The 72,089-nt window shown below is 43.5% G+C and overlaps 1 protein-coding gene across 1 annotated transcript; it reads right to left on the reverse strand.

Moving 5' to 3' along the window:
* Positions 1-9,486: 9,486 nt before the first annotated feature.
* Positions 9,487-10,718, reverse strand: TMEM74 (transmembrane protein 74; the record flags this gene model as incomplete). The annotated part of the gene is made up of 1 exon (XM_040354639.1): positions 9,487-10,718. A coding segment is annotated over one exon (852 nt), but the record flags the coding sequence as incomplete, so codon positions are not given.
* Positions 10,719-72,089: the final 61,371 nt, after the last annotated feature.

The raw sequence follows: 72,089 nt of genomic DNA on the forward strand, positions 1-72,089 counted from the left end.
GTAGAAAAAAAAAATATTAATAAAAATGCAATAAAACTATCCCCTATTTTGTAAACACTATGGGCCGGATTCACAGACATTTGCACTTGCGCCGCGTATCTTACCTGGCGGAATTTCGAATCCTCAGCGATTTCGCGCCATAACTTACGGCGGCGTAGTGTTTTTCTGGAGGCGTATTTGAAATTGGGCGGGTTGGGGGCGTGATTCATTTAAATGAAGCGCGTCCCCGCGCCGAATGAACTGCGCATGCTCCGTTTTGAAATTTCCCGCCGTGCTTTGCGCGAAATGACGTTGCACCGACATCATTTTTTTAACTTAAACGTGAGTTACGTCCTTTGCTATTCATGGGTGACTTACGCAAAAAAAAAAAATTCAAATTTTGACGTGGGAACGACGGCCATACTTAACATGGCAAGTCTATCTATATGCCGCAAAATAGCAGCTTTAACTATACGCCGGGAAAAGACGACTAGCGACGACGTAAGAGAATGCGACGGCCGCGCGTACGTTCGTAGATCGACGGAAAAAGCTAATTAGCATACCCGACGCGGAAAACTACGTGAACTCCACCCAGCGGGCGCCAAAGTATTGCACCTACGATCCGGAGGCGTACGAAGCCGTACGCCTGTTGGATCGAAGCCAGAAGCCGACGCAGCAAATTTGAAAGTACGCCGGCAGTATATACAGTAGATACTCCGGCATACTCGCTCTGTGAATCTGGCCCTATAAATTTTGCGCAAACCAATCGATAAACGCTTATTGCGATTTTTTTTTACCAAAAATAGGTAGAAGAATACGTATTGGCCTAAACTGAGGAAAAACACGTTTTTATTTATTTATTTATTTATTTTTGTGGGATATTTATTATAGCAAAAAAAAATAAAAATATTGCATTTTTTCAAAATTGTCGCTCTATTTTTGTTTATAGCGCAAAAAATAGAAAGCGCAGAGGTGATCAAATACCACCCAAAGAAAGCTCTATCTGTGGGGAAAAAAGAACACCAATTTTGTTTGGGAGCCATGTCGCACGACCGCGCAATTGTCAGTTAAAGCGACGCAGTGCCGAATCGCAAAAACTGGCCGGGTCCTTTACCTGCATTTTGGTCCGGGTCTTAAGTGGTTAAATAAAACATTTTAAAAATGTTGATTATCTTTTAGCAAAACCAGCTGATCCTATTTTTTTTTTTTGCTTTGACGGCAAATATTAGAAAATAATACAATTCAAACAACAGATGTAGTTCACAGATGGCCAATCCAAAAAAAATGATTTTGTGTTGAAACTTTTAAAACAACTTTCCCAGGTATGGCCAACCATAACCTGTTCATAATGGTGGAGCACAGCCGCCCATTTGGATGATCTGTACACACTTTCTCATCAAGCTCTTGACAGAACAATTATCATAAACTCCCTGCAACAATGCAATTGGTCTGCAATATGTCGGAAAACAAAGCTGTTGTGCCCAAAGTACACAGTATAAGTTGATGACGAAGAATACACTATATACACACAAAACAGAGGTTTTTTTTTTATAGTCTTACATACACAAAGTACTTTTCAGATTGAGAGATAATTTGGACACATGGCCAACACATAGGTGGAAACCCATAGAGTGCTGAAGTTTTCATACACTTTAATGCAGAACTAAACAATATCTGAGCACCACAAACTGAAAATCCTTTTTAATTCATTTTTAAAATTGACAGCAAGCTCACCGATCCATCCATCCATCCATATCTCCTTGCTTTATTTTGTTGAGAATAACGTAGTATGCGCCTAATGATTTAATAGAACCATTGTCTTTGAGGGGACAAAGTCCATATTAAGAGTCCAGCTGGAAACAAAGGGGAATGATAGTCCAGAAATGTTTGGTGTTGGTGTTCCAATGCTGCGTTATGAATACCAATATTATTAGTGATAATATAGATTGTCGCTGAGGTGCAAGGTATGTTGTCCCTATAAAAGTAAGGTGTATCCATAGCTCCCAACTATCCCTCATTTCAAGGGACTGTCCCTGATTTGGAACAATGGGCCAGATTCACATAGAACTGCGGCGGCATAACGTATCGTAGATACGTTACACCGCCGCAAGTTTTCATCACAAGTGCCTGATTCACAGAGCACTTGCCATGAAAACTACGCCGGCGGCCTCCGGCGCAAGGCGGGCCAATTCAAATGGGCGTGTGCCATTTAAATTAGGCGCGCTCCCACGCCGGACCTACTGCGCATGCTCAGTTTCGCAAATCCCGTCGTGCTTTGCGCGCCGTGACATCATTTTTTTTGAACCGCGACGCGCGTAGCGTACTTCCGTATTCCCGGACGTGTTACGCAAACGACTTTCATTTTTAAATTTCTACGCGGGAACGACGGCCATACTTTAGACAGCAATACGTTTGCTGACTAAAGTTAGGGCACCTAAAACGACGACTAAATTTGCGACGGGAAACTAGACTAGCGGCGATGTAGCGAACGCGAAAATCCGCTGTGGATCCGCCGTAACTCCTAATTTGCATACCCGACGCTGGTTTACGACGCAAACTCCCCCCAGCGGCGGCCGCGGTACTGCATCCTAAGATCCGACAGTGTAAAACAATTACACATGTCGGATCTTAGGGCTATCTATGCGTAACTGATTCTATGAATCAGTCGCATAGATAGAAACAGAGATACAACGGCGTATCAGGGGATACGCCGTCGTATCCCCTTTGTGAATCTGGCCCAATGTCCCTCTTTCCCCCTCATTTGTCCCTCATTTTGGTCTAATCTGTATAGTTGCATATAAAATGCACTTTTTCTCTTTCAAAAAGTGTATTCCAGTGCTAAACCTTTCATCCAATTTCTAAATGGGTGCATTTGTAAATTTTAAAAGCAAATATAAAGGAATAATAGTGGTAAAAAAAATCCCTTGTAGATTTAATTAACTTTTTTTTGGTTAATTCTCTTTTAAGGGGGTGTGGCATGGGGCCTACATACATTTGTTAGTAGGTGTCCCTCATTCCCATCTCAAAATGTTGGGAGGTATGGGTATCAAGCTCAGCACTGTTTAACAACAAGTAGTGCCCTATACAAATTATGCTAGAATTCAAAACATTAATAAAATAATATATCAGTTCATAAAATGCATCAAATTCCATGAATTAAAGTGGATGTAAACCCTCCATACACCCAGTGAAGTGAACAGCCTCTGATGATACACAGGGATGAACCAAATCTCCCTACATAAGTTTTACATCCATATCTGCTGTCTTCACATTTATATACTGTTTAGAAAGTTCAGATAGTGTTAGGAAATGTTCTCTTTCTGTTTAACGCAGAGTGTGATGTCTGGGCATACAGCCAACAAGATAGCTAACATTGCTGATTGGAGGAAAGGCACACAACTTCTCTAGAGTTGAGCGGACACCTGGATGTTCGGGTTCGGGAAGCCCAGAAAGGGGGAAGACTGGGCTTACCCTGTGACGTAGCAGAGGGTGCGTCAGAGGGGGCAGGGTCACGTGACAGGTGGCCCTGCCTCCCCTATATAAGAAATGTCACAGCTTCAGTCGCGTCATTCGCTGGGCTGTGTCCAGCGGTGAGAGGAGGTCGGCGATGCTGCGCTCTGGATGGATCTACTCATCGCTGGACCGGAGATCACCCGCACCCGTCGATGGATACACCCGCACCCGTCGCTGGACCGGAGATCACCCACACCCGTCGCTGGATACACCCGCACCTGTCGCTGGACCGGAGATCACCCGCACCCGTCGCTGGATCAGGACAACGTTGGAGCAGGAAGCCGGGAACGAGTGGATTATCACCGCTGGAGTTTTTTTCTTTTTCTTTTTATTTATAAAGGACTTTTTTCTACGGTGTCTGTGTGTTTTTTTTTTACAAGAATTTACACTTCCTTTGAGAAATGGTAGGGGTACAGTGTACCCCATTACCAATTCACATAGGGGGGGCATGATCTGGGGGTCCCCTTTGTTAAAGGGGTCTTCCAGATTCTGATAAGTCCCCCGCCCGCAGACCCCCACAACCACCGGGCAAGGGTTGTGGGGATGAGACCCTTGTCCCCATCAACATAGGGACATCCTCCCCATGTTGAGGGCATGTGGCCTGGTACGGTTCAGGAGAGGGGGGGCCGCACTCTGTCAACCCCTCTTTTCTGCGGCCGGCCAGGTTAACGTGCTCGTATAAGGGTCTGGTGTGGATTTTTGGGGGAACTCCACGCCATTTTTTTTTTAAATTTGGGGTGGAGTTCCCCTTAAAGGCCAGCTGCCTGCTAATCTATTTTAGCAACCTCCCCTGACAGAAATTTCAGGCTGCTTTTATCTGATGTGTCAGAGAATTTGTCAAGAGTTATCAGGCTGATAACAGAGGAATGGTTTAGGAGAGAACTATGGGACTTATCTCTTTGAAGAGAGATGACAAAATATTGCAGATATATGTGCCCAGCTCAAATTTCATTAATCGGGTTTACATCCACTTTAAGTTAAGTGCAATGATTTTACATTATTCCTCCAAAGTCCAATATTCTTGGCCAATAATGTGCAGCTAAAGGCAATAAGGTGCTGTGCTCCCCTCCACATGTACCCTCATTCACTGACTCCTAATTAGGACAATCCTCAGATTCTTATAATGGGCAACTCTCAATTCCTCTGTGTGTTCCAACAGGATCGCAGATTTCTCATTTACAGTGTCATGCAAGGAGAATCAGGAGAGGAGATAACCATAGATATCAGAGGCACCTCTGAAGACGCTCCAGGGGGAGGAGTGAAAAGCATTAGGTGGGAACTTTCGGTGACGTTACGTCTGGTGTTTGGAGCGCACGCCGCAGAGTTGTGTTCCAAGTTGGCGTTACACACTATTGCACAAGGAAATTTGGTGTGAGTGTTAGGCCCCGTACACACGACCGAACATGTCTGCTGAAACTGGTCCGCGGGCAAATATTTCCGGACTTGTTTTAAAACAGCCCGCTGGAATCCTGTCCCCTCGGACATGTTCGGTCGTCTGTACAGACCTACCGTACATGTCCGAGTGCCCGCCATCCCTCGCATGCGTCGAATGACTTAGACGCATGCGTGGAAGCATTGAACTGGCGACGCCGCGGACACGCCCCGCGTATTCTTTACGCGCGGATTTCTGTATGATGGTGAGTACAGCCACCATACAGAAATCCCCGGGCATACATGTACGGTGAAAACGGTCCGGCGGACAGGTTTCATCGTACATGTATGCTCGTCTGTACGCGGCCTTAGTGTAAGCTTTTAAATAAAAATGTAATTATGCTATGGATATCTTCTGATTCTCCTTGCATGACACTGTAAATGAGAGATCTGCTATCCTGTTGGAACACACGGAGGAATTGAGAATTGTCCATCATAAGAATCTGAGGATTGTCCTTATACTAATAGGGCGGCCCGTCCATTAAGGGCGCACGGACTCCGCCTCCTCTATCTACGCCACCCGCTATATGGTTAATGGATAGATTCATGCATAGCATAAATCTATCCACGGCCACTGCGGACACCCCCTATTCATGCGTCCAAACACTTTCAGGACACCGGACGCATGAATTACAGAGTTTTTTTTTCTTTAAGCACCTGATTATAGGCTCCAAAATATGGTGGACTTGGAGTGCAGAGCATTGTGCTCGGAGCCCAACCAGGTGTGTTAGAAGAGCAAATGAATCACTGAATCACCTCTTCCGCCAATCAGGAAGTGTCTCATATCCGTTTCCCGATTGGCTGAAAGGTCAGGCGGTTCTATTGGATGCCTAGGAGGAAGATGCCCACTTCCTAGATGGGGTAAAAGCGGGACTTTGATATCCCAGCTGTCCTCCCGGGGGGGGGGGTTGCTGAGTTGCCGCCGCCGCCGACTGACCTGGGGGGAGCTGTTTACCTATTAGGAGTGAGGGCACATGTGTAGGGGAGCACAGCACATTATTGCCTTTAACTGCACATTACTGTCACAAGAATTTTGGAGCACGGATTACTCTTTGGAGGAATAATGTAAAATCATTGCACTTAGAAGACGACACAAACTTGTTTTTGTATGAACTTAATGCATGAAATTCGATTTTTTTAGATTTTTTCATTTTATGAACTGATATATTATTTTAATAATGTTTTGAATTCTAGCATTATTTGCAGAGTGTAATTGGCAATTTTTTGTATAAGGCACTACTTTGTTGTTAGACAGCACTGAGATTGATAGTCCACAAATGGCAGCTGATACTAGAGCTTGAAGCAAGCTCTATGTATGGATGTAAACAGCAATGAAAGGAGAAGTGCCTCTAAGGCCTCGTACACACGACCGGTTTTCTTGGCAGAATTCAGCCAGAAACTCGATGGGAGACGTATTCTGCCGAGAAAACCGGTCGTGTGTACACTTTTCGCTGAGGAAACCGACGAGGATCTCGTCGGGCCAAAAAGAGAACATGTTCTCTATTTCCTCGTTAGTCAATGGGAAAAGTTGGCTCGCCGAGATCCTCGGCGGCTTCACAAGGAACTCGACGAGCAAAACGATGTGTTTTGCCCGTCGAGTTTCTCGGACGTGTGTACGGGGCCTGAGTGTAGTATATTCAATAACATTTAATAACAAGCCAAAAATAGGTAATTCGCATGGTACATGATAAAAGCATGCTCATCAGAGGTATTAATGACATCCACGGTGCTGGAATCCACCATAGGCTGGTAAGTGCTCCTTTTGGCTGTTTGAAAGAGAGGTGTATGGGCGCCAGTCGTTATGACTGCTACGGTGGAACAAGGAAGCTCTACAGGGCCATGGAGTCGTCCTCCAATCTGGAAATGCGCAACGCGTTTCAGAGCATGCCCAGAACATCGGGGGGGGGGGTGTGTACATGCTCCTTTCTCAAGCTATTGGCATTTTTTGGTTTGTTATTAAATGTTGTTGAAGATACTACACTGATGCTGCGTACACATGGTTGGAAATTCCGCCAGCAAAAGTCTGATGTGAGCTTTTGGTCGGAAATTCCGACCGTGTGTATGCTCCATTGGACTTTTGCTGTCGGAATTTCCACCAGCAAAAGAATGAGAGCAGGTTCTCAATTTTTCCGACGGGAAAATTCCTGATTGGAAATTCCATAGCAATTCCAACGTGCAAAATGCCGACACATGCTCGGAAACAATTTGAAGCATGCTTGAAAGCATTGAACTTCATTTTCTCGGCTCGTCGTAGTGTTGTACGTCACCGCGTTTTTGACGGTCGAAAGTTCAGAGAACTTTTGTGTGACCGTGTATATGCAAGCCGAGCTTGAGCGGAATTCTGTCGGAAAAGCCATCCAAGGCTTTTCCGATGGAAAATCCGATCGTGTGTACGGGGCATTAGAGGCATTTTTCGTTTCATTGTCGTTTACATTTTGTTGAAAAAAAACTTTAAAGAACACCCCCTAGCATTTCTAACTGTGTCCATCCTGACTAAGGAGATGATTCATGTAGCATTTACTTTCTGGAATCCGTCTGCCCTTAGCTCAGGCAGGTGTTCTATCAGAATACCGATACCCATCAGAAAATGCAACCAAAGTGACATTCTGTTGTGGCCATCTTGGTACACCGGCACTCGTTCACAGTCAGAAGGTGGCAAGCAGGCATTTTTTACACCCAAGTCTTGCATTTCACACTTATTTTTACCAGTAAATTCAGCGTACATAGTGAAATACAGTATTTTGAAATCCGTCAAACTGGTTTAATGTTGAATCTTAAAAGCAGAGGTGTTCTGTCAGATTAGCAAACCTGTGAGATCAGTAGGCTTGCCAATGCTTTTAAAATTCAACATTAAAACAGTGTCATGGTAAAAATATGTGTGACATGCAAGACTTTGTGGGTGTAAAAAGATGTCCACTGCCACCATCTGACTGCAGGCTTACTGCGGACTAGTGCGGGTGTACCAGAATGGCTACGACAGGGCATCACTTCGGTTGCATTTTCTGATAGGACACAGGCATGTAAGAGGATGTGTTTAGCTGAGAAAGTCCAAATGCCCATGACGACTCCTGGGGTGTATGAAATCAGTTTGGCCTAGGCCAGAGACCAAGAAGCAACTGAATAAAAAAAAAAGGTAAAACAAGTAAATATAATATAACTTACTATCTATTTACTAAGGCTAACAGCATAAGGATCAAAAATAATTAAGGTTGATTAAGAGAGTTTAGTTCCACTTTAACATATTAATAATTGTTGTTCTTGTGAAGGCATTAATATTTTGTGTAACTTTCCTTCTCAGAAATGTATCCATATTTTCCTCTTCAGGTGCAATTACACTTGTCAATGTAAATGTGAATGTGTTTTAACTAAAATAATAGAAATGCATGAAAAGCTATCACAGTGCATAATTAGCACAGTGCAATATGTGTTAAAAACTGCACACACATTTCCATGTATATCCATGAAGTTCAATTGAAAAGGCAATTTCCCCATGAGAAGAAAATACATCTTTAGCCACTATATGCTACTAATTTTTTTAGCTAGCGATCTCCCCTGCTGTGTTATTGTGTTCTGACAGGGGGACGACCCCACCGCAAAAAACAATACGGTCCATGGTCTCAGCCATTGGATATAAATGCTGATCGGGAGCTGATCAGCAGACCTTTTTTGGGCATGCCCCTTCGACAGAACGAGCAAATACTATTTGCTCGGGTACAGAACACACGGGATGAATGTCAGACGGTTTTCTATTGAACCGGCCAATACCGCCCGACATTTGGCCCATGTGTACTAGGCGTTACTCAACCCAAGTCTTTATTTGCGTTTTTCACTAGATTGGGTAAGAGGCTTTTATTAGTGTCTGTGTTAACTAGGAAGATATTCCTTAATTTCCTGACACTGGGAAAGGAAAGGACAGGAAATGGTTGTCACCTGGAGAGAAAGAAAATAGAATAGCTATAATAGCAATAAAAAACATATTGTCATATGGAGCAGTGGGTGTGCAATAGCTGTATACTGTAAATATATAGATATATATATCTATATATATAAATAGATATAGATATATATATCTATATATATATATATATATGTATATATTTTGCTGTGGGGGGCAGCCTAAGGCCGCGTACACACGATCGGTTAGACCGATGAGAACAGTCTGATGGACCGTTTTCATCGGTCCAAACGGATCGTGTGTGGGCGCCATCGGTTATTTATCCATCGGTTAAAAAAAAGCCAACGTATTTTAAATTTAACCGATGGATTCCTAACCGATAGAAAAAAAAACGATCGTTTGTAGGCACATCCATCGGTTAAAAATCCACGCATGCTCAGAATCAAGTCGACGCATGCTTGGAAGCATTGAACTTCGTTTTTTTCAGCACGTCATTGTGTATTACGTCACCGCGTTCTGACACGATCGTTTTTTTAACCGATGGTGTGTAGACACGACTGACCATCGGTCAGCTTCATCGGTTAACCGATGAAAACGGTCCATCAGACCGTTCTCATCGGATGGACCGATCGTGTGTACAGGGCTTGATATGGAATAAGTTGTTATAGCAGCAAAGCCTTACCTCTCAGAGATAACTGTATATCCTAGCATTTAGTCATATTATTTTCCAGTAACAGTAGAAATGTCAGCCCATTGTCAAGCTGGTAGATCCCCATAGAGGCTGACCTGGCTGCTGCTTAAGCTCAGGGATGAGAACCAAAGCTGTATCCAGCCTGGGTGTATACATTTAAAAAATCGATACGCAAGCCATCTCAGAGAGGTAAGACTGGTTCCTATTAAATGCACATTCTCCTCATATAAAACTGTGATGGATGGTGGCACAACCTCAGTCTCCTTGTTGTTATCCCACAGTCACCTTTTTCCACCTCTGGTATATTTCACTGATCAAACTATGTTTTTTACTTTTAACACATAAAAACATTGGTACTTAGGTAACTATGTCAATTGTTTCTTCTTGGACCAAGGTATTCTCAGTTCCACCAGACTTGGAATGGTTAAAATTAATTGATCCATATAGTTTTGCAGAGTCTTTAGCAGCAAATGCTTTCCTCCTGTAGAGTTCACCTTTCCACATTGATATCATCAATAAAATCGACAACACAACTCCACCTAGAGTTAAAAGACAAAGTCCAGCAATTACACATTTATCCAAATGAGCTCCGATGATAGCATTTTTCTTCTCAATTTTTTCCATCTCCCTGGCTGGGATGGAATTTGGATCAGATCTGTTATCTCTGGGGACCAGGTATGAAATGATAACAAGCATTATTCCAGTAATTAGGAAAGTCACTGCACTAATGAAGCCATAATCTACGTTTTTTCCTGAAGCTTCTGAAGTTGCTTCATCATCAGACATAATGGAGGCTTCATTAATGCCATCTTGTTGGATTTCTCTATCTGAGGCCTGGGGTTGGTGCCCATGGTCGTGTCTAAAAGTTGGATGAGTCACAAGTTCTATGTTGACATTTTCATCGACATATGTAAAAGAGGTTTCCAGTTCTTCCAAGCAGCAAACTTTCCTCCTCTCTTTGCTGTAATCATCTTGAGATAACTTAAGACCATGGCCTTCGTCAGAGGAACTCAATGATATGGACTCATATTGATCGGGAGACAAAGCAGAGGTAACACAATGGTTTTCATAACAAAAGGCTTTTGGGTCCTTGACATTATAGCCCCAGTCCACATTGTTGCATTCATCTAGTCTTTGTGGCTGCCTATTAATGTGATAAAGCTCCATGCATGCTATAGGGATCCACTTTATTTCACAGAAAGCAGTCCATGATTATTGAAATCTAGTGAAAGAAAATTACAAAATGTTAATTCCTGCTTTCTTACAACAATGCCACTTTATAAAAACATGATAGAAAGGAAAGCAAGCATTACTTATAGAAAACAGTACAAACTAGATTTGTTTTATTACAGGTGAGGAAACAAAAGCTAATGTTTGACTGGTTACTGTAGTCAAGCCAAGTTCCTTTCCTTCACATTTATCATACTCGTTGTATACTTTAGTATTATATTATAGTAGTATATTGCTTTGTTAAAGGATGCATTGGATAACTGCACCATTATAGGTTCTGCTAGTGTCAGAGGTTAATTTAGGAGATTTTTAAGGGGTTGTAAACCCTCCTGTTGTAAGGTGAAAAAACTTTTGCCAGTCACCGGCCCCCCAGCCACCCCGGGGTTATCTGATGTGGGGAGGAGCCGAGACAGCCGCCGGGGGACCACAGAAGAGGATGTTCGGGGCCACTATGTGTAAAATGATCTGCACAGTGGAGGTAAGTATGATATGTTTGTTATTTAAAAAAAAAATCCTTTAGTGTCACTTTAAGTGCATGTAAACCCTATTAAATAACTTTCCTTTATTTGCTCCATTTTAGTTCAAAAATACCTGTTAATGTTGCCAAAGTTCTTGTGAGCCTAATAACTTCCTGTGCTCTTTGCCTGTGCACAAGGAGGGGCTATGGAGATGAGGAGAGGCTTGTGTTCTTTGTGATCCATCATAAATAAAGTAAGATAGGTTGACACCACATGCTTGGGAATTAAGAGTTGTGTTGTCATGTCAAAGAGGAAGGTAGAAACATACGATAATTCTAACACATCAGCAGGTATTATTTTGCACCTGCAATGTGTTTAAATAGGTTTTCCTCTCTAGGTACCACAGATCAGAGCTATATAGGAGGTGTATCAGTGATACATTCAAAGATAAGCATGCCACTTTTTATTCTTCGTGCAACACTACTTGATAGCAAATGGTAAGTGGCAAATGGTTTTAATGGTACATGCCACTTGTTTGCAAATGTTATTTTGTCAGAAAACAACCACTCTATGGGGTTGATTTTCAAAAATTTGGGCAAAATCTGGTGCAGTAATGCACAGAAACCAATCAGCTTCCAGGTCTATTTGTCATCATGGTAATTTTAGTGGGAAATTGAATCTACAGTTTATTGGGGATACATTGAAATGGTTCTATACCCACTTTTTTCATGTTTACCTACAGGTAAGCCTATAATAACGCTATCCTGTAGGTACAATGAATATCTCCTAAACCTGTACGGTTTAGAAGATATTCACTTTGGGGTAGATTCAGGTACGTGCGCTTCTTCTTACAGCGGCGCAGCGTATCGTATTTACGCTACGCCGCCGTAACTTACAGGAGCAAGTGCAGTATTCACAAAGCACTTGTTCCGTAAGTTGCGGCGGCGTAGCGTAAATGGGGCCGGCGTAAGCGTGCGTAATTCAAGTGTGGAAGGGGGGGGGCGTGTTTTATGTAAATGTATGATGACCTGACGTGATTGACGGTTTGTACGGACGGCGCATGCGCTGTCCGTGTACATATCCCAGTGTGCATTGCTTCCAAGTATGGCGCAACGACTTATTGGTTTCGACGTGAACGTAAATTACGTCCAGCCCTATTCGCGAACGACTTACGCAAACGACGTAAATAATTCAAATTTCGAAAGCGGGAACGACGTCCATACTTAACATTGGCTGCACCTCCTAATAGCAGAAGCAACCTTACACAGAAAAAGCCTTTACGCAAACGACGTAAAAAAATACCGCCGGGCGCACGTACGCTTGTGAATCGGCGTATCTAGGTAATTTGCATATTCTACGCCGAAAACAACGAAAGCGCCCCTAGCGGCCAACGTAATATTGCACACAATTCTACGCCGCCGCATTCAAGTTACGTCGGCGGAGGAAGCCATTTTTTTTGCGTATCTGCCTTTGAGAATCGACGTAACGATACGCGGGCGCGGATTTCAAATTACGGCGGCGTATCTGGCCGCCGTAAAAGGTACATGAATCTACCCCTTTGAATGCACCTGCTGACGTCAGCGGTGCATGCACTGTGAATGCCCGGCTGAAGGGAAGAAGACTCCCTCGCGCATTCGCGGTAGTGATGTCATTGCAGCTCCAGGCACTCACAGTGCCGAGGGCAAAATGCGGTGCATACTAGCTCATTATGCCTTTGCCTTACAGGTTTTTTTTTTCTGAGGGTATACAACCACTTTAAACAGAATTCCATTTGACAAACCACCAAAGCATTTGAAATTCTGTTCATCCAGTCTTGTGATCCAAGCACATCTGCCAAGGATGGTGATGTAAAAAAAAATTCTCACTTCAGGAAAAACAGCTTGAAAACCAAACTGCCTCAGCCTAATGACCTGACTAAAGACCACACGATGAAAGTAATTACCATTACCCTGCATAACATGTTATGTAAATACAAACAGTTTAATAACATCAAGAGAAAATACCTATTATGGTACCTTACAACACATACATAAATGGTATGCAACCCTTGCTTTTTTTAATAACTTTTTAACTCATTAAACAGACAAATTTCACAAATGTCTGTCAGAGAACCCTTCTGTATCATGTGACTTATTACACAGTTACAATTTGTTTTCTAATCACTTAAGGGAATAGACTGAGGAAATGTTTTCTCCTACCTGCAGTGGACTGATGACATTATGTTAGCCTAGGCAAAGTTTAAAAAAAATATATACTACTGCTCTATATTGTGAGGAATGTACAGGTGATACTCCAAAAATTTAAATATGGTGCAAAAGGTGAAACTAATATATGAGATAGACTCATTACATGCAAAGTAAGATAGTTCAAGCCGTGATTTGTCATAATTGTGATGATTATGGCTTACAGCTCATGAAAACCCCAAATCCACAATCTCAGAAAATTTGAATATTGTGAAAAGGTGCAATATTCTAGGCTCAGAGTGTCCCACTCTAATCAGCTAATTAAGTCATAACACCTGCAAAGGGTTTCTGAGCCTTTAAATGGTGTCTCCGTCTGGTCCAGTAGGAATCACAATCATGGGAAAGACTGATGACCTTACAGTTGTGCAGAAAACCATCATTGACACCCTCCATAAGGAGGGAAAGACTCAAAAGGTATTTACAAAAGAAGTTGGATGTTCCCAAAGTGCTGTATTAAAGCACATTAATAGAAACTTATGCGGAAGGGAAAATTGTGAAAAAAAAAGGTGCACAAGCAGCAGGGATGACCGCAGCCTGGAGAGGATTGTCAGGAAAAGGCCATTCAAAAGTGTTGGGGACTTTCACAAGGCTGAGGCTGGAGTCAGTGCATCAAGAGCCACCACACACAGACGGATCCTGGACATGTCGTATCCTGGACATGTCAAATGTCGTATTCCTCTTGTCAAGCCACTCCTGAACAACAAACAACTTCAGAAGTGTCTTACCTGGGCTAACGAAAAACAGATCTGCTCTGTTGCTCAGTGGTCCAGATTCCTCTTTTCTGATGAGAGCAAATTTTGCATCTGATTTGGAAACCAAGGACCCAGAGTATGGAGGAAGAATGGAGAGGCACACACTGCAAGATGCTTGAAGTCCAGTGTGAAGTTTCCAGTCTGTATTGATTTGGGGTCCATGTCATCTGCTGGTGTTGGTCCACTGTGCTTCATTAAGTCCGGGGTCACCGCAGCCGTCTACCAGGAGATTTTGGAGCACTTCATGCTTCCTTCCGCAGACGAGTTCTACGTGGATGCTGACTTCATTTTCCAGCAGGACTTGGCACCTGCCTACACTTCCAAAAGTACCAAAACCTGGTTCAATGAACGTGGGATTACTGTGCTTGATTGGCCAGCAAACTTGCCTGACCTAAACCCCATAAAGAATTGTAACGGACCTATGAACTATTCTGCCTACAGAGGACTGCATGACTTGTTACTGAGCTCAAAGGGTTAATTGTAGAGTGACTTTTTCACTGCTAAATGCTAATTGACGCTCTGTTGTGTATTACCAGTTAACAGCCTCCTGCCAGGTGTATGCTAACGTGATGATCTGTGAGTGTGTATTGTTCTAAAGGTTAATTGAATTCTATTGAGAAAGGAATGTGCCCGGCCAGGTCATGTTAAGTGGATCTCGGTGCCGGAACGTCTAGAGACTGATTGATTCAAGGAGATGTCATTATTTCAAAGTATCTGTGTGAAGGGGGGGCGGAGATTGTCATTGTTCCTGTCACAGTTGTAAGCACATATAAGCTAAGGGAAATGTCCCATTAAAACAGTCTTGTTTGACCCTTCAAACGCAGCCTTGTCTCGTTCTTGATGGGGGACCCTCTCTCTCTCTGGATCTTGGGGATGGAATGATACCGGGTTTACTTGCATATCGCACTTTGCCAGGGAAAAGGACGTCTCCAACGGCTGATACCCTCTCACTAGCCCGGGTAGCCGTTACAAGAATCTATGGGGCATTGCCATGAGAGACTGAACAATGCAGAAGAGCTGAAGGCCGCTATTGAAGCATCCTGGTCTTCCATAACACCTCAGTAGTGTCACAGGCTGATAGCTTCCATGCCAATGCTGCATTGAGGCAGTAATTGCTGCAAAAGGGGCCCAAACCAAGTACTGAGTACATATGCATGCTTCTACTTTTCAGAGGTCCGATATTGTTCTATGTACAGTCCTTGTTTTATTGATTGCATATAATATTCTATTTTTCTGAGATTGTGGATTTGGGGTTTTTATGAGCTGTAAGTTATAATCATCACAATTATGACAAATCACGGCTTGAACTGTCTTGCTTTGCATGTAATGAGTCTATCTCATACATTAGTTTCACCTTTTAAGTTGCATTAGTAAAATAAATTAACTTAATATTCAAATTTTTCGAGTATCAGCTGTGTATGTGCAGATAGGTTACACTCCTCCTGGTCTCTTTTTGACAAAAGCACATGTTCCTGCCAGGGATACTAGATACTAGACAGGCCTGAAGATTTCCATACCTCACAACTTTTTGAGATGGGAATGAGGGACACCTATCAGCAAAAGTATGCAGGCATAGGACACACCCCTTGCCATGCCCTCGAAATCAGGGACAGTTGGGAGCTATGCATTTCTCATGGTTCCAGGAAAGCGTCTCTCTCTGCATATCCATCAATGGCCCCTAGCAAGACCAGGTTTGCGACACTGTTGAATACATTGGGATTCTTCTTCACTAAGTGGGAGTTTCTAAGGGATGCTCTGTCTAGCTTAGCCTAACAGGGTGCCTTCTGGTACTCAGCAACAAGGTTACTGGAATCCACTTTAGACACATGCACTAGCCAGAGGCTCCATCCAACGCAATTTTATTATAACAGTCACAGTTATAATAAAGTAGTTAACATCTTCCATGCTTTGCATCTCTCATTCAAGTATAAGAAGTCTCTTTGAGTCTGGTAATGTACCTTTTGTGCCCAGCTCCAGGGGAAGTAGGAAGAGCAAATCTCAGTCCCTAGATAGTGCTCTCTCCCGTGGCTCCTCTTCTTTCCATAGCCAACAACTTCGCTGTGCAAAGCTTCACCCTAGCTATTCTAGAGATCCTGCCAGAAAGGACATGAAATCATCTTCCTTCCTGGAAGGATTTTAAAACAATGATCCAATTAAATGGGCCACAAAGTGGACCCTGTCTACAAGCTCGTCACCTGCTCCAAGTCCTACTACACCTAACCTATACTTTACCTGAGCTCATTCCCAGACCACATCCAGGACTCACCAGACCTTGGTGCAAATCACAACCTCCCCTGGAGGACACTAGCAGAGTGCCAACTTAAAAGGTCTAGAGTTGCCTTCTAAAACCTCATTAATATAAACAACTTTTAATTTATGTTTCAATTTATGGCAGTGTCACTGATTGTCCCTGACAGTAAGCCAAAATGCCAAATGTTGTTTGCATTGAATGACAATAAGAACATTAAGCAGCAATGAGATCATGTTAAAAATGACATCATGCTATAGTAAGTGCCCTGTCCTTTCCATCCTATCTGATTTTTATGTGTGATATTAATGGTTCTTTGATTCTTTCTACCATCTCGCTGAGTGCATTGAGCTCAGTATCAGTGCTATTGTGTAATGTCTCGTTCTATTTTTATCAGCACTCAGAGATGTCAGGCAATATCACATCCATATGAATACCGAGCTATACGTCTCCATTTAAATCTTTCATTGGATCCTGCCTTGCCAATTAATTTCCTGCACAAACCTATTTTAACGAGTCTTGGCTCATCCTCAAGAATCATAAAAGTGCTATGTTTACCTCAAGCTAGATGTTCCTTGGCAGATTTAGGGCCGTCTTGAGCTGTATTTATATTGAAAATTAAAAAATAAAAGAGGAGAAGGAGCAGTCTGGACAAAGGATAATCTTGTAGGCTTACAAGGGTAATTATTATAAGAAGAAAAAGTGGACAAACCGCCACACATGCCAAAAGTATGCTATCTCTATGAAAGCGGTAACTAGGCAATTACCGTATTTATTGGCGTATAGCACGCACAGGCGTATAACACGCACCCTAACTTTAAGAGGGAAGTTTCAGAAAAAAAACATTCCACGGCCCCTTGTGTATAACACGCAGGCACAGTTTACCCTCTATTTTCAGGGTAAAAAAGTGAGTGTTATACGCCAATAAATACAGTAACTGATTAAATGGGCCAATCAAAGACTTTAGGCAATAATATTTGAAGATAGTAATCTAATGGTCCGCCTAAAAGTGGAATGATTGAAGAATATAAATGAAAAGTGAGTTTAGACTTTAGATCCCTCCTTCACACCACACCCTGTCCATAATCATTCAATAGATACCAATCCTGGTGATGTTTAGGTTATCTCACTGGACTGTGCTTGTTTTTAAAGGAAACCTGCACTTTTCCTATTAGGGCACAGCACCTGATTGACTTTAATGGCTGCCCCACCAGCAACAAATATCTGCCCTTGCTGTTACATGGAGAGCCCCCCCAGGGGCGGACTGACATCTCATGGGGCCCCCAGGCAATAGAAGATTATGGGGCCCCCAGGCTTACAGATGGCCACCAAGCCAGGAGGCATTACAGAGGCGGGGCAGCTAAAATCTCAGGATTTTCACATCAAAAGCATGTCGGTTTTGGACATATCAGGGACAGATGTAAAATAAACACAGATTTTTACATCTTTTACATCATTTACATCTGGTTTTAATGAGCCTGGCAACCCTGATGGGGCCCCCTAGTGACACGGGGCCCTCAGGCACTGCCCGAGGGCCTCAATGGTCAGTCCGCCCCTGAGCCCCCCTATATCTGCAATTCCCACAATTTCCCCTAATTATGGCGAGTATGTGTAGTTGGGAAGGGAAGATTGTCAAGTTGTCGGGAAGGGCATGCCAAAAACCAAGATGGCCCCACTGGGCGGATGCCTGTGCAAAGTCAAGTTTTTTTCCATTCACATACACTTAGGAAATGTGCATGAGCACATCCATATGCACAGACACGTGCATCTGTGACAGTTCATGGCGCCAAATGGGCTCTTTAACCAAAACAGATGTCACCAGCACACCAAGGATCTCCAGAATAGGTCCAGAGCTTTAATCAGTGATCACATTTTTACAGCAGATTGCAATGTTTCTGAGCCACGCAGGACTCCTTCATCAGTCATGTGACGACATCACATGCCACATGCCTGATGTATGGCTCAGAAACATTGCAATCTGCTGTAACACTGTGATCACTGATTAAAGCTCTGGACCTATTCTGGAAATCCTTGGTGTGCTGTTTGTTTTCCTTTACTTGATACAGTTCCAGCCGTTGGTTGCTGCAGCACCCGTTTATACACACAGCCATTTCTACAGGAACTTGTGCATTGGGATTAGTACATTGAAATAAATCTGCTATTTAACTTAGTGCTTTGCTTCAGTGCTGTCTCGTCGACTGTGTTCCCGCGTAACCTGCATCTGCTCCTAGTTACTAATCCGACTTGTCTTGACTACTCCTTGAACTTTGCCTGCACCAACCCCAGCTTGTCTCCTGGCTTTGCTTCTATCTGCTCCCTTTGCTTCTACACCGCTGATCTGTTACCGACAATATTCTGACTATGCTTCTGCACCTGATCCGACTAGCAGTATCTGACCTGCTTGCCTAAGTTTGCTTCTATCCAGCCTGCTGTTGGTCCTCTGCTGCAAACATCCGTCTACTACAAGCCTGTGCCTCACCAGTTAGCTGTTGCCAGTGCCAGCCTGTCCTGCCTACTTCTGACCTGCTACAACCCAGCTCACCTACTTTGCTGTGGTTCACCGCCAGCTTCCCGCTGCTTGGCCTGGACATCCTATTGACTTTACTGCTAGCAACACCATCAGGCACTTGTGCCACTCTGCGCTCCTGCACTACCTGTCTACTCTATCTGGGGGCCAGAGGTGTAAGAGAGGCCTTCTTCAGCATTTTAGGCTCCCCACCAGGTATGTGACACAAGTAAAGTTGTTGTTTTTTATCTGGCAAAGCAAAAGTTAATTTTAAGAAGCAGTAACACAAGAAAAAATATTTTGTGTAACGGGTGATCCTAACAGAGGAGTATAAGTTTGGTTGCCAAAGCTTTCATGCCTGCAGCAGTGGCTAAGCTAGTGGCAGGGAGCTGCAGCAGGTACAAGGGGTCCCAACTGCAGCTCCCGAGGTCACCAAGTTAGCCACACATTCTTAGCAGCAGGGATGAACTGGCCATTGGGACTACAGGGAGTTTCCCGGTGGGCCGATGGCTCAGTGGGCCGGCTTCAGTGACAGCGGCCTGGGAGTTTCTCACTTCTGCCTAATCTTGTCCCATAAGGGGGGGGGGCACCAAACTGATTCTTTGTCCCGGGAGAAATAATGTCTAGCTTCCCCACTGGTACTGCCTATAAGAGTACCAGTATCAGCCGTGGCTAGTGAAGGGGGAGAGGGGGCGGGAGTTGTCCGGCCGCTGTGGGAGAGACCTGTCAAAATGGGCCAGTCTGGATGAAGTCCAGGGCCAAATTTTTGTCCCAGTCCAGCCCTGCTTAGCAGTATATGTAATGTTACAGAAGACTGTCAATGACTGCAGAATTATTAAATAAAATGGTCAGAGATTTTAGATGTGTTTGGATGTGGCTGGAGACTGGTGACGTGCTCCAGGAGACATGACTGTAGACATACTACATGAAATTGGTACTACAGTCCCTACAGTAAAAATCAATACTCACAAATCTAAAAGCTGGTGTCCAAGGGCACACAATAAGTACCAATGTGTCAGAAGCAGTCCTCAAACCACAGGTCGGGCACCAGGGTCCTAAAGGCTCTAGTGTGCTGTTTATGAGTTTGGGGCCTGAGATGGATCCCTCTCATTGGCAAACAATGTTCAGCTTGTCAAGCTGCAGTGTTTAATATGAACTGAACAAAAAAGTTACTATGATTCATAAAAATGGATGATGGCAGAAGTTCATAACAAAACTTACTGGTATAGAGAAGCCAAAGATTTGTTTTAGCAACATGTTTATAGAGTGCATGTGAGTATTCCCAGATGACCAGTGGTGTAGTGTGCTTCCTAGACTTTGATTGTTGTGAGGTTTAAGTGCTCCTGGTAAGTGGCTGATTGAGTGGTGTGATCTCTAGAGGTGTACGTAGCAAGGTTGGCATAGGGAGCATTGTTTGTAGAAAGAGCTCAATCAAACATGATGCCTGGACTTATTGGCTTCTGAGATCTACTGTATATCCCAATAATTGGAACTTTTGTATATGAACTTTAACCATCATCTGCTTTTAAAAATTATATTATGATATTGTAGACTTTTATTTGTTGTTAATATCAGCTTAACACAGGCTGCCGCTATCTTTTTAATTGTACGGTATATGATTGTTAATATCTGTGAATCTAATGTTTTATTTATCTGCTAGCTGGTGTTAAGAAGGGATATTTATAGTACATTGGTGCAAAAGGTATAACAATTTGAATGACTACCTTTGCAGCCAAAAAAAAATAAAAACAAATTGCTCATTACCTTTAAAATACTGTTTTCTGACAACTCCCCAGCCCCCTTACAAAGAGAATTAAGTAGGATTTTTCTTAGCTGGAATTGTGTTTGCCATAATATATCCTATCTGTATTGTGTTAGCTGATCTTATCGGCTGTAAACTAGGTTTAAACGCTATTTATATTAACAAAGAGTTAATGATTAAGGGGTAAGGCTTCTTACATATTAGGCCAATGGGATGAGACTAGTCCTGTTTAAGTCTTTCTATTGGTACAGACTTTTGCTGAAATTGCTGCTCCATCCGCTTGGCCACGTCATTCATTCTCAGAGTTCTTTAAATGGGAAAACTACAAGTACTGACAGTTTTTGTGGCCGTCAGCTTGTAGTTCTCAGTGAACTACCAGGGTGCTGTTGAGCACTCTATGCAGAGCCGTCTTTAATGTTGATTGGGCCCTGGGCAAAAAAATTCTTGCCCCCCCCCCATGCAATTTTGCTCTCCATCTGCTCTGACACATACAATAATTTTCAGATATACTTAAAATCAGTTTACTGTATCAGATCAGGCAATGATTGTGATTGGTTGCCAGAGGTTACAGTATATCATTACCACTTACTGATTAGTTGCTAGAGGTTACAGTACATGATTTCTTCTTGTTGATTGGTTGCTAGAGATTACTGTACAGCAATACTGCTCACTGATTGGTTGCTAGAGGTTACAGCACATCATCTCTTCACTGCAGAGGGAAATGATATACATATGAATGCTGCCGGCCTCAGCTATTTACATATGAGTCTCGGCACTATTTACATATGACGGTAAACATGTAAACACATGGTTTGCAGGTGAGTTATCTGTACACAACAATAGGGCAGAGCTGGGCAGCATTAGTAGCAACACTTCACACTGAGATATCAGGACACAGCACAGCACTAAAACTTCCAGGGACAAGGGAATTTAAACCGGGATAGTTGGTAAGTATGTGGCAGCTGCTTTGGGCCCCACAACAATGACAGGGCCCAGGGCATCTTCCCCTTTTGCCCTGCCTTAAAGACGGCCCTGACTCTACGTAGTTCATTGCTCCTTTCTGTCAGTGTGTAATTGCCTTCCCATACGAGTAGCCAGCTTACAGTGACAGTCTGCGGGAGACCTGCCTTGCACCTACTTTCTGCTAATCATGGGTGCAATGCTTTGCAGGCTCACATTTATTTTTACATGCAAAAAGAACTGCATTTATTATTTTTCTCATTCTTTAAGTTTGCTATGTAAATGGGAACACATAAAGATTTTAAAAATTTGACTCAAAAGGGGAAACACACTTTCAGCATGTGTTTTAAAAAATACATTTTAGAAGTGTTCCAGAGAAGCCAGGCTATAAGCATCAATTATTTCCTTGTTTGTGCCATAATGTCCTACCCCCCTACCATGAAGTGCAGCAGTGAACTGTCACAACTAAGTTCAGTGCAGTAAAACAATGTGTCAGTATGAGTTATAGGCAAAGGAATACAAGTCTGTTGCCGCTTTGTGAAAGCAGAGTATATCTGTCATAGCCTATTCGTGTGTAGTCCACAGTTGGACAGTACAAAGATGCAGTCACCACTCACCAGAGCAGCTAGTCTGTCACGTTTAGATGTTTTGCCAGTTAGCTGTCTGTGCCGAAGTACTAAATCTAAGTTACATAACTTTGCTGTCACATCTTCTGAAGAACACACCACAGTAAAATGATCTATCTAGTCTCTCTGGGTTAATTTTTTTTCCTGGAGACCAAAGAGGTTACATAGTTAGTCAGGTTGAAAAAGTCCATCCAGTTCAACCAATAACAGAGGAGAAAAAAAATCATACAATCCCATATACACAAACCTATACCCACAGTTGATCCAGAGGAAGGCAAAAACCCCCAGCAAAGCATGATCCAATTTGCTACAGCAGGGGAAAAAATTCCTTCCTGATCCCCCCAGAGGCAATCGGATATTCCCTGGATTAACTTTACCTATAAATGTTAGTATCCAGTTATATTATGTACATTTAGGAAAGTATCCAGGCCTTTCATAAAGCAATTTACTGAGCTGGCCAGAACCACCTCTGGAGGGAGTCTATCTCCATATTTGGGGCCAAATCCACAAAGACCCGGCGTAACGGCGAAATTCTAATTTAAGTTACACTGCCTTAAAATTTCTACCTAAGTGCCCGATCCACAAAGCACTTACCTAGAAATTTCTGGCCGTGTAACTTAAATTCCGCCGGCGCAAGGCGTTCCTCATTTCATGGGGGCGATTCCCATTTAAATGAGGCGCGCTCCCGCGCCGGCCGTACTGCGCATGCTCGTGACGTCATTTTCCCGACGTGCATAGCGCAAAATTACGTTACGCCGGGCTTTGTGGATTGCGACGGGTCAATAAAGTTGCGTCGAAAAAAAAAAAAGATACGGCGCGAAAAAAAATATTCAAATTTATAAAAAAAAACGCGTCGCTAGACAGAAGGGTCTGCTTTTACATGGTGTACTAACTTTACACCATCTAAAAGCAGCCCTAATTTTGCGTATGCAACTTAACTACTTGCCGACCGTCCCCCGCCGCCGTTATACGTCCTCACTTTAGAGATGAATATCTCGGTAACGGCAGCAGCTGCTGCCACAATCGAGATATTCATCTCTTCTGTGGGCGGCCGTGTTAACGATAATGGCGGTCTCCGCGGCGAATTCGCCGCAAGATCGCCGTTATCGGTGGCGGGAGAGGGGCCCCCCCCTCCCGCCGCTGTCCCGCGCCCTCCGCCGCTTACCGGAGCCGTCGGTAGCGGCGGAGGAGATCGCGACCATCCGGCAGCTGAGCGGGGACGAGACTGAAGGAAAAATCTCCTTCGCCCGTCCCCATAGCTCCGCTGGGCGGAAGTGACGTCAAAACGTCAGTCCCGCCCAGCGTCTTAAAGAAACATTTTTTTTTTGTCATTTGAAAAAATGACATTTCCAAATTTTTTTTTTTTTTTTGCATTTAAGCCCAAATATGAGATCTGAGGTCTTTTTGACCCCAGATCTCATATTTAAGAGGACCTGTCATGCTTTTTTCTATTACAAGGGATGTTTACATTCCTTGTAATAGGAATAAAAGTGATAATTTTTTTTTTTTTTTTCAGTGTTAAAAATTGTAAAATAAATAAAAATAAATGCGAAAAGCAAAAAAAAATTTTTTTAAAGCGCCCCGTCCCGACGAGCTCGCGCGTAGAAGCGAACGTATACGCGAGTAGCGCCGACATATGAAAACGGTATTCAAACCACACAAGTGAGGTATCGCCGCGATCGTTAGAGCGAGAGCATTAATTTTAGCCTTAGGCCTACTCTGTAACTCAAAAAATGCAACCTGTAGAATTTTTTAAACGTCGCCTATCAAGATTTTTAAGGGTAAAAGTTTGACGCCATGCCACGAGCGGGCGCAATTTTTAAGCGTGACATGTTGGGTATCATTTTACTCGGCGTAACATTATCTTTCACAATATATAAAAAAATTGGGCCAAATTTATTGTTGTCTTATTTTTTCATTTAAAAAAGTGAATTTTTTCCAAAAAAAGTGCGCTTGTAAGACCGCTGCGCAAATACGGTGTGACAAAAAGTATTGCAATGACTTCCATTTTATTCTCTAGGGTGTTAGAAAAAAAAATATATAATGTTTGGGGGTTTTAAGTAATTTTCTAGCAAAAAAAAATGGTTTTGTCTCGTAAACACCGACTCTGAAAAACAGGCCCGGGGCTAAAGTGGTTAATACTTACGGAGAAAAAACGAAGCAGAAAAGCTTTGTGGATCTCCGTAAGTGCTAATTTGCATACCCGAGGCGGCATTTCGACACAAAATGCCCCCAGCGGCGGATGCGGTACTGCATCCTAAGATCCGGCAGTGTAATTCAATTACACATGCCGGATCTTCTCCCTAACTATGGAAAACTGATTCTGTGGATCAGTTCCATAGTTAGGACCAGGGATACGACGGAGTAACAGCAGTTACTCCGCCGTATCTCTTTTGAGGATTTGGCCCATGGAGATGAAATCTATTTTCCTCTAGACGTAAAGAGTGCCCCCTTATCCTCTGTGATGACCTTAAAGTGAATAAATCAACACCAAGATCACTATTTGGACCTCTTATATATTTGTACATGTGGATCAAATCTCCCCTTGATCTCCTCTTCTCAAGAGAGAATAAATTCAGTTCCTCGAACCGGAGCCCAAAACTGAACTGCATATTCCAGATGAGGTCTTACTAATGATTTGTACAAACAGGTGACAACTTTAACGTTCTGATGGGCAGAGGCTATGGAGAACATGGTTGTCTGAGAATACAGATATACAGTATTTTAGATTTCATTGTACAGTTTAGGTCTACGATACATTGATGTCTGGAGAAAACTACTAGTATAATGCACTTTTTAGGGTTTGCCTATTAATACCTTGTTCCTGCTGTATTGCCTTTTGTACTGACCTTCTTTTGGGATCATGATCCTAAACATTAATTGCCTGCCCTGAAGCCTGTCTGAACACTAACTACCAGTCTACCCTTCAACTTCCAACAGCACTACCAGTCTACCCTCCCAACAGAATTCAGCTTAACACTCTGTGGATTTGCTTCCTGCTTTTAAGGTTTTGCTACTCTGGACATGCCAGTAAAGATTGGCCAACCCTGGACCTGCGAACCTATTTAGAAAATAAAAGATGAACCTTTACAACCCCTTTAAAGCGGGGGTTCACCCAAAACAAATGTTTTAACATTACATTCAGCCGAGTTGTCAGAATGACAATCGGCTGTTTTATTTTTTATTTTATTGCCGTACATACCGTATTTTCACCGCCGCTTCCGGGTATGTAATCTGCGGGACTGGGCGTTCCTAATTGATTGACATCCTTCCGACCGGCGCATACAGCACGTCACGAGTTGCCGAAAGAAGACGGACTGCGAGTCGGCTCTATACGGCGCTTGCGCACCGACGTTCTGCTTCTTTCGGCAACTCGTGACGCGCAGTATGCACCGGTCGGAAGGATGTCAATCAATTAGGAACGCCCAGTCCTGCAGATTACATACCCGGAAGTGGCAGTGAAAATACGGTATGTACGGCAATAAAATAAAAAAAAAACAGCCGATTGTCGTTCTGACTACTCGGCTGAATGTAATGTTAGCATTTTTTTTTGTTGGGTGAACCACCGCTTTAATAAATACCTATTGAAACAAATGAGCTTGTTAACATATCTAAATAAAATGAGTTACAAATCATTAGACATGTGCACAGCAAAATTTTTCGTTTATTTCTGTTTCGTTTCTGTTCGTTTATCGTGATTCGTAATGAGTCGTAATTTCGTAAGACGTTAGTTATCATATTCGTACTCTTTAGTATTTTCGTAACACTCTTTTTTCCGTTTCCATTTTTTTCTGTTAGTTTATTTTTCGTTGAATCGAGATTCGTATTTTCGTTATATTTTGTATTCTGCCGCGTTCGTATTTTTAAAATGATTTTATTCGTTCCTTCGTTTTTACGTTAGTTTAATTCTCGTTGTTTTGCTATTCGTATTTACATTATATTTTCCATCATGCCGCATTCGTATTTTCGTACGAAATATATTTTCGTTGCTTTATGATCATTCGTATTTTCGTGTTAATTACCTTTGATTGTAAAAACGTACTTTTGTAGATTTTATTGCATTCGTAATTCTGTTAGAATACATTTTACGTTTATTCGACACACTACTTGTCGTCATTTTGTAATTTGTACTTTACTGTGATTGACTTGACTGTCTTAGTTAGCACACACACCCTGTCTAGAATGAAGTCTGACGTAGAAGCAAACTAAAATATGTCAGATATTACAAATACAAATCTAGAAATTAGATGCACTGCAGTCTAACACAGAAAAAGACACAAGGAGCCAGGAGGTAATGAGAAAGAAGCTCATTGGGGGAAGGAACAAACCTCTTCAGAGGAAAGGGACAGCGCTCAGTGGCTATTGGTCAATGTCCAGAAATATTTCAGTACTAACGAAAGCTAATTTACATTATTTTGTATTTTCGTTGTTTTCTTTTCAGTCTTCGAATATTAGTAAGTTTGCATTTTCGTTCATTTTGTTTTTCCTAATTATTATTTTTTTTGGGTTCGGTATTTTCGTTGTTTCTATGTTTTCGTTTCTTTCATCTTTCGTATCTTCGTTGTTTTTCATATTCGTTATTTTGAAAATATCGTTATTCGTTATTAATTGCACTAAACCATTCGTTCATTCGTATGTTAACGAATCAACTAAAATAACGAAAATTGACGGAAAACGTATTCGTAACTTAAAAAATTGCACATGCCTACAAATCATTATGATAGATGCATTATTGAATACAGCTAGCCTAAGTACCTAAATCTGTCTAGAAATTATCCTCCAGTGATTCCCTGCCCAGCAGAAGTCAGACTGTAAGAGGGTAGGGCACCACTGTAAGTGATTCAGACACAACTGTACATAGCGCAGTACTGCCAATGTACCTATGAGATCTTGCTGATAGCAGCAGACCAATGACCTCATTCACAAAGATTGGGACACGTTGGTGTCTAGGCTTCATTGCTAGACTGCAGTTTAGTCTACAGGGAGGCCACAGACCTAGTTCTGTTTTCTGGCAAGGATGCCTGGATCCAGTGGTGTATTTTGTGCTGCCCTACGCAAGACTATAGTCGGGTGCCCCCAATCTAAATTTGTCGCACCCCTTCCTTCTCAAATGGCTAATCAGGGTCTCTGGTTGCTATGCATGGTCTCTGGTGGCTGTGTTGGGTCTCTGGTTGCTATGAGGGGCCTCTGGAGGCTGTGTGGGGGTCTCTGGGGGGTTGAGAGAGAGAGAGGGTGATAAAGAAAAGGGGTGAGAGAGAGAGAGAACGGGGGGTGCAAGAGGGCTCCCCTATCCCCTATCCCTCTATACTACACTCAGAGGCTTTCTTACCCCTCCCAAAAGAAAAAAATACACTGGACTCTCACCTTCTCACAGCCCACCGGCTAATTTTTACCAGCTATGTGTACCAAGGTTGCTGAGGCATGATCACAGCCCAGGACACTGACCTGCTCTGCCAATTGAGCTACTTCTTGCATTGAAGGCTGAAGCCACCGCCACCTCCTGCTTCTGCTTCCCTCCTCTGTCACCGAGCGGTCAGTCCACAACTGCCCCTGGTGTCACCCCTCTGGCGGGTGTCACCCGGGTGCAGTCTTCACCCCCCACACTCACGTAGTGATGCCACTGCTTCTCTGCAGTCCTCATAGTGTTCCTTCTGCCTGGGGCTATGCCACACCTCTAAAAAATGCCACTCAAGGCAAAAGCCTTGTTTGCTACGTGGTAGATACACCCCTGCCTGGATCACAAGAGTGACCAAGCAAAATGACAAATCTTTTAGCAGGTAAAACAGTTGCTATATACAGTATGTAGTTAAAATGTGTCTTTATCAGGTTGATGGAAGGTTTGGTTTTTATAAGCACAGGAGCATAAATAATCTTCCATGAATCTGATTTAATAGACTGAAATGGCTGCTTCTCTTTATAGCAATCTTTTCCCTGACCTCTTGCTAAAGGGAAAGTGTGAATAAAAGCTGTCTCTGTAAAAAAAGAAGGCAAATACTTCCACCTGCTGAAAGCCGCTCTGATAAAGAGAAATTGTCCTCCAAAGTCTCTTCATTGAGCGTGTTGCTCCTACCGCTGACCCCAATGTCTTATAGATGATGATTTCTGTTCGTCAGAGTGGAGTGAGCAGCAGGAGAGGTAAGCATTTACCATCTATTTTTAAATACAAAGACTTAATAAAAAACTCACAATGCCTATGGTGGGAATGCTCAAAAGCCACATTCCCCGGTATTGTATCATCAGTAGGAAAGCTAATTCAGTAGAGAACAGACTGTAGATGTTTCCCTTTGATGGCCATCATCAATTTTGTACAGTATGGTTTCCCTATCTTATGTAGTCAATTGAAGCTGAGCTCCAGGCAGATATAAAACACTAGTTAAAGTAAACCCTTTACAACCACTTTTACCTACAGATAAGTCTAGATTAAAGGGGTTATAAAGGTACAATTTTTTTTCCCTAAATAGCTTCCTTTACCTCAGTGCAGTCCTCCTTCACTTACCTCATCCTTCCATTTTGCTTTTAAATGTCCTTATTTCTTCTGAGAAATCCTCACTTCCTGTTCTTCTGTCTGTAACTACACACCGTAATGCAAGGCTTTCTCCCTGGTGTGGAGTGTCATGTTCGCCCCCTCCCTTGGACTACAATGCATGAATCTATGTTATTCTAATCAGTGGCGGTGCGAGAGCCAGAGGGGGCGGCGCTCCAGTGCCCTCTATAGACGCACTGTCACTGGTTGGGTAGTTTCAGGGCTCATGCACACTGCAGCTCAAATATCTGCTTTTGAAGGCATTTGTGCTTTTATTTTAGCGTGAAGAAGCTTGTGCTTTTTGTGCTCTTGTGCACATTTTAATCAACATTTCTTCAAGCTCTTTTGAGTTTACTTTGAGCTTTTTTTTTTTTCACAAACCCTCCTAGATAGTATTTTCTTAACCACTTCCCGACCTCCTCATGTACATTTACGTCGGCAGAATGGCACGGACAGGCACATCAACGTACCTGTACGTGCCTGCCTAGACGTGGGTGGGGGGTCCGATCGGGACCCCCCCCGGTACATGCGGAGGTCGGGTCCGCTCGGGGAGCGATGCGGGACGACGGCTATTTGTTTATAGCCGCTCCGTCGCGATCGCTCCCCGGAGCTGAAGAACGGGGAGAGCCATGTGTAAACACGGCTTCCCCGTGCTTCACTGTGGCGGCGCATCGATCAAGTGATCCCTTTCATAGGGGAGACTCGATCGATGGTGTCAGTCCTACAGCCACACCCCCCTACACTAGTAAACACACACACACAGTGATCCCTAAATGTTACAGTGCCCCCTGTGTTTAACTCCCAAACTGCAACTGTCATTTTCACAATAAACAATGCAATTTAAATGCATTTTTTGCTGTGAAAATGACAATGGTCCCAAAAATGTGTCAAAATTGTCCGAAGTGTCCGCCATAATGTCGCAGTCACGAAATCGCTGATCGCCGCCATTACTAGTAAAAAAAAAAAAAAAAAAAAAAAAAAAAACTATCCCCTATTTTGTAAACGCTATAAATTTTGCGCAAACCAACCGATAAACGATTATTGCGATTTTTTTTACCAAAAATAGGTAGAAGAATACGTATCGGCCTAAACTGAGGAAAAAATTTTGTTTTATATATGTTTTTGGGGGATATTTATTACAGCAAAAAGTAAAAAATATAGCATTTTTTTCAAAATTGTCGCTCTATTTTTGTTTATAGCGCAAAAAATAAAAGCCGCAGAGGTGATCAAATACCACCAAAAGAAAGCTCTATTTGTGGGGAAAAAAGGACGCCAATTTTGTTTGGGAGCCACGTCGCACGACCGCGCAATTGTCTGTTAAAGCGACGCAGTCCCGAACTGTAAAAACCCCTTGGGTCTTTAGCCAGCATATTGGTCCGGGGCTTAAGTGGTTAACCACTGTTTAACCTCTTCCATACAGGGCAGTTATACACACTTCCATACCAGGCCTATTCTGGCACTTCTCTCCTACATGTACAAATCATAATTTTTTTGCTAGAAAATTACGCAGAACCCCCAAACATTATATATGTTTTTTTAGCAGACACCCTAGGGAATAAAACGACGGTCATTGAAACCTTTTATCTTGCACGGTATTTGCGCAAAAAATTTTCAAACGCCTTTTTTTTGGAAAAAAATTGTTTCATGAATTAAAAAAATTAAAAAACAGTAAAGTTAGCCCAATTTTTTTGTAAAATAGGAAAGATGATGTTACACCGAGTAAATAGATACCTAACATGTCACGCTTTAAAATTGCGCACACTCATGGAATGGCGCCAAACTTCGGTATTTAAAAATCTCCATAGGCAATGATTTGAAATTTTTTACAGGTTACCAGTTTAGATTTACAGAGGAGATCTAGTGCTAGAATTGTTGCTGGCACTCTAACGCACGCGGCGATACCTCACATATGTGGTTTAAACGGCGTTTACATATGTCGGCGGGACTTGCATGTGCGTTCGCTTCTGCGCGCAAGCTACCGGGGACAGGGGCGTTAAAAAAATAAATTTTATTTATTTTATTTTTTTTATATATTTATTTCTTTTTTTACACTTTTTTTTTTTTTATCACTTTTATTCCTATTACAAGGAATGTAAACATCCCTTGTAATAGGAATGTGTGTGACAGGTACTCTTTATGGAGGGATGCAGGGTCAATAAGACCCCACATCTCTCCTCCAGGCTGGAAAGCATGAAATCGGGTCACCAGTCATCTCTATGCTTCCTGCGAGCGCCGGACGATTCGTTCTCCGGGCCCCCGATGGCACGGGAGAGCCCGGAGAAGCACCGGATGGCGGCGGGAGGGGGGGGATGTCCCCTCCCGCCGCCTGTAAGAACAATCTAGCGGCGGAACCGCCGCTATGATCATTCTTACGTTGTGCAGAATCGCCGGCACAAGAGAAGGATATCTGAATGATGTCTCTAGCTGCAGGCATCATTCAGATATCCCCACCACAAAGCCCAGGACGTCATATGACGTCCACTCTGAACGGCATAGGTTCTTTGTGGACGTCATTTTACTGTCGGCCGGTAGGGAAGTGGTTAATAAAACAAAAAAGCTGGAACAAGCATTTTTGTGCGTTTTCACGCTTTTTCAAGCTCTTTTGAGCTCTTCGAGGCACTAGCTCCTCCCAAAAACACGTGTTTGGTGGGGTAGTTTTTCTGTCTGTAGGAGCATACAGTACGCCTGAAAAAGCCATAGAGTGCATGAACACATTGGCTAACATGGAGGGGAGTTTCTAGGCAGGAAAAATAACAGCTCAAAAGAACTCAAAAGCCAGTAGGAGCCGGTTCTTTTAAGGTGCATGAGCCCTTACTAACATTTAAGGCCTAGTGGTAGTGGATGATATAGTCAGCCTCTTATTGGTGTTCAAAGTAATGAGCAACATACAGACTAGACTTCATCATTCATAATATTCCCTGAGATATTGGCATAACTTCCCAGATTGCAAGGATAACTTGCTACACATTTGTGGCAGTGTTGAATTATAAGTCTGTTAACTTGCTGTACATTTTCACTGACAAGTTGTACACTTGCAGAACACTTTCAGCACAAGTTCTAGTTGACACTTTTTCAATTTGTAGAAAATGTGCATGGCAAGTCTCTGGCAAGACCAAAGTTGCAGTGGTGAGTCTACAGCAAGAGCTCTGCAAGTCTACAGCATGTAAATTCAGCCACAGTGACCCCTGTGGTGGGATGACTATTGCACAGCATAACTGAACTAGAACTTGCAGCAGACTTGCAGATTGCTTGCAAAGAAATTTGGTCTGGAGTCATCCAATGGGAACTTGCTGCAATTGTGCAACAAACTTGTGAAGCGTGGCAGGTCTAGCAATAGCTTAGCAAGTCAATTTTCAAACTTGTAGCACAATTGCTTGCTATCTGGGTTTGAGACCCTCTGCCGTGCCACTGAACAGAACATTGTCCTTACTTGCAAGGTGAAATAGCACTTTACCAAATAAGCACTGCAGGTGAACCTTCATTGTGTATGTGTTATACATTGTTGGGAATGATTAACCGCAATGAAGGTGAAGGCCACAGTCACTGCTTTATAAATATGCACCCTTATGCCGCGTACACACGATCATTTTTCGGCATGTAAAAAATGACGTATTTCAACCTCTAGAAAAAACAACGTTTTTTCCGACTTCATGATTAAAACGACGTTGCCCACACATGATCATTAAAAAAAGATGCTCTAGCAAAGCGCGGTGACGTACAACACGTACGACGGCACTATAAAGGGGCAGTTCCATGCGGATTACGCCACCCTTTGGGCTGCTTTAGCTTATTCCGTGTTAGTAAAAGACGATTTGCGCTTTTCCATCTGTTACAGCGTGATGAATGTGCTTACTCCATTACGAAGGGTAGTTTTAACAGAGCGAGCGCTCCCGTCTCATAACTTGCTTCTAAGCATGTGCGGGTTTTTAATGTCGTTTTAGCCCACACACGATCATTTTTTACAACCCGAAAAACGACATTCTTTAAAACGTTGTTAAAAATGCAGCATGTTCGATTTTTTTTTTTTTTTTAATTTTTCAGAACCCGAAAAAAGATGTGAAGCCCACACATGATCATTTTAAATGACATTTTTTTAAAACATCGTTTTTTACATGTCCAAAAATAATCGTGTGTATTAGGTTCAATACACAATACATTGCAATGGTAGCAAAAGACATGTATTTGATACCTCAAGGAGAAAAATAATACAGTAAACTATAAATGTGATGTATATGAATCAATATTAGAATGTCAACAAATGTCTCTTTATAGAAGTCAGATTGATAGCGCCCCAATAGTAAGTAAAGTGTTAAAAGTCTTATATTATTTCAAACAAAAATAACCAGAATAGCACTTTTAAATATAGCATCCAGCTGCGTCAGTCATTAGACATGCATGAGCACCTTAAGACACAGCCCTTATCAGAGGAATCTTTGGTGTTTTCAGTCATTGGTGCTCATTTCCCAGATTGCAAGGATAACTTGCTACACATTTGTGGCAGTGTTGAATTATAAGTCTGTTAACTTGCTGTACATTTTCACTGACAAGTTGTACACTTGCAGAACACTTGCAGCACAAGTTCTAGTTGACACTTTTTCAATTTGTAGAAAATGTGCATGGCAAGTCTCTGGCAAGACCAAAGTTGCAGTAGTGAGTCTACAGCAAGAGCCGGCCCTGCCTTTGGGATGTGGTGGAAACTGGAGATGGATGTGTATCCGACAAATCTGTAGGAACTGCATGTTGCTATCATGTCAATACAGATCAAAATCTCTGATTAATGTTTCCAACACCTTGTTGAATCTATGCCAGGAAGAATTAAGGCAGTTCTGAAGGCAAAAGGGGGGGGGGGGGGGGTCCAACCTGCTACTAGCAGGGTGTACCTAATAAAGTGGCCAGTGAATGTAAGTGTGTTTTGTGTCTTATTGTTATCTTCTCATAGATCAGTGTAACCTCTTTTTTTATTAAGGCAACTCCATCACAGCATGATTTATGGAATATGAATAGAGTTTGACTTTAGTGATTATAAAACCTAACCAGAACGTACAGTATATTGCTCAGATCAATCTCAAGACTGTTTAACGATTTGGCCATTTATGGCAGAGCTGCATTTTAAACCCCTCTGCTTTTCTTCTATCTTGACCTGTTTTTTGTCAAATTATCTTAAAGTGGAGGTTCACCTGGAAATGTAAATTTTTAACATTAGATTCATGCTCATTTTGTCAAGGGGAATCGGGTAGTTTTTTAAAAACGAAGTAGTACTTACCGTTTTAGAGATACATCTTCTCCGCAGCTTCCGGGTATGGGCTGCGGGACTGGGCGTTCCTATTTGATTGACAGTCTTCCGACAGGCTTCCGACGGTCGCATCCATCGCGTCACGATTTTCCGAAGGTAGCCGAACGTCGGTGCGCAGGCGCCGTATAGAGCCGCACCGACGTTCGGCTTCTTTCGGCTACTCGTGACGCGATGGATGCGACCGTCGGAAGCGTGACGGAAGACTGTCAATCAAATAGGAACGCCCAGTCCCGAAGACCATAACCGGAAGCAGCGGAGAAGATCGCTCTCTAAAATGGTAAGTTCTGCTTCGTTTTTAAAAAAACTACCCGATTCCCCTTGACAAAATGAGCATCAATCTAATGTTAAAAACATTTTTTAGGGTCAACTCCCGCTTTAAGCTGCAATGTTTTTTGTTAACCTTAGGGAGATGCAATAAGACTTTCACACATTTTTGGGATCGCCAGACCTCTCTATTGTTGCTTTGCTTAAATTTGTCAATCCTGCCTTTTTACATTGCTGTTACATTCGCATTTCTGTGGTAATACTGTTCTATAATCTTACTATGTAACATTAAACCTGGATTTAGTCATGTAAAAACTATGGTTTATAATTATATTGACACTTAAAGCGGAGTTCCGGCCACAATTTCACTTTTTAAATATAAATACCCCTGTAATACACAAGCTTAACCACTTCCCGACCTCCTCATGTACATTTACGTCGGCAGAATGGCACGGACAGGCACATCCACGTACCTGTACATCCTCTGCTAGACGTGGGTGGGGGGTCCGATCGGGACCCCCCCCCCGGTACATGCGGAGGTCGGGTCCGCTCGGGGAGCGATCCGGGACGACGGCGCTGCTATTTGTTTATAGCCGCTCCGTCGCGATCGCTCCCCGGAGCTGTAGAACGGGGAGAGCCGTGTGTAAACACGGCTTCCCCGTGCTTCACTGTGTCGGCGCATCGATCGCGTCATCCCCTTTATAGGGGAGACACGATCAATGACGTCATTCCTACAGCCACACACCCCTACACTAGTAAACACATACACAGTGATCCCTAACTCCTACAGCGCCCCCTGTGTTTAACTCCCAAACTGCAACTGTCATTTTCACAATAAACAATGCAATTTAAATGCATTTTTTGCTGTGAAAATGACAATTGTCCCAAAAAATTTGTCAAAATTGTCCGAAGTGTCCGCCATAATGTCGCAGTCACGAAAAAAATTGCTGATCGCCGCCATTAGTAGTAAAAAAATAATAATAAATAAAAATGCAAAAAAACTATCCCCTATTTTGTAAACGCTATAAATTTTGCGCAAACCAACCGATAAACGATTATTGCGTTTTTTTTTACCAAAAATAGGTAGAAGAATACGTATCGGCCTAAACTGAGGAAAAAAAAAATTTATATATGTTTTTGGGGGATATTTATTACAGCAAAAGGTAAAAAATATTGCATTTTTTTCAAAATTGTCGCTCTATTTTTGTTTATAGCGCAAAAAATAAAAACCGCAGAGGTGATCAAATACCACCAAAAGAAAGCTCTATTTGTGGGGAAAAAAAGACACCAATTTTGTTTGGGAGCCACGTCGCACGACTGCGCAATTGTCTGTTAAAGCGACGCAGTCCCGAACTGTAAAAACCCCTTGGGTCTTTAGGCAGCATTTTGGTCCGGGGCTTAAGTGGTTAATGTATTCTAGTAAAGTTAGTCTGTAAACTAAGGTCCGTTTTGTTAGGTTGTTACAGCATTTAGACACTTTATAAAATAGAAATTGACTGGGGCCATCTTAAGTGTGGGCATCATGAAGCCAGACTGTATGACTTCCTGGATTTCAGCCTTGCAAATCTCGCACATGCTCAGTGCTGCACAAGCAGTCAGATCAGGTTTCAGCACCTGTGCTGTCCAAGTCACATGATTCTTTGAGACTGGGGAATGCACAGACTCCTGGAAAGTTACACCCACTACATTCCCAGGAGTCTGTGCGGTGTAGGTTAGGAAGCATTAAGCACCTAGGTGCAGGAAGTGGGAAGATTAACTATTCTGCCTAGCAACAACACTTTGAAGGCATTTAAAAAAAAAAAAAAATTTTCGTAAAGGACTAATGACATTTTTTTAAAACTACTGATGGAATGTTATATTTATGGGTGGAACTCCACTTTAACTGTAATTGCAAAGAGAGATTGGCCTGCATGATTGCTGGTTTTGTAAAAGAAATGTCTAAAAATTAATACAGATTATTGTAGTAAAAAAAACAAAATATAAAAAAAGAGAAATCTTATACATTTCTATGGAATACCAATAACCACATATCCTAGCGTTAAACAGAACAATTGCCTACATGTTTAAATCACGCATGGTTGGTGACCAGGCAATTATCTTGAGTGATCTAGGTGAATGACAATCCAGGAGGAATCCATAAATCAGTTTTAACTAGGGCAGAAAAAGCAGCTAATTAGTTATCTTGAAAATTATTTAAAACTCCTATTATGCCCTGCAGACAAGGGTGAAAGAGTTGTGATTGATGCTCATGCTCAGATTATAACAAAAGAAGCTTTTAATTAGTGATGAAACTACAAATATGATAAGATACAAAATCCAACCGGTAGATTCACCATTGATTTGAATAAAAAACAAGGGTCAGGTCCACATAGCGAGTACGCCGGCGTATCTACTGATACGCCGACTTACTTTCAAATTACCCGCGTCGTATCTTTAGTTTGAATCCTCAAACCAAGATACGACGGCTTCTGGGTTCGATCCGACAGGCGTACGGCTTTGTACGCCTTCGGATCGTAGGTGCAATACTTCGGCGCCCGCTGGGTGGAGTTTGCGTCGTTTTCCACATCGCGTATGCAAATTGGCTTTTTCTGACGATCCACGAACGTACGCGCGGCCGTCGCATTCTCTTACGTCGTCTCTAGTCGGCCTTTTCCGGCGTATAGTTAAAGCTTCTATTTTGCGGCGTATAGATAGACTTGCCATGTTAAAGTATGGCCGTCGTTCCCGCGTCGAAATTAGATTTTTTTTTTTGCGTAAGTCGTCCGTGAATAGGAATGGATGTAAGTCACGTCTAAGTTCTAAAAACATTACGTTGTTGCGACGTCATTTCGCGCAAAGCACGGCGGGAAATTTCGAAACGGAGCATGCGCAGTTCAATCGGCGCGGGGACGCGCTTCATTTAAATGAATCACGCCCCCTACCCGCCGATTTGAATTCCGCCGCCAGAAATACACTACGCCGCCGTAACTTACGGCGCAAAATCTTCCTGGATTTGACTGAAAGCCAGGTAAGATACGGCGGCGTAGCGTATCTCTGATACGCTGCGCCTATCCAATTATATGTGGATCTGGCCCCTAGTATTTACTGCAGTGGGATAACTAGAACCTTCAGGGCCCATTGCAAGAAACCATGAATTGGCCCCCTGGCCGGGGCCCTTCCCCCTGAGCTCGGTGGTGGAACGCCAGAGCACAGTCACAAGTTTTGTAACCCTGGTAGTGCCGCAGCTGGTGTCAGGAGTTTTTATTTTTGTTATTTCATTTTTTTTTATAATTTTTTACCATCATACATTTTTTTAAAATTTTTTGGGGGGGTCCTTGGTAAGGTATCAGGGGCCTAAGCTGCACAGAATGAATGGACAGGAATAGCTCTGTACAGAGCTTCCAATTCATTCTCAAACTGAAACACAGTTTACCATGCCTCAGTTATGAAGGAACAGCGTTAGTGCTCGATACGGATCACTGGCTCTTTTCATTAAGACAAGCAAGGGGCTGGTAAATAACACATTTACTGGCCTCCATCCCCGCTCTCTATCCTGACAGCATTCCCTGCAGCGGGCAACAGGAGAGGACAAGAAGAAAGCTGGCAGATCTGTGGGGGACAAGAGGGGGTCAGGAGAAAGCCCAGGGGATTCAGGAAGCACACAAGTGGGCAGCAGAAAGAAGCTGGATAGGAGAAGCTGCATACAGAGGAACTGATCTCTCCATTTTTCTCTTGCAGAATGCCTGTGGGAGGAAGAGGAGGAGAAGCAGACATTCAGCAGCTGCAGGAGGAAAATGGAAAAAATGCAGCCGCCCCACCGCTCCTCCTATCCAGGTGTACAGGGGGGCCCTAAAGCAGTGATGGCACACCTTGGCACCCCAGATGTTTTGGAACTACATTTCCCATGATGCTCAACTACACTGCAGAGTGCATGAGCATCAGGGGAAATGTAGTTCCAAAACATCTGGGGTGCCAAGGTTCGCCATCACTGCCCTAGAGCATGGGCCGGGCACAATTTTGACCCCTGCGACCCCTGTAAGGTACGCTCCTGATGTACTGTACATTATTTATTTTGACCCCAACGGCACCATCATGCTACTATCTACCAAAAATACATTAAAGTCCCCGGTAAAACCCACATGACTGCATATAGGCTCATAATTGTAAGCTTGGGGGGTACAACTCAGCTTTTAATAAGACACATAGCCACTCATTAAAATTTGAAGAAAAGAGCCTTAAACCTTAAACTTTGTAGAGGGTTCTTTACTGTAAGTGCGGCAAGGATGTGGAATTCCCTTCCACAGGTGGTATTTTCAATGGGGAGCACCGATAGCTTTAAAAAACTATTAGATAAGCACCTGAATGACCGCAACATACAGGGATATACAATGTAATACTGACATATAATCACACACAAAGGTTGGACTTGATGGACTTGTGTCTTTTTTCATCCTCACCTACTATGTAACTGTATTGTTACCAGTGCATAAATATGGCTACAACTACTTTGCTTGTCAACTTCAATTTATCTTAAAGCGGTCCTCCACCCTAAAGTGGAGTCCCGCTGATCGGAACCCTCCCCCCCTCCGGTGTCACATTTGACACCTTTCAGGGGGGAGGGGGGTGCAGACACCTGTCTAAAGACAGGTATTTGCACCCACTTCCGGCCACACGCTACGGGCGAAAGACGGGCATTCCGTCACATCCCGTCTGTCGCCCGTTGTGTGCTGGGAACACTCGGCTCCCAGCACACAGCGTGTGAGCCAATCGGCGGGCGCAGCGCGACTCGCGCATGCGCCGTAGGGAACCGGGCAGTGAAGCCGCAGCGCTTCACTTCCTGGTTCCCTCACCGTGGATGGAGGGGGGAGCAGCAGGGTGACGAGCGATCGGCTCATCCTCTGCTGCGATCACCGCTGGACTCCAGGACAGGTAAGTGTCCTTATATTAAAAGTCAGCAGCTGCAGTATTTGTAGCTGCTAGCTTTTAATATATTGTTTTAGTGGCACATCCGCTTTAATTTGTAGAATTATTTTTTTTCAAGTATTCCTTATCTCTTTATACTAGTTCTAACTTGGTGACACAATGTAATGAAGCCAATGCATCAACATGACCGGTCAGACAAGTAGCTTTTTTAGAAGGAATGGTCCGCAGTGGCAGCCTCCATGATTTTCTCAAGACCGACTTCCTTTACTATTTGTTGTTTTGTCTTCCTCAAAAAATAGCAAAATAATTCAGCGCTAAAAAATATGTAACAGTAAATTATGGTTGCAAGCCAGCACTCAAGGTAAATTCATATAAAATCCCTCAAGAAATATAACAATAAAAGCAGAGCAGCGCAACCTAAATGTAAATATAAACACTAATATATAATGTCCATGAGAAGAAACAGTCCACAAGTGATTGTGAAAAGGCACAATGAAAATGACGGCATGCAATGTGGATCAAACGTGGCCAGAAATCCCTCCACCGCACACAGAGTGGCCTCTCACCTCACTGATTCGACCTATAATAGGTCACATGGCATGTAACTCATTCCCAGTATAACAACTTAGAACATCCAATCGATCAGCATACCAAAGGTGTCGATCAAGGTCATGAGCTTTGTTTTAAAGACAGCACTCAGACGTGAGTGCTTACAGACGGCATAGGAAACAATTGCAACAGCGATGGCTGTGGGTGACGTCTGTCGTGACTCCTCCCCCTGACGTTACCCACAGTCATCGATGTTGCAATTGTCTTCCTCAAGCCCAAAGCTGAAGGAATTGTGAGAAAATAAAATTGATTGCCATTTTTTTTACTACTTTGTAACTATATGAAAAGATTTTGCATCCTTATTGGAGTTTGACTTTAAATGCATAGTTTCCAGTAACCACCAGTCACAAGGCTTGTTATTCTTAATGATGGCAGTGACACACCATTATGTAATACCAATAAATTTACAGAGAGCTGGCCGCATGCAAATAAATGATAATGTTTCCTGTGTCATTACTGGAAACCTTGCCAAACACACTCATATTTCCAGAGCAAAAACACGGAGGCAGTCATGTATCGGGAAATTTTTACAGCAACCCAAGGACATTTGTTCTTATGTTTGATAAAAAGATATAGTAAATATAGCCAAGTTCTGGTCAGCCATAAAAAATGTCTCCATGTATTCATGAATTACAGCTTGTTTAGTCTAGGGCAGCCTTCCTCAACCTTTTTACCCCAGAGGAAACCTTGAAATCACCTTTTAAAACCAATTCATTGAGGATCATTTGGAAGGGGATCTCCCTTACATGGATGGTCAGAATGCCACCTTTACAGGTAAAAAGAGCACTGGTGTCATGCCAATGACTCTGCCAAGTGGTGTTGGCCTGGGAACTATACAGACACCATAAAAATGGGAGGTCAATCAGCCACAGCTTAAAGCGGTAGTTCCCCCTCAAAAAATGTTTTACCCTTAGATTGATGCTCATTTTGTCTAGGGGAATCGGCTAGTTGTTTTAAAATCGAAGCTGTACTTACCATTGTAGAGAGTGATCTTCTCCGCCGCTTCCGGGTATGGTCTTCGGCACTGGGCGTTCCTTCTTGATTGACAGGCTTCCGACGGTCGCATCTATCGCGTCACGATTTTCCGAAAGTAGCCGGACGTCTGTGCGCAGGCACCGTATAGAGCCGCGCCGTCTTTCGACTTCTTCTTCAGCCTGTCAATCAAATAGGAACGCCCAGTCCCGAAGACCATACCCGGAAGCGGCGGAGAAGATCGCTCTCTACAACGGTAAGTACTGCTTCGATTTTAAAACAACTAGCCGATTCCCCTAGACAAAATGAGCATCAATCTAAGGGTAAAAAAAATTTTGAGGGGGAACTACCGCTTTAAGGAACTCCTAGAAAACCCCATCAACACCGGGGTCACATTTGCTGAATGAAGGAGAGAAACTTAGGGAGAGGAGAAACATTGGAATACTAGTCGTACCAGTGTGCAAAAGTGCATTTGCTTTGGAAGAATAAATCACCTCTAATGTTGGGTGTCCTATGTATGTTGATGCTGCCGCATTATATAAAACTATTAACATACCGTATATACTCGAGTATAAGCCGAGTTTTTCAGCACATTTTTTTGTGCTGAAAGTGCCCCCCTCGGCTTATACTTGAGTCACCATTTTGCGCCTGATCTCCCGGACATGGCACACATGTAGCCCCACTCTTCCTCTACAAGAGTGCAAAGTTTGTGGTCTGGGGGAACTACGGCTGGGGAGCACCGATTTTCTCAAATCCAGACACCCCTTCCATAGACTCCCATGTTAAACGTCAGTCTAGTCATGGGCACAGTGAGGCATGGACACAGTGAGGCATGGGAACAGTGAGGCATGCACATGGACACAGTGAGGCAAATTGAGGCACAGTGAGGCATGCAGATGAACACCCTAGGCTTATACTTGAGTCAATAAGTTTTCCCAGTTTTTTTGTGGTAAAATTTGGTGCCTCGGCTTATATTCGGGTCGGCTTATACTCAAGTATATACAGTAATTTTTTGCATTTTAGAATGAGGTGCCTTGAGACTGTCTATAATTTTAAAGGGTGCCTTGAGATTGTCCATAATATTAAAGGGTGCCTTGACTGAAAAATGGTTGAGAAATACTGTTCTAGAGTATACAAGGGGTATTCAAGTCAAACCGGGACTTTTAGTTTTACAGGTATAAAAAGGAATGCTAGCATGGCGATATTACCCACATTAGTAAGTGGCAAGTGTGTCCTATTACTGATGTCACAGGTCAGCCCAGAGAGCGTTAATCAAGATGGCAGACAACAGTGTTAGTGCATGCATGGAACAGCATGTGGTGATGAAGCTTCTTGAAAACGAAGGCGTAAAACCCGAAGATATCTACAGAAGACTTTAAGCTCAGCCGCCGCAATAAGATATTTGAATGGTATAAATGTTTCAATCTCAGCCGTGTCGGTTCCCAGCCCACAGAGGTATTGCCACATTCCCCCTATGGCCTGGACCTCACTCTGAGTGATTTCCACCTGTTTGGACCCCTAAAAGAGTTCCTTGGAGGTCAGCATTTCAGCACTGATGGCGAAGTGAAGCAGGCTGTTCTAGGTTCAGGCACACTGACAAATCTTTCTATGCCAAAGCTTTCCAGGCATTAGTTAAACACTGGGATAAGTGTATACATGGAGCAGTGGAGTATGTTGAAAAATAAATGCAGTTCCCACTACTTGAAATTTGTTCTTTTATTATATAAACTCAAAAGTCCTGGTTCGACTTGAACACATTTCCTTTTCAATCTGCAATTTTCTGTAAAATTGCAATGCACTATGTCTACCTAAAAAGGCAATTTCCTGCTTGTGTGATTGGCCTAATGGTTTTCACAGAATTCTGTACTAATATACAAATCAGATTTTGAGCATCCCCAAACATTTAATTTTTGGTGAGATACTTCCGAACGGAAATCACATCTAAAGAGATAAAGACCTTTTGGCTGGGTTCACACTACTACACTACTTTCATCCTACTTTGCTCTGTGTTCAATGTTTCCCTATGAGAGCGTCTTGTAGTGTCCTACACAAGTCGGTCCGACTTTGAAAATGCTCCCTGTACTACTTTTGGTCCTACATTGATCCTACTTCAGGCCCATTGAATATCATTGAAGTCGGACCAAAGTAGTATCCTGTTCATGAAAGTAGGATGGATGTAGGACCAATGTAGGATAAATGTAGGACCAATGTAGCAGAGCAAAGTAGGATGAAAGTAGTGTAGTAGTGTGAACCCAGCCTGAGGCTGGGTTCACACTTGTCCGACAAACGGTCCTACAATGGGAGCCTCATGTAGCATGACGTGTGAAAATCAATGTTTCCCTATGAGAGCCGTCTTAACTGGTCCTACACAAGTCGGTCCGACTTTGAAAATGCTCCCTGTACTACTTTTGGGCCTGCATTGATCCTACTTCAGCCCATTGAATATCATTGAAGTCGGACCAAAGTAGTATCCTGTTCATGAAAGTAGGATGGATGTAGGACCAATGTAGGATAAATGTAGGACCGATGTAGCAGAGCAAAGTAGGATGAAAGTAGTGTAGTAGTGTGAACCCAGCCTGAGGCTGGGTTCACACTTGTCCTACAACGGTCCTACATTGGGAGCTCATGTAGCATGACGTGTGAAAATCAATGTTTCCCTATGAGAGCTGTCTTAACTGGTCCGACACAAGTCGGTCCGACTTTGAAACTACTCCCTGTACTACTTTGGTCCTACTTTGATCCTACATCAGCCCATTGAATATCATTAAAGTAGGATCAAAGTAGGAGCCTTGTCCTAACCATCCGACTTTTGACATCCGACTTGTGATTACAGCAGCAGTAAAAGGAATTTATCTCACTCTGGGATTGTTTTGATTGGTCAAAGAACAAGTCAGACTATCACAAAGTCGGATCAAAGTAGTATCCTGTTCATGAAAGTAGGATGGATGTAGGACCAATGTAGGATCAATGTAGGACCAATGTAGGACCAATGTAGGATCAGTGTAGGACCAATGTAGCAGAGCAAAGTAGGATCAAAGTAGTGTAGTAGTGTGAACCCAGCCTGAGGCTGGGTTCACACTACTACACTACTTTCATCCTACTTTGCTCTGCTACATTGGTCCTACACTGATCCTACATTGGTCCTACATTGGTCCTACACTGATCCTACATTGGTCCTACATCGGTCCTACATCGGTCCTACATTGATCCTACATTGGTCCTACATCCATCCTTCTTTCATGAACAGGATACTACTTTGATCCGACTTTGTGATAGTCTGACTTGTTCTTTGACCAATCAAAACAATCCCAGAGTGAGATAAATTCCTTTTACTGCTGCTGTAATCACAAGTCGGATGTCAAAAGTCGGATGGTTAGGACAAGGCTCCTACTTTGGTCCGACTTCAATGATATTCAATGGGCTGAAGTAGGATCAATGTAGGACCAAAGTAGTACAGGGAGCATTTTCAAAGTCGGACCGACTTGTGTAGGACCAGTTAAGACAGCTCTCATAGGGAAACATTGATTTTCACACGTCATGCTACATGAGCACCCAATGTAGGACCGTTGTCGGACAAGTGTGAACCCAGCCTGAGGCTGGGTTCACACTACTACACTACTTTCATCCTACTTTGCTCTGCTACATTGGTCCTACATTTATCCTACATTGGTCCTACATCCATCCTACTTTCATGAACAGGATACTACTTTGGTCCGACTTCAATGATATTCAATGGGCCTGAAGTAGGATCAATGTAGGACCAAAAGTAGTACAGGGAGCATTTTCAAAGTCGGACCGACTTGTGTAGGACGCTACAAGACGCTCTCATAGGGAAACATTGAACACAGAGCAAAGTAGGATGAAAGTAGTGTAGTAGTGTGAACCCAGCCTCAAACCTTCTTTATTAGAGCAATGCAGGTGCAGCAGCTGATTGATAATTACAAAACCACTCCCATACAGATTCACTCTGTACAGAAAGCTATTCCTTCAGAATAACAAAAGGTAGGAATCTGCTACAAAATGTGTTAGAATCCTTGTAATGTACATAGATCACCCAGGGGCATTGTTTTTTTCGCAACAAAAGTGTATCTACTCTTTAAAGCGGAGGTTCACACACATTCTTAACCTAATGTTATCCACACCAGTGCATTGCCCTGATATTCAAATTTTTTTTAGTGCCTTAATTACCATATTGTAGCTGTATATTGTGTCACTTCCTGTCTTCTACTCCCGTGGGAGTAGGCGTGCCTATTGCCTTTCCCCATCGCCTCACTGTCTCCTGGGAGCTAAGTGTCAGGCTTCCCAGGAGATTGTGGTTTGGTTGACATCACAACGGGGCGGTAACTTTCAACGATGGCAACCCTGATGTTTACGGCGCTGCTAGCAGTACAGACCGAGCATACGCGGGATCAAGCAGTGTATGCTGCTCCCAGCATTCACTGCATCAAGGAAATGAGTGCTTGTGGGCTTCACAGTGCCCACAAGCAAAATGGAAACGTCCTTCTTCGTTTTATATAAGTTATTATTTTATATGAAATTGGACAGCGGATGCGTAAAGACACCAAAACAGTGAGTATTCTTTTAGAACAGAAAAAAATAAATGAATGATGACAAAAAAAAAACGATTGACTGCAGAACATCCGCTTTAAAGACATAAGGCCCCTTTCACACGGGGCGGATCAGTAATGATCCGCCCCGTGAACCTTCGCTTGCTCAGCGGGGATCGCTCCGTTAATAACCGCTGAGCCGTTGATCCCCGCTGAGTCTTTTCTGCGCTCTCCCCTATGGGGGGATCGGATGAACACGGACCGCCTGTCCGTGTTCACCCGATCCGATCCGCCAGACGGATGGAAAAGTCGGTTTTTCCTCCGTCACACTTTGGCCGATTGGAGCAGGTCGGATGTCAGCGGGCATGTCACCGCTGACATCCGTGGCTCCATAGAGGAGCACGGAGTGCCCGTTCAGGTCCGCCTAAAAAACTGACAGGCGGACCTGAACGCGTGAAAGAGCCCTTAGGGTTGATTTACTAAAACTGGAGAGTGCAAAATCTGGTGCAGCTGTACACAGAACCCAATCAGCTTCCACGTTTTATGTCAAACTTAATTGAACAAACTGAAGTAAGAAGCTGATTGGCTACCATGTGCAGCTGCACCAGATTTTGTAGTCTCCTGTTTTAGTAAATCAACTCCATAATTCACCTTTACCAAAAAAACTGTCTTATCGCATAAAGATAATATAACTAAAGTGTGCAGCTTTGTTTAATGTTGAATAGTGCCCATGCTAGTACTGTGCCGCTCAATAGAAAAAATAGAAGATATCATTGCTGATCTCTCCTTTTGCCTTAAAAAGTGCATTTTGTAATGTCAAGGGTTTTGTAAAATAAAATGCTAATCCAGTGATAGCGGAAACAGAAAATAGAACTTACTGCAGAGTTACAATGTTGCAGTGGGATCACTGAGGAGTGGGGGCTTCGTTTGGAGTGAGACTTCCTGTCCCACTTCCTCCTTCTGCCAATGGGCCGCATAGGCGACTCCTCTTTTCAGGGGAGGGCTGGCAGGACTCTGATGTATATGGGGTCTGTGCGTACTCTGATGCAAGGGGAGGCTCTGTGTGGGCTCTGATGTAAGAGGTGGCTCTGTTCGGACTCTGATGTAAGGGGAGGCTCTGTGTGGGCTCTGATGTAAGAGGTGGCTCTGTTCGGACTCTGATGTAAGGGGAGGCTCTGTGCGGACTCTGATGTAAGGGGAGGCTCTGTGCGGACTCTGATGTTAGGGGAGGCTCTGTGCGAACTCTGATGTAAGGGGAGGCTCTGCGCGGACTCTGATGTAAGGGCTCTGTGCAGACTCTGATGTAAGGGGGGCCTCTGTGAGGACTCTGATGTAAGGGGGTCCTCTGTGCGGACTCTTGTGATCATGAAAAATCTTAGACTGTTTTCCTCGATCCATCACTTTTTCACGCTCTATGGGCCACTTGACGCGCAGTGCGTGCCCGGCCACAAAGCCAAAATTTGTCACGGCTGGGTGCCCAGCGTGTCAACGGAGGAACCAGCGGAGAGGAGGGGGAGAGGAGCAACGCCCTGGGCAGCCGCATCGCTGGACTGTGGAACAGGTAAGTATCTGTTTGTTAAAAGTCAGCAGCTACACTTTTTGTAGCTGCTGACTTTTAATAAACATAAAAAGCCTGGAACTCCCCTTTAAGGAATCATTTTAATGACACCATTTTTGAAAAAAATATGCTGTTACTTTATATTGTTATCAGCATGTCAGGGATTTATTCAAGTTTACTTGTAAAGGTGGCTTTGATAAAGCACAATTTGTGTGTAAAATGCGTAAGCCGTTCCTCCCTTGCTTGAACATGTAGTAGTCTTCATGTTCTTCATGGTTTTATGCAAATAAAGGCATTTGGATCCCAGTCTGGTGTGCAGCCATCCGCACTTTCCTTTCCTTATTACTTGTAAAGTAAAGCCTCGTACACACGATTGGATTATCTGATGGGAATTGTGTGATGGCAGGGTGTTGTTGGAAAATTCGACCGTTTTTATGCTCCATCGGACAATTGTTGTTGAATTTTCCGCCAACAAATGTGGAATAGGCACAACCATCGGATAAAAATCCACACATGGTCAGAATCAAGTTGACGCATGCTTGGAAGCATTGAACTTCGTTTTTTTCAGCACGTCGTTGTGTTTTACGTCACCGAGTTCTGACACAATCGTTTTTTTAACCGATGGTGTGTAGGCGCAACGGACCATCAGTCAGCTTCATCGGTTAACCGATGAAAAGGGTCCATCGGTCCGTTCTCATCGGATGGACTGATCGTGTGTACGCGACATTAGAGTTATAGGAAGGATAATTATTAAGGTTACAGAGAGGGTTAGTGGTAAAGTTAAAGTGAGGGTAATTATTAGGGTTACAGGGAGAGTTACTGTATTTATCGGCGTATAACACGCACAGGCGAATAACACCCCAATTTAAGGAGGGACGTTTAAGGAAAAAAAATACATTTTAAATGCCCATAAATGTAGTCGTCAGACAAAACTCTAAGTACAAACACGCATGCTCAGAAGCTATGCTAACCATAACACATTAGCGAAGTTGCCCACAGGGTGGCACTAAAGAGCTGAAAAAACACATTGTTTTGTGTTTGTTGGCTGACAATTCTTTGCCGTTTATATGCAATACAAGTTCCTGGCCAACGCCCTTCGGACAAAAAGTCCTATGCTTTGTCCACAGAAAATCCGATCGTGTGTGTATGAGGCTTTACTGACAGGTCCACTTTAATTTATGATATTGCCTGGAGTGTACCTTTAACCCTCAGAAAACTATTGCAAGTCTAATAATAGTCTATTCTGCAAGACGCCTTTCAGAAACAAACCTTATTATGTCTTCATTCTTGATATATACAGTTACAAGAATTCAGCGTTGCATATTAAATAAATGTCGGAAACCAATCAAATAGGCTTTGTAAGTTCTAGTTGTGAATTACAAGCTACGTGCGCCTCTTCACCTATTGCACACGGTGTCCTCTCTGCTTCTGTGATTTACAGTACTTGTCAGTGGGAGTTTTATGAGCCATTCAGCCATTGAAAAAAAAAAATCATCTTTCAAGGATATAAAAATGGGCCAAGTTGTCTCTTTATTACAGGTGGCTGATAAACATAGGAAAAAGGGAGAAAAACCTTCGCTCCTAACAGTTTAATCACTGTGAAAGCGCAGACAGTTTTAATCAGTGTTTTTACGGGTTTAATTAAAGAAAGAGTCAGTACTCTACATAAAACATGAAGCTGACACTTCCCGCTCCCTTAATTAAAGGAGATACTTGCAGGCGCTCAGCTCATCTTCTCACACCAGGTGAACACACAAGTTTCGTTTTGGACAAGCAGACTCTGGCGCAATGGTGACTGAATGGCCATGCTTGGCAACTGTCATTGCTTAAAATGAATTGTTGATGGAAATATTTTGGAAAAATGTTGTAAGTTTTATGAACAGGCTAAATAGATCATTAAATCCTTTTTTTCTGCAATGTATTACATTTTTACACTCTATGAATTATAATATAATATTTTAAAGGGTCACTCAATCCCAAAATATCTGATTTTGGCGTTGGCACCATTTGGTGAAGGAAGGTTGGTGTTTAGTACAGAGAATCCTGGCAGAGGATAAGAGAGTATACAAACAAAGGGTTAAGTTTACCTAAAGTGGGGTACATGTTAGGCCTCGTACACACGATAGGTTAAACAGAGGACAACAGTCTGATGGACCGTTTTTATCGGTCAAAACCGATCGTGTGTGGGCCCCTATCGGTTATTTATCCATAGGTTAAAAAAAAGCAATGTTGTTTTAAATTTAACCGATGGATACCTAACCGATCAGACAAAACCGATCATTAGTAGGTACGACCATCGGTTAAAAATCCATGCATGCTCAGAATCAAGTCGACGCATGCTTGGAAGCATTGAACTTCGTTCTTTTCAGCACTTCGTTGTGTTTTACGTCACCGCGTTCTGACACGATCGTTTTTTTAACCTATGGTGTGTAGGCGTGACGGACCATCAGTCAGCTTCATCGGTTAACCGATGAAAGCAGTCCATCGGTCCGTTCTCATCGGATGGACTGATCGTGTGTATGCGGCTTTAGGGTTACAGTGAGGGTAGTTTTCTTGTTACATGGAGGGCAGTGTTAGCAATTAATGTGGGTTAGTGTAAGGCCCTGTACACACGGTCGGTCTATCCGATGAGAACGGTCCGAGTAAGTTCAATGCTTCCAAGCATGCGTCGACTTGATTCTGAGCATGCGCGGGTTTTGAACCGATGCTTTTGCGTACTAACCGTCGGTTTTGACCGATTGGTTAGGCGTCCATCGGTTCAATTTCAAAGCAAGTTCAACATTTTTCGACCGAAGGATAACGGAGCGATGGGGCCCACACACGGTCGGTTTGGACCGATGAAACTGAACTTCAGTCCGTTTTCATCGGTTTTGTCCGATCGTGTGTACAGGCACTTAGAGTTATAGGGTGAAAATATTAGGGTTACAGGGAGGGTAGTCTTATAGAGAGGGTAGTTATCAGGGTTAGAGTTATAGAGAGGGTAATTATATTATATATAAAATTAAATATAAAGTAAAATATATATTATACATTCACATCAGTCCCTGTCAAGGAGCTTAGAATCTAAGGTCCCTAACTTACATTCATACATATACATACAAAAGGCCACTTCAGAAAGGATCTAATTAACCTACTAACATGTCTTTGCAATGTGGGAGAAAACTGGAGTACCCGGAGGAACCCCTCGCAGGCACAGGGATAACATGCAAACTCCAGGCAGGTGGTGTTGGGATTTGAACCAGTGAACCCATTTACTGCTAGGCAAAAGTGCTAACCACTACACCACTGTGCTGCCCACCGATCGTGTGTGTTTTTTTCAGCACGTCGTTGTGTTTTACGTCACCTCGTTCTGACACGATCGGTTTTTTAACCGATGGTGTGTAGGCACGACTGACCATCAGTCAGCTTCATCGGTTAACCAATTAAAACGGTCCATCATCGGATGGACCAATCGTGTGTACAGGGCTTAAGTCTGTGAGTGCTAATGTAGCGCCTGTGTACTTTTAGTTAAATTTAGAGGGGGATGAGAGAATTATTTTGCTCTCATCCATGTTGATTCATTTAAATTGGGCTTCTGCCATGCTGGGCTTCCTGCGGCTTCATTCTGTGTCCCAAAGATACCGTTCCATCTCTGGATAGCAGATGGCGCCAAAGGGGTCCAGGCGGCAAAAATAAAAAGGACGGAAACTGGACAGCCGCACTCCAAAAATTTCTTAAAAAGAGATGTCTTTTATTTTTCAACTGTGCATACAGTCACTGCAAACCAACAACATACAGTATGTCCAACGCGTTTCGCACTGGCAGTCAGTGCTTAGTCATGGCTGAAGGGGTCCAGGCGGAGGCGATTTTCTCCAGCAGCCAATCAGAGGAGTGTTTCCCTCGCGGGGCATGCTGGGGGAGGGTATTTCTGTGGCAGACGCCATTTTGTGGGGTCTTCGCTCATTCCTGGTTCCAGGTGCGGCACCCACCTTTAGAGTATGCGCACAATCACGGGCCCCGGCAAAATGGCCTACCAGGCTGGGGCGCACGTGCTACGTGGAGTTCCTGACTCTGGGCCCTCATGGCCCGGAGCAACAAAAGCTGCAGAGGGGCCCCAGTGACTTACTGGGTCCCCACACTTTATGAGGAAGATCCCAAGCGAGTTTTGCTGTTCGGTGGGGAGTCGATCTGAGGTGAACCTGGAGGCAGGTGTTCAAACCGGGCCTAGACAATCCATCGGGGATCTGGGTGACTGGACACTGAGAAGTTGTATGCTGCAACTTGTCAGTCGGTGACCCCAAACTAAGAAGTCTACCTGAGGGAGATTCAGGCAAATTATATTTACTGGGAGGATTCGCTCTACTATCCATGTTCCTGAGTAAAGGGCCTGTGTCAGAGGTCTCACTACACATTCTAATTCTACTAGAGCCAAGTCGGTGGCAGAGACTTGTTCCTTCTCAGAAGTTCTAAGTGATACTCTGGCTGCCAGGTCGGTGTAAGAGGCCTGTCCAGGTACACTTTACCCACTCCGGCTGGAGTGGTGACGTGAGCTAAAGTCCCATTGGAGGCAGGACTGCTTCCGTTTATCCATATTCTCCTTTCACCAACCTATTTTTATCTACCTTGAGTTAACCGTTTGCCATGTTGGGCAAAAAGAAAAAAGCACAGAAAACGACACCCTGCTGTTTGGATATTCCGTTATTGCATCTCATCATCATCATCATCCCTAGACACATCACAGAGGTAACATATTCATGCCGTCACAAATCGAACTAGCGGCTCCTGAAGGGATAGCGCTACACTAATAACATAAAAATCTAGGTCAGTGGTTCTCAACCATCAAGTGCCGTGACCCCTTGATAAAATTTCCCAAGTTGTGGGGACCCCTAACAGTAAAATTATTTCGTCCCTTCCACTTTTACAGTATTAAAATCCCTTCTGGTGCATTTTAGAATGTGCCACTATATCTTTGTTCTCCTTTATTTCCCTTTTATCTCTCGCTGTCCTTTTTTTAAATATTTTTTTACCTATCCCTCTCTCTAGCCATCTTTTTTGTTCTCTTATTCTTTCTCTCCCTTTCTTTGTTCCACCCTCACTTTTCCTCTCCCTTCCATGTATTCTCCTTTTTTTTCCCTTCTCTTACTTCTTGGTGGGGGAGTTGGGATGAGTGGCAGTGCTGGCAGGGAGTTGGGATCAGTGGCAGTTCTGGGGGTGGGGGGTGGGATCAGTGGCAGTCCTGGGGGAAGTTGGAAAGAGTGGCAGTGCTGGGGGGAGTTCTGATCGGCCAACTTAAAGCGGGAGTTCACCCGAAAATCTTTTTTTAACATTAGATTCATGCTCATTTTGTCAAGGGGAATCTGGTAGATTTTTTAAAAACGAAACAGTACTTACCGTTTTAGAGAGCGATCTTCTCCGCCGCTTCCGGGTATGGTCTTCGGGACTGGGCGTTCCTATTTGATTGACAGTCTTCCGACAGGCTTCCGACGGTCGCATCTATCGCGTCACGAGTAGCCGAAAGAAGCCGAACATCGGTGCAGCTCTATACGGCGCCTGCGCACCGACGTTCGGCTACTTTCGGAAAATCGTGACCCGATAGATGCGACCGTCGGAAGCCTGTCGGAAGACTGTCAATCAAATAGGAACGCCCAGTCCCGCAGCCCACACCCGGAAGCGGCGGAGAAGATCGCTCTCTAAAACGGTAAGTACTGCTTCGTTTTTAAAAAAAATACCCGATTCCCCTTGACAAAATGAGCATGAATCTAATGTTAAAAATTTACATTTCCGGGTGAACCTCCACTTTAAGTGTTCTTGATCAAGGTCATCTGCTGATCTGAGAATTGTAGTGGGGACTTATAATGGCAAGTATAATCACAGGTAGTGTTACTCACTGTGTCACTGGCTTTGTGGTGTCTCGTAGCAGTGACACCTATGGCAAAATCAGGAGATAGGGTCTTCTCCAGCTCCTCCCACTTCACATTCCTCACCAGTCAGCTGATTCCTAGTCCCTGCCCCCCAGCCATCCTGTGAACTGAATGGGCAGCTGTCCTGCTGGGTGGCTACAAAAAGGCTGGGAGAGCAGTGCAGGCTTCAGGAACAGCCCAGGATTTGGTGACCCCTGGAAAATCGTCATTCGACCCCCAGATTGAGAACCACTGATCTAGGTCTAGTGGGGATAAGACTGATACCAATGGTTCTATGTCATACAGCACTGCAAAACTGGCTGAAGCTACATCACTGATCTAATAAATGAACATCTAAAACCACCATTATCACTATCCATTCTCAGTGTTTCTTTACAGCAGAGAAATGGGTTGAAGATAAGAAAATATAATGCAATCTGTTATTAGAGGATTTTTGCCAAAAAAAAAAAAAAGAAGAGACACAGGAACAGTACAGATCATTACTGTCGGCAGTTTATTGTGAAATGAGCTGAATTTATCCTGCGCACCTTCAATCTGGAATTATCCGCTCAGTTTATAGAAACCCGACAATGCAGTCCAAATCCTCTTATTTAGCTGAAAGACCCAGTACACTTTGAAATTTAACTTTCCCATTAAGCCTCAATTTCTTTATGCCAAGCTTGCGGAAATAAACTGATCAACAAGCAAAAGCGCCAAATAAAATGTAAATACAATTGCCTGGGTGCGGAGGAGCTTTCAGTGGTTGCTAGGTGGCTAGCTTAATTGTTTATTCCTTGTGCTGTACTTAAAGCCATGAATGGCACCCTGTGAGTGTTATCTGAGTTATGCCATTCATCCTTTAGGTTTTGTGTTTTGGCACGTACTGTAGAACGTAAAAAAACTTTAGGGTGGTGAATCTCTTTGTCAGCAGCAGCTGGCCTGCGGTTAGCAGGCGATCAGGAGGCAATATACCACCTACCACATGCCTGTTTGAAGAGGCATTTCACATTGAAACCCCTCTTCACCATGCAAAAACCATGTCCATTAGACACAGCTGTAGAGTTGTTACGACACAGCCCCTTTAATTTCTAAGGGGTGCATTGTCAAGCAGTGTCACCCGCCGAACAAGACGTGCCCTACATTTTTTGCCATATATAAATGAAACAGCAGAGGGTGCAAACTAAGTGCAGTATATTGAATAAGACTGTATTAAAAATCAGCCTTGTCAGGTTTGAAAACGAGCAGTTGACTCTGAAGACATGTAGCCATGCTCCACATGTTCCGGCCCTCCCGGGTGAGACATTACTTGCTGTTTTGTGCAGTCCATACACTCCAGGGTGGCTCCAGGATTTCTGGTTTCGTTTCTGGTGTCCTACATGGCTCCTGACAGCACCAACTGCTTCCTGTCTCCTGAAGACACATAGAGGTTGATTTCAGTGGTGGCTGGTGCTTGATAATTCAGAAGCGGGGCAACCAACGTCTCCCCCCCCCCTATTGTGGGAGATGGACATGAATGCGGGAAACACTGGGAACTCCTTAGGAGGCAGATGTCCTGCACGGGATGACTTCAATCTTCACTTCTCCTCCCTCCCCTGTCCAAGCCAGGGAGTGCTGGATGGCTGAGCCGGATGCTGGATGGCGAACTATCCCTGGAGTCTGACTGTGGCGGCTGGTGGGTCGGTCTTCCCCTAGCTGTGCATCTCCTCCCTCCTCTCCCTTGGCCAATAAGATCGATTCTCCTTTCAGACAATCGGGAAACGGGCCTCACGACTTGCTTCCTGATTGGCTGGGAGGAGAATCAGTGTGAGAATAGCAAATATTAATTTGCTATTGTCATACAACTGGGTGGGCTCGGAGCGCCCCAAGCCCACCCTTTTTTTAAGCCTATTTGAGACTCTAATCACTTGCTTCAAACCCCTCCCCCCTCCCCCCCAATGCATCCGGCGCCCTGTATGTAGATCAGTTTTAGTAAATCAACCCCACAAGTTCAACAGCCCACCACACTGGGTGGATTACATGCTCTTATCCTTATGTATCTTGTGAGTTGCCGCCCTTAGTTGGCTCCCTCTGCTGTTTCCTTTATATATTGCAGGGATTACTTTCGTTCCACCGAGGGGCTGCCATGGATATCTTTGGACCTATGGAATTTTTAGGATTCAGTATATTCCTACACCCCCACAGCACATTCATGTGTATGATTATACTGTAGGTTAGCTGTATCCGTCCCTGCGCCATTCTCTGTAATTTCCTACTTTTATGCTGTGCCATGACACAAAGCCTTGCAGGCACAACATTGTGTACGGGGCCATCCGGCCTCAATGTGCTGGGTTTTGACTGGGCTGAGGAATGTTAAAAAACATGTCATAACTCTGTTTTTTCCACACTACAAGTAAATGAAAGTGGCCTACAAGAACTGGAGTTCAGACAGGAGATCACTGCTCACAGAGCTGAAGCATCAATTGGGGTACCTCTTCCAGGTTCCTTCCATTTCTACAATTAGGCACATTTTCCCCACTGCCCCAGACGTTTGTTAATGAGGAACCATAGTTTTCTTATTCAGGTATGTAAATAACATATTTCTTTTTAGCCAACCCTCTCTGTTGCAGATATGTACACTATATGAGTCATTGCCATATTATTTCCCCTGGTTTTGGAATGGGATGCCGATGTTTATTGTACAAATTATTCCAAATTTACATGTAGCCATTTGCACATGGAAGCATCCTTTTTAAAGTGACCACATTTCTTACTGGTGATGTGGATACTGCCTATTGGCTGCTAAAGTTTTTAATTACCTGGGTCCTTAAGTCTTATGCCGCGTATACACAATCGGACATTCTGACAATAAAACCGTGGATTTTTTTCAAACGGATGTTGGCTCAAACTTGTCTTGCATACACACGGTTACACACATGTTGTCGGAAATTCCGAACATCAAGAACGCAGTGATGTACAAGACGTATGATGAGCCCATAAAAATTAAGTTGAATAGCCAGTGAGGCTCTTCTGCTTGATTCCAAGCATGCATGGAATTTTGTGCATCGGAAATGGTGAACACACGATTGGAATTTCCAAAAAATTTGAGAACCAGCTCTTGTCCGATGGAGCCTTTCAGTAAGGTAACGGCAGGCCCAAATCTAATTCAGCAGCTCCTGCGGGGGTAGTGCTACATGTGGGGGCTCATCCGGGATTTGCCGTTACCTCTCGCAACTCAAGTAAGCTGTTAATCTGGGGCCTATGTAACAGAGGGAAATGGACTGTGCTATTTCCTGAAGAGAAAAAAAGGGAGAATTTTGCGATCACTTCTTAGCCGCATGGGCTGTGGGTGGAGCCAAGAAAGCAAGAAAGCCCGCAAGCTACGTGACTGAAGGAAGAAGTGGGAGGAGTTCCCGCCTATTTGCTGCTGTGTGTGTGTCAAACACTCAGAGAGAGAATCGGAACACCACCATGTCTTCAGTTCTGTCGATGCAGTCTGCTATGGGTCCCAGGATGTTTCCTGTGGGAGTTTGCTATAGCTACCCACACCTAATAATGTTATATATATAGGGAGAAAGGCTAATTTCTCTGGAAATTATGTGTTTTTGTTCCAGTTCAGCTGCGCTGCACATTTCCCACTTGACTGTGGTGGCGCTGTCACCAGGAGTCAAGGTTGGAAATGCAGTGAGTTGGGTGTATTGGGTGCCTTTTTTTCCTCAGAAGCAGCCCAGTGGGCGTGGTCTCCGACGCTGTGGATTCTGGGAGGGGGTACTGCTCTGTCAGGGTCTTCCGATCCTGACCTGATGGCCCTCCTGGCCTCAGGGATGTGTTAACAGTCTTTTGGCCTCGGGGCCTGCTGGCCCAAGGCTCCACTGCTGACAGTGTGTGTGTGGTTACACGATCCTGTGGCAGAGGACTGTGTAACGACTCATTTACACTCAATAAGTCTGTGGCAGAGACTTTTGAACGAGCTTCGCATCCGCTGCTAGGTCAGTGAGAGTGGGCCTATCCGGTGGTTGCTGAATCCAGTGTGGAAACGATATGTTCTCTGGATCTAAGAATATACCTGTGATCCGTAAAGCAAGGTACCTGAATCTCCCCTAACCCTCCATCCCTCTGACGGAATTTGTTTAATAAAACCATTGAAGAAAAGAAACTAAGTGTTGGTGCAGACATTTGTAAATAACTCTTCAAGGAGGACCCCTAAGAGTGTGTGGGGAACAGTAAGGTAACGGCAGGGTCAAATCTAATCCTGAAGCTCTTGCGGGGGTAGTGCTACATTTTTTTTTGTTAAAATGAAAAACAACTGTAACCGGAACGCTGCTAAATGCGAGTTACCGCGTTTAGCAGCATTTACAAGCTGTTACATGCATTTGGCGTTTTAACTGCTTGCCAACCAGCCGCCGCAGTTATCCGGCGGCAGGTCGGCTCTGCTGGGCGAGATCACGTAGCTATACGTCATCTCGCCGAGTAACCAATAGGGGCGCGCGCACGCCGCCTGACGCCGATCACCGCCGGGCACCCACGATCGCTCGTTACAGAGCGAGAACCGGGAGCTGTGTGTGTAAACACACAGCTCCCGGTCCTGTCAGGGGGGGAAATTACCTATCGTCTGTTCATTAAATGTATGAGCAGCGATTTGTCATTTCCCCATGTCAGTCCACCCCCCCTTTCAGTTAGAACACACCCAGGGAACATGATTAACCCCTTCCTCGCCCCCTAGTGTTAACCCCTTCACTGTCAGTGGCATTTTTATAGTAATCCAATGCATTTTTATAGCACTGATCGCTATAAAAATGCCAATGGTCCCAAAAATGTGTCAAAAGTGTCTGAAGTGTCCGCCATATTGTCGCAGTACCGATAAAAATCTCTGATCGCCGCCATTACTAGTAAAAAAAAATATTAATAAAAATGCCATAAAAATTCCCCCTATTTTGTAAACGCTATAACTTTTGCGCAAACCAATCAATAAATGCTTATTGCGATTTTTTTTTACGAAAATAATGTAGAAGAATACGTATCGGCCTAAACGGAGGAAAAAAATAGTTTTTTTATATATTTTTGGGTGATATTTATTATAGCAAAAAGTAAAAAATATGATTTTTTTTCAAAATTGTCGCTCTATTTTTGTTTATAGCGCAAAAACTAAAAACCGCAGAGGTGATCAAATACCACCAAAAGAAAGCTCTATTTGTGGGAAAAAAAGGACGCCAATTTTGTTTGGGAGCCACGTCGTTGTCAGTTAAAGCGACGCAGTGCCGAATCGCAAAAAGTACTCTGGTCTTTGAGCAGCAATATGGTCCGGGGGTTAAGTGGTTAAATAAGTATTCTTTTAGAACGAGAGTCAGAAAGTGGATAGATTTTTTCCACCTTTCATTTAGGGAATATATCATGACATGTCTTGATCTTCGACCTTGGCTCTGCTCTTGTCATCTCCTGATCTCTTCCTTTTGCTGCTATTGATTATCCTGATATATTTGTACTCCGGAACTTAACTTGCTGCTAGGGTAAGACTGCTGGGTCTCTTAGGAAGCTATGTATATATATCACTGTAGCAGTGACAGGGCTGGAGGATCTTATCTAGCACTTGATGAAGGGTCTAGCCGGCCTAAGCTCCATATGTGCACATTTTCCTTTATTTATTTTTTCTGTAGTAAACCTTCTATGAGCAATATAAGTACTGCCATTGTTCACCTCCTTTTGAAAACACTAGGTGACTGCTCGTTGGACTGTCATGCTGACTGGTTTTAATACTTGCTGACCCAGAACAAATAGGCATATTGGGAATGTTGATTAAGTGTCAGAACTCCTTGTTGGTATATTTGTTCCACATCAATAATTCAAAGTATTAAAGGAAGAGGGTCAGCACGTCCACCAGGGGTCTGGCATCTTTAGGAGACACGTTCAGTAACAGCAGTCTCCATATCTCTATTTTGACAGGCGTCCTTTCAAACAAATCTGTGAAACAAGCGCATGGTTCTGTGTAGCAAGCTGATAGTTACGATTTTTTTTTTTACTATTCATATTAATACTACATTACCAAACAGGCAGCTATGGAAATCAGCATTATTTGGTACCTGCTAATAATAGTTTAAAGGTGTTTAAAGGGGTTCTAAAGGAAACAAAAAATCATAATAAGCATCCTTTACCTGCAGACATTCCTTTTTTCACTTCCTCATTGTTCGTTTTTGCTCAGAAGTTGCTCTATTTCTTCTCTGTTCTGTTCACTTCCTGCTTGTCTGATTGTTACTGGGAGGTAATGGGATGGGAGGCTTTACTGCGGTGGTTAGTGACGTGCTCACCCCCTCCTGGGAACTACATCTGTGCGGCAGGACGCTCTCTACGTGTTAGAGACTTCAAGGAGGTGTGAATTACTGGGGGTGCCGCAATGCATACTGGGAAATTTAGTTCTTACATGAACGAGCGCCGCAAACCAAGAAGTGAATGAGAGAACAGAGACTAGAACGCCGGAGGTGATATAGATGAAGGAATTTAATAGGTATTTACTCGTTTTTTAACAGAATCATTACACTATTCTGTCTGTCTACCTTGCAGACATTAATTTTAGGCAAAAATTTTTTTCCTTTACAACTCCTTTAAAATGACCGCAGACATAAAAATCAGACTACGATTCTAAAAGTCTTCTACAGAACCCTGTGTGGTTTATGTCTAGAAGTGCTTTCATATGCAAATTTTCAATCCTTCCGAGATCAACTAGAAAATGGGCAGTCCATTCACACACTTTCTTATTGGCCAGTAAGGTTTTCCATTATAGTAATGGGCCAACGGGAAGGTGCAGGAGCCGCTTTCAATATTGTGAGCAAGCATTGACATTTGCATTAATGACCCAGCATTAGATTCTTTTAAGAAGTTACATAGTGTAGCGCTACCCCCGAAGGAGCTGCTGGTTTGTTTTGAGTGGCATGTTACCTCGTGGCTCCTCCGCCGTCTAAGAGTGTTTGGTGAATGTAGCAGTAACGGAATGTCCACAACAGGTGTCTTTTTCTGTGCTCTTTATTACCCAGCCGGGTAAAAACAATAAAACTTGCGGTGATGGAAGAGTTAAAGTAAAAGGAGAAATAGCAGATTCAGGCGTAGCAATAGGGAAACAGTCCTGCTTCCAACAACACTTAGTCTTCTTCGCCACTCCAGCCGGAGTGGGTACAGCGTACCTGGACAGGTCTCTCTCACTGACCTGGCAGCCAGAGTATCACTCGGAACTTAGAGGAAAAGTCTCTGCCACAGACCCTCCTTACGAATGAGTTAGTGGAGGTAATCCTCCTTGATAGACTTTGGCCTGGATCTCCTTCAGGTACAGTAGTTTGCAGGTTACCGACTGACAGGTGACCAACGTCCAGCCTTTCAGTAATGGGTTCCCTCGATCCCCGGTGGATTGTCGAGACCCTATTGGATTGCCAGCCTCTCTTGGCCTTCCTCAGATGGACTCCCCACCGAACAGTTTCCTCTCACTGGGAACACACTTGGCATCTTCTCAGGATTGGGGACCCAGTCGATTTCTGGGGCCCTGCCACAGCTTTAAATGTTCCGGACCAACATGGTCCCAGAACCAGGAACACCGCATGGCACGTGCACCCCGGCCTGAAAGGCCATTTCGCCGGGGCACCGTGATGCAGTCACCCTAAAGGTGGGTGCCACACTTGAAGAAAAAGGACCCAGACCAATGGCGTCTGTCTCATAAATACCTTCCCCCAGCATGCACAGCCAGGGGAAATCCTCCTGATAGGCTGCTGGGGAAAAGCACCCAAACCTCGACACTGCTGCCACCTATCGTCCTGGGATGGGAACAGCACCGCAGGAACAACAGAATAAGCCCAAAGCACAGCCAAGCTAAGACAAAGACCCAATTTGAACAGATTAACTGGATCAGAGCCAATTAACTCTCTGATACCCCCTATATATTTAACAAAGCATTGGTACTTGAAAGTAACCAGGCGCTACAATAGTTACATAGTTACATAGTAGGTGAGGTTGAAAAAAGACATAAGTCCAACCTATGTGTGTGATTATATGCCAGTATTACATTATATATCAATGTATGTTGTGGTCGTTCAGGTGCTTATCTAATAGTTTCTTGAAACCATCTATGCTCCCCGCTGAGACCACCACCTGTGGAAGGGAATTCCACATCCTTGCAGCTCTTACAGTAAAGAACCCTCTACATAGTTTAAGGTTAAACCTCTTTTCTTCTAATTTTAATGAGTGGCCACGTGTCTTGTTAAACTCCCCTCCACAAAAAAATGTTATACCTATTGTGGGGTCACCAGTACGGTATTTGTAGATTGAAATTATATACCCTCTCAAGCGTTTCTCTTCCCCGGAGAGAATAAGTTCAGTGCTCGCAACCTTTCCTCATAACTAATATCCTCCAGACCCTTTATTAGCTTTGTTGCCCTTCTTTGTACTCTCTCCATTTCCAGTACATCCTTCCAGAGGACTGGTGCCCAGAACTGGACAGCACACTCTAGGTGCGGCCGGACCAGAGTCTTGTAGCAGTAATACATTACACTGCTCCATCAAGCAGCATTCTCAGCTCAAATGAATGTTGGAACATACACCACCCTTTGTGTACACAAACTCTTTCACCAAAATGTAATCACCATGATGTTATGCAATGTGTCAAGGCAAATTTCAATTCTCCAAGAATATGGATTTGAGAAAACACCCTGTTTACATTTAAATAATCCAATCATGGTGTCATAAAGTATGTGACATGTGTTAATTGTATGAGTTAAGCCAGGTACACACTACAGTTTTTTTTTTTCATGCAATCCAACAGGTTGCACGAAAAAGAACTGACAGCTCCGGTCTGAGCCGCTGTACTAACCATGCAAGGTTAGTCGAGCAATCTTCTCTGCTGAGCTGTTGTGTTCTGATAGGGGGACTGTCCCCCTGCCAGAACACTCCGATCAGCTCTCTCTGCCATTGGCTGAGAGTGCCGATGGGGAGTGAGTCAGATGCTGGTTTTCCAGCATGCAAATCCGACTGAAGCCGGGCAAACGGCTTCTGTCGGACAGACTGACACACACACGGCAAATGGCTCCCGATATTCTGCCCGTGTGTATGGGGCTTTACATGGATGAAGGAGTGAATTGTTGTTAAATTGCTAGTGTAGAAATGTAACACCAACATTATATATGGATAAGAGGTAACAGTAAAGCATGTCTCCGGGGAAGGGAAAAATGCTGCCTTGTAGTGAAGCTGCCCCCACACTGCAAGGGTTAAAGGTTTTCCTTATCTAATTCTCCTCTTTTCTAGCAGCCAATGCTCTAAATTACTGCCCTAGGTTCTAGCAGTGGACTGTCCTTCACTGTCCTCATATCCAATGTGGGGCTTTTGGCTCTGCTTTAGACTTGATTATGTCAGAGTACCTGAAAAGTGAGGCCCGGAGCAGAAGACAGAAGCTGCAATAGGCGGAGGGCCGGCCATGACAGGGTTAACAGAAAACCCTTGTCTGGTCGGTGGGAGTGGTCAGGAGAGGGCAGTGTGGAGGGGAGGAGAGGTTATAAATTCCTCCTCCCCTCGTTCCCGGGTTAACACACGTGGGGAGAAAAGTTTCCCACCCACCCTTGTTTTATTTTGGTGACGGGTTTTGTTTGCTGGTATGGTAATCGTAAGCTATGCGATAGTTGGTTGGTTTTGGGTGCTTTCCTTGTTTTTGTCTCTCCCATACAGGTGCAAAGTTAAGATGTCGTGGCGGTGGCGGGTGTTTGGACTTTGCAGGAGAAGAAATTACCCCAACGATTGATGCCATTACCCAGAGGTGGTATGGGTTCTGAAGGGGGTGTTAGTTGCCAGTTTACCAAGTGTAGCTGGGAGGTTGGTTAATGGGGGCACTGCGGTGGTCGTCTCTGAACCAGCTTGTCGGCTTGAGGCCTATGACCAGAGGTTAGGTACCGCAGTGCCCAAAATGTTAAAATGGTTATAAGTTAGTGTTAATGGTGTCTGCAAAGTCCAGCACTAGTAGGGTTAAAACTGTTGTTTTCTCAGGTGTATATATATATATATATATATATATATATATATATATATATATATATATATATATATATATGTTTTACATGTTATTTAATATTTAAAAGGTTATTTAAATAAAAGGAGGCTGCTACGGCCAGTTTTTTACTCCAAATTACAGTGGTGGTCTCATTATTTATTAAAGGTAGAGTGGGAGTAAAAGGGGTGGGTCTTAGCAGAAAAAGGGTATATTATGTGATACCATAGTGAAGAGCCAGAGCATAGGGGAGAAGAGACTGCAGGGACCAGCAGCCTGGAGGGAGCTTGTGGAAGTGGAGGATTGGGAAAACAAAAACTTATTTTTGGGGCTTTTTGTACCTAAACAAGCATTTAAACCTTGTAGTGCTGGGGTAGCGCAACTGCAAGGGAGTATTTTTCCTTTCCCTGGATTTCAGCTTTAAATATCCCCTTTACTGTTAAGGGCTATTGAGAAGGCTTTTATAGTTATGAGCAGTCATCTGCACTTTTCTATTTTTCAGATCGACTTTCATAAATGTAGACTTTTAAGATCGCCTTAAAATAGTACTGAGCTCTGGAGAAATTTGGACCACATTTTCTGTAAAAGCTATGATGCTGTATCATAAGATTAATTACCATAGAGCTTACTGTAGGCTGCAACAAAACATGCTAGTGTTTTTATCTGTGACTCAGTTTATTCATTAAACAGAACATTGCCTTCTGCAGAGAGCTGGATAGAGATAAGTACACCAAAGAACAGGAGGATGGATGGATGGCCAGACAATAGACAAACCAACAAATGTCATCAGGTCTCATCTGAACTACCACAAGTACTCCAGGAAGCAATGTTTATATTGTCGGTTATAAATTTGCCCTGCAGCTGTTCAGAAATAACAGCCCTATCTATGCAAAATAATTTTTCTAGGGTCTCTATGGCTCTAAAAGTCCCTGGGATGCAGCCAGATTCAAACTTGTCTGCACATCACTGCATCGCAAAACTGAAGAAATGTGGCTTTATCAGCTGTCCTGGAGACCTGCTTGTCTACTTGAGCCATGGTTCTATGCATATAGTCTGCTTTGCCAAAAACAGATTCTGGAGATGGGGGGATGCTGGAACACACAATAGGTTACAGTGGGGATCGAAAGTTCGGGCACCCCAGGTAAAGATTTGTATTAATGTGCATAACGAAGCCAAGGAAAGATGGAAAAATCTCCAAAAGGCATCAAATTACAGATTAGACATTCTTATAATATGTCAAAAAAGTTAGATTTTATTTCCATCATTTACACTTTCAAAATTACAGAAAACAAAAAAATGGTGTCTGCAAAAGTTTGGGCACCCTGCAGAGTTAATATCTTGTACTGCCCCCTTTGGCAAGTATCACAGCTTGTAAACGCTTTTTGTAGCCAGCCAAGAGTCTTTCAATTATTGTTTGAGGTATCTTTGCCCATTCTTCCTTACAAAAGTCTTCCAGTTCTTTGAGGTTTCTGGGCTGTCTGTCACGCACTGCTCTTTTAAGGTCTATCCATAGATTTTCAATTATGTTGAGGTCAGGAGATTGTGAAGGCCAAGGCAAAACCTTCAGTTTACGCCTCTTGATGTAATCCCCTGTGGATTTTGAGGTGTGTTTAGGATCATTATCCATTATCCATAACCCATCCTCTCTTTAACTTCAGCTTTTTCACAGATGGCATCAAGTTACCATCCAAAATTTGCTGACATTTTATTGAATCCATTTTTCCTTCTACTCGTGAAATGTTCCCTGTGCCACTGGCTGCAATACAACTCCAAAGCATGATTGATCCACCCCCATGCTTAATGCCGCATACACACCATCACTTTATGTGATGAAAAAAAACGACACTTTCTGTGAAGTAAAAAATGACGTTTTTGAAACTTCAATTTTCAAAGACGAAGTTGCCTACACACCATCGTTTTTCTCACAATGTTTTTGCAAAGTGAGGTTACGTTCCACCACGTTTTACCATTGAAGCTTGCTTCATAAGTAGCTTCTGGGCATGCGTGGATGAAAAAACGTCTTCGAAAACTACGTTTTTTGCTACACACGGTCAATTTCTGTGAAGTAAAAAGTGCACTTTTGAAAAACGACACATAAAATTTAAGCATGCTTCAATTTTTTTGGGTCGTTTTTTACAAGACATAAAACGACGTTTTCCCCCACACACAGTCAATTAAAGTGACGTTTTTAAAAACGTCATTTTTTTCCATCACATAAAGTGATGGTGTGTACGTGGCATAACAGTTGGACAGAGGTTCTTTTCATTAAATTCTGTGCCCTTTTTTCTCCAAACGTACCTTTGCTCATTCCGGCCAAAAAGTTCTATTTTAACCTCATCGGTCCACAGAACTTGTTTCCAAAATGCATCAGGCTTGTCTACATGTTCATTTGCAAAGTTCAAACGCTGATTTTTGTGGTGAGGATGTAGAAGAGGTTTTCTTCTGATGACTCTTCCATGAAGACCATATTTGTACAAGTATCTCTTTATAGTGGAATAGTGTACCACAACTCCAGTGTCTACCAGATCTTTCTGGAGGGATTGTGCAGTCAAACGTGGGTTTTAAAAAAAAATTCTCACAATCCTGCGAGCTGTTCTGTCTGATATTTTTCTTGGTCTTCCAGATCTTGCTTTAACTTCCACTGTTCCTGATGACTGCCATTTCTTAATTACATTCCGAACAGAGAATATTGACATCTGAAAACGCTTTGCTATCTTCTTATAGCCTTCTCCAGCTTTGTGAGCGTCAACTATTTTCAGTTTCAGTTTTATAGACAACTGCTTAGAACAGGGATCCTCAAACTACGGCCCTCCAGCTGTTGCAGAACTACTATATCCCATGAGGCATTGTAAAACTCTGACAGTCACAGACATGACTAAGCATGATGGGAATTGTAGTTCCTGAACAACTGGAGGGCCGTAGTTTGAAGACCCCTGGCTTAGAAGAACCCATGGTGCTGATTGTTGGGGCAAGGTCAGATGAGTCTGGGCATTTAAAACCTTTGCGATTGACATCACATGGTCTTCATCAGACGATGATTGAGAACAATCCATGACACTGGCAGGTCTCAGATTTGCAAAGGGGACAGTGCATGCTATAAATTCTGCAGGGTGCCCAAACTTTTGCAGACGCCATTTTTTTGTTTTCTGTAATTTTGAAAGTGTAAATGATGGAAATAAAATCTAACCTTTTTTGACATATTATAAGAATGTCTGATCTGTAATTAGGATGCCTTTTGGAGATTTTTCCATCTTTCCTTGGCTTCGTTATGCACATTAATACAATTTTTTACCTGGGGTGCCCAAACTTTCGATCCCCACTGTATAGTTCTTGGCTTTGTCAGGAGAACTTATTTGCATACTGAGGGACCTGGACAGATCTCAGCAAGGATATTTTTGGTAAGATGTTTCTATAAACAAAGCAAGCAACCACAGTCCAATGCAGGTATGACTCACATAAGAGGTGGTTCACACAGGGGCGACCTGGGATCCGACTTCAGGTCGCCCCAGGTCACCCCCAGTCGTCCTCAAGTCGCGCTGCATGAAGAAATCAATGTAAGTGAATGGAGCCGTCTTAATGCACACTACTGCAGTCGCTCCGACTTGAAAAAAGGTTCCTGTACTACTTCAATCCGACTTGTAGGCGACTTGTAGCCATTGATTTCAATGGAAGTCGCCTCCAAGTCGGATCCCCGTTCACAGTGAGGCAACTTTACAGGAAGTCGCCCCAGTGTGAACCTGTTCTGAAGGGTAAACCCCTCCTTCCCACAGGGGAACTCCACGCCAAATTTTAAATAAAAAAACGGCATGGCTTCCCCTTCAGGAGCATACCAGGCCCTTAAGTCTGGTATGGATTTCAAGAGGAACCCCCTACGCCAAGAAAACGGCATGGGGGTCCCCGCAAAATCCATACCAGACCCTTATCTGAGCACACAGACTGGCCGGTCAGGAAAAGGGGTGGGGACGACCGCCCCCCCCCCCCCTGAACCGTACCAGGCAGCATGCCCTCAACATGGGGGAGTGGGTGCTTTGGGGCAGGGGGGGCACCATCGAAGAACAGAAGAGGGAAGAAGGCGACGCAGAAGACTGGGCCCCCGCTGGTAAAAGAGCTGGAAGAAGACAGTGGTGGTGCCGGCAGAAGGGAGAAGTCAGAAGACCCCCAAAGTCAGAAGAAGACCCCCGGAGCTGCCTAATAAACTACTTTAAAAACCTGTCTAGTGTGTTTTTATTTTTGACACTTTGTACCCCCCCAGGTGAATGGGTAGGGGTACGATGTACCCCATACTCATTCACATATGGTGGGGGGCCCCCTTATTAAAGGGGGCTCCCATATTCCGATAAGCCCCCCGCCCGCAGACCCCGACAACCAACGGCCAGGGTTGTCGGGAAGAGGCCATTGTCCCCATCAACATGGGGACAAGGTGCTTTGGGGTGGGAGGGCCGCAGGGCGCCCACTTGCCCTAAAGCACCAACCCCCCCATGTTGAGGGCATGCCACCTGGTATGGTTCAGGAGGTGGGGCTCGCTCATCCCCACCCCCTTTCCTGAACGGCCGGTCTGCGTGCTCGGATAAGGGTTTGGTATGGATTTGGGGGGGAACGCCCACGCCAATTCTCGGCATAGGGGGTTCCCCTTGAAATCCATACCAGACCTAAGGGCCTGGTATGCTCTTGGAGGGGGAACCCATGCCGTTTTTTTATTTAAAATTTGGTGTGAAGTTCCCCCTCCTGAAGGCGACTTCAAGTGGCGTTGTAAGTCGCGCTGAAGTCGCCCCAAGTCGCGTTGTGATTCATACTCAAGTCGTGTTCAAGTTGCCTCCCAAAGTCGCGCTGAAAGTCGTGTTGCCCCTGTGTGAATGGGCTCTAAGAGGACTATTTATTCAACCAACCTCTAAATAAAAAAGAGAGGGAGCTAAAGTGCCAAAAAGTTAGGAACATAAACTTTATCATATATAATATTCAGGTCAACAGTTGTCCTTACTATATTTCACCATACAAGTCCAGGACACCAAACTCCAACTGTCTGCAATATCCATTAGACATTTGCACACTGAAATATTTTGTTTCGGACTTTCGTTTTCGTCCGAAAAATACATTTATTTAGTTACTCCCAAAATTTGTTTTTATTTATTTAGTTTCGTTCAAAAATGCATTTGTCCGAAAATTAATTATGGTTGAATCTGTCATTGAAGGCTTATGGTGTCTGTTGAATGTTCTAAGAATAATCGACGAAGCTGCTAAACTGTACAATTCCACAATCGTACATTTCCGGTCAAATTAGCCTGCAAGCTACTAGTAATAATTATATTTATAAATTATTATTATTAGTCAACCAACATTCAAATTCTTCTATAGCCTATGGGCGAAGCATTTGACCGGAAATGTACGATTGTGGCGTCGTACAGTTTAGCTGCTTGACAAATCTTCTTATAACTTTTGACAGACACCATAAGCCTTCAATGACAGAATCGACGTTTGTATCTTTTTCGTTGCTTCGTCGAATCTTTGTCGTTCATGTCGAATGGTCTACCCCAACACTGTCTCTGTAATGTCCAATCTTTTCTCTCTATGTAGAATAATGTTGGACTAATAGAGGTAGGTTAGGCACATTCGACCACATGTTCAATATGGACATAGATCGCTATTGTCAGCCTCATGTCGAATCTCCTATATACATCGAACTGTGGTCACAACGAAAATGAAAATAAACCATTTTTTATATCGAAACTTACGGATTTTCGTTTTTTTAAAATGATAACGAAAAGACCCGAAATTCGGACGAAAATACATTCGGACGAATGCACATGTCTAATATCCATGCATAATACAGAGATCAGACTTAAATGACCTCACGGTACCAGATACACAAACTGGACAAAATGCAAAAGAAAAATCACAATTAAATACGGTTTTCAAAATCCAAACCCTTTGGGTCATTGGACCTCCAGTCAGGCAAAATTTATGAGACCTTTCAATAATATTTTTGTAGACTATAGAACTTTTCTGTTTAGAAAAAAAGAAAGAAAATACCGCCATGCCCAACTCTTCCTATCTCAGTGCTACGGAGTAATAGATAACTGAAATACAGGTAATGTTGTATTCATAAAGTTCAAAACAGTATATATATAAAATATATATAATATATTCATCAGATGTTTTTTCACCTTAATGCATAGATTGCATTAAGGTGAATTTTTTTTTTCCTTTACAACTCCTTTAAGGGCTTAATATGCAGAAAACACTCCATATGTAGCTGTGTTGGAGAGTGAACCATGTTACAGTTTCTACCTCTTAGGCCTCGTACACACGACCGAGTTTCTCGGCAGAATTCAGCCAGAAACTCGATCGGAGCTGGATTCTGCCGAGAAACTCGGTCGTGTGTAGACTTTTCAGCGAGGAAGCCGACGAGGAACTCGTCGGGCCAAATAGAGAACATGTTCTCTATTTCCTCGTTGTTCAATGAGGAAAGTTGGCCCGCCGAGATCCTCGGCGGCTTCAACACAGAACTCGACGAGGAACTCGATGTGTTTGGCACGTCGAGTTCCTCGGACGTGTGTACGGGGCCTTATAAACTTTGCTGGCCTCTGCACGTAAGTCGTTGTGACCATTATGATGGGGTCCTACATATCCTGTTGGATTTATTTATTTTATATTATGGCAAACGTGACAGACGTGGATTATGCAAAGGTGGACAGGTTCACCCAAAAGTCCCAAGTGGACAGGACTTGAGAATTATGGCAAGCGGATGTTGCTGTTGGAGTATATGGGATATATAAAAGACCAGATGATGACTCAATCCATCATTCTCAACCAGTAACTAATATATACAATTTTTCTTAGCGGACTGACCCTTTAACCGCTTGCCGACCGCCGCACAAACGTATACGTTGACAGAATGTCACGATTGGGCAAATGGGCGTATATATATGTCCCCTTTAATTTTCCGGCCGTGTGGTCGCACGCTCCATGACTGTGCCCGCGGGACCCGTGAACTCAATGTCCGCCGGTGTCCCGCAATCGGGTAACAGAGCTGAAGAACGGGGAGATGTCAGTGTAAACACAACATCTCCCCGTTCTTCCTAGTGACATGTCACTGATCGTCTGCTCCCTGTCAGCGGGAACAGCGATCAGTGATGTGTCACGGCAATCCATGCCCCCTAACAGTGAGAAGCACTCCCTAGGTCACACTTAACCTCTTAAGCGCCCCCTACAGGTTAACCCCTTCACTGGCAGTGTCATTTTTACAGTAACCAGTGCATTTTTAAAGCACTGATCGCTGTAAAAATGACAATGGTCCCAAAATGGTGTCAAAAGTGTCCGATGTGTCCACCATAATGTCACAATGTCACGATAAAAATCGCTGATCGCCACCATTACTAGTAAAAAATAAATTAATAATAAAAATGCCATAAAACTATCCCCTATTTTGTAGACACTATGGGCCAGATTCATGTAGGTGAGCGGCGGTAGATACGTAGATACGTTACACCGCTGCAAGTTTTCATCGCAAGTGCCTGATTCACAAAGCACTTGCGATGAAAACTACGCTGGCAGCCTCCAGGGCAAGGCGGGCCAATTCAAATGGGCGTGTGCCATTTAAATTAGGCGCGCTCCCACGCCGGACCTACTGCGCATGCTCAGTTTCGCAATTCCCATCGTGCTTTGCGCGCCGTGATGTCATTTTTTCGAACGGCGAAGCACGTAGCGTACTTCCGTATTCCCGGACGTGTTACGCAAACGACGTTAAGTTTTAAATTTCGACGCGGGAACGACGGCCATACTTTAGACAGCAATACGATTGCTGACTAAAGTTAGGGCACCCAAAACGACGACTAACTTTGCGACGGGAAACTAGACTAGCGGCGACGTAGCGACCGTGAAAATCCGTCGTGGATCGCCGTAACTCCTAATCTGCATACCCGACGCTGGTTTACGACGCAAACTCCCCCCAGCGGCGGCCGCGGTACTGCATCCTAAGATCCGACAGTGTAAAACAATTACACCTGTCGGATCTTATGGATATCTATGCATAACTGATTCTATGAATCAGTCGCATAGATAGAAACAGAGATACAACGGCGTATCAGGAGATACGCCGTCGTATCCCTTTTGTGAATCTGGCCCTATAGCTTTTGCGCAAACCAATCAATAAACGCTTATTGCGATTTTTTAACCAAAAATATGTAGAAGAATACGTATCATCCTAAACTGAGGACATTTTTTATTTTTTTTATATATTTTCTGGGGATATTTATTATAGCAAAAAGTAAAAAACATTTTTATTTTTTTAAATTGTCGCTCTATTTTTGTTTATAGCGCAAAAAATAATGATCAAATAGTGATCAAACAATAATGATCAAATAGTGATCAAATACCACCAAAAGAAAGCTCTATTTGTGGGGAAAAAAGGTAAATTTTTTTTGGGAGCCACGTCGCACTACTGTGCACTATTTCTGTGTTGCATAGAAAATAGATTTTTACACCATGCCAATAAAAACGTCAACACCTTAATGAGCTTGCTATATGCTCACCCTCCAGCAATCTACAGCAACCACACTGCATATTTATGTGAAATTGAGAAAAAAACTGAAGAGAGGGAGCAAATGACCAAAGTGTAGAAATATATGTGTACGCTAAAATGCACATCTTTGTTTGTGCCCTGTCTTCTGTTTTTCTCTATTTAGTACTTAGATGTTTCCTGTCCTGTATGAGAGGTGCGTCATGAACAGCAGACTTGAAGAGGCACTTCATCTGGGTATGTGAAAATTAATACTCAGTAGCTACAAATACTGTAGCTGTTGAATTTTAGGAAACAGATACCGTATTTACTCGAGTATAAGCAGGGGCGGACTGACAACTCATGGGGCCCCCGGGCAATAGAAGATTATGGGGCCCCTGGGCTTACAGATGGCCACCATGCCAGGAGGTAGTGCAGAGGCAGGGCAGCTAAAATCTTGGGATTTTCACATCAAAAGCATGTCGGTTTCGGACATTTCAGGGACAGATCCAAAAAAAACAAAGATTTTTACATACTGTCCCTGGTGTTACTGAGCCTGGCAACCCTGATGGGGCAGTGCCCGAGTGACTCAATGGTCAGTCCGCCCCTAAGTATAAGCCGGCCCGAGTATAAGCCGATGTACCTAATTTTACCACAAAAACATGTGTATTGACTCATGTATAAGCCTAGGGTGAGAATGCAGCACCTACTGTTAGCAGAAAAGAGGGTCAACAATGCCCATTTGCACGCCACACTGTGCCCATTGCAA

Source organism: Rana temporaria, chromosome 5, assembly GCF_905171775.1.
Source record: "Rana temporaria chromosome 5, aRanTem1.1, whole genome shotgun sequence".
Lineage (NCBI taxonomy): Eukaryota > Metazoa > Chordata > Amphibia > Anura > Ranidae > Rana > Rana temporaria.